The sequence below is a fragment of the Squalius cephalus genome, assembly GCF_949319135.1.
Source record: "Squalius cephalus genome assembly, chromosome: 2".
Taxonomy (NCBI): domain Eukaryota; kingdom Metazoa; phylum Chordata; class Actinopteri; order Cypriniformes; family Leuciscidae; genus Squalius; species Squalius cephalus.
Genome location: NC_137123.1, coordinates 50,076,096 through 50,148,184, shown reverse-complemented (window position 1 = coordinate 50,148,184; position 72,089 = coordinate 50,076,096). Strand labels below are relative to the sequence as shown.

Below are 72,089 nucleotides of genomic sequence, written 5' to 3'. Positions count from 1 at the left end.
GCATCATTGAAGGAGGAAGTGTAAAAGGTAAATAACGGATTTCTCCCGTCTCAGGATAATTAATATTGATGGGACAGTGACCAATAACCCTCAAGAAATTGCACATTTCTGTGCTGACTTTTACTGTAATCTTTACCATCAAAATTATTCTGAAGAGGCATGTACTTTTCTTGAATCTGTTAAAAATCGCAAGACTATTTTGGGTAATGATAGAAACCTCTGCGATAGTGAAATTACTTTATTATAAGTTAATAACTCAATTATAGAACTTACCCGGAACTGACGGGCTTATCGCAGAGTTCTACAAACAGTTTTCTAAAGAATTATCACCTTTTTTACTTAAGGTCTTTAAAGAAAGCATACAGAATGAGACTCTCCTCCCAACTCTCACTGAAGGTTTAATTACTTTAATCCCGAAACCCAAGAAAGATTTACTTTTTTTAATTGACAATTGGCATCCTGTCTCTCTGCTCAACAATGATTAGCCCTGGTTAAATAAAAAGGAATTAAGTTTAATTTATTCACAATTTATTAACATCTTATTTTCCTAATAAAGGTTGAAAAGTGAAGTATAAAAATGATTTAAGAAAAAAAAAAGTCGAAGTTTTAAGTCGTTTAGTTGATTAGTGATTGACCAATCAGAGCGCTCCGTAATCACGCGCCTGCCTAAGGCCCGTTCACACCAAGGACGATAACTATAAAGATAACGATAAAGATATAATTCTAAAAATCGTTCTCCATATTAAAGAATAACAGAGTTCACACCACAACTATAACGATAAAGATATGAGGAACGATATGGTTGGGATCACTTTCAGAACGATTTTTTTCCAGCTGTCGAACGATAAAACTCTGACAGCCAATCAGAATCCATTCTAATTTAAAGGTCTCGAGCATTTAAAATGGATCTGGATCATCCGGGCGCGCGCGTGCTTAGAATAAAAAGACCGTTATCGGTCGTTGGTGTGGACGCATATATAGTTATCTTTATCGTTATCTTTATAGTTATCGTGCTTGGTGTGAACGGGCCTTTAAAAGGCCTATTTCCCACTACATAAAGTACAAACCAACAAAGGGCCAAGAAGATCAGACACCTGAGCAGGTGTGAACCACATGATCTTTCATGTTTGTCCCCCAACCAGGGAGCACACAGCACTGCAGGGGGTCGTTTTTGTTCCCCAAACCCCAATGGGGTCATCTGTGGGGTTGTGGGATGCTTGTACTGCTTAAATGAGACAAATTGATGAATTTGGCATAATCTGGGGGCGGATTTGGCAGGGTGTTTGAGACTTGCATATTAAGTAGCCATGTGCTTCCTGAGACATTCATGTTTGTTATGTAGCCATGTGGTATTGTCACAGTATCATTAGAACATATTAATCTAAAAATATATACAAAATGTAAATTATATTGTTAAATAAGTGTATTAAATAAATGTAAATTGCAAACTGTAATATTGAAATTAGACTTAATATTTTACATTTATTCATTTTGCAGACGCTTTTATCCAAAGCGACTTACAAACGAGGAATAGGTTATGAAAAGGCAAAAAAAACAGAAGTGCTTAAAATACAGATTCATACATTGCTTAGAGTAGCATAAGCTAGGGAGGGATTAAAGGAAAGTGAAAGCATAGAATTTTTAAATTATTATTATTTTTATTTTGATGATGCGGTTAAGAGAAGAGATGAGTTTTCAGTTGTCTTTTGAATGTTGCCAGGGATTCTGTATTCCAGATGAAGGCAGGGAGATCATTCCACCAAGCAGGAAACAGTGAACGGAAATGTTCTGGAGAGTGATTTTGTGCCTCTCTGTGATGGTACCACCAGCCGTCGCTCATTTATTTGTTACGTAAATAAAATATTAATTTAAATACTCTATATTTGATATTGTGTATTTATATTACATTTAAATGTTATATTCAATACTTCAATTTTATAAACATATTGCTTTAAAAATAAATGTATATATGTATTTAAAATACTCAATTTAAAATTGAATTTATGTTCTGTTAAAATAATATATTGTATATGGTTACATGAAATGCATCTGATTGTATTTTTGTATTATATTAAAATAGTTTGTTTTATTTAAAATACTCTATGCTGCCTGTCTCTTGGTATAGGGATTGCACAAATGTCTAACAAAACAGAAACATACACAGACATGAGAAATGTTACGGCCTAAGCCTTATGAGTGTTGTATTTGTATTTTGTGTGTATCTGTTTGTGCTCTGATTAGTCTCTTTTCTCTTCTGAGTGTTAGGCTCCGCCCCTGCACACCTGTGTCCCGTTGCTCTAATGGCTCCTGCTTGAGTATATAAGAGAAGTGTGAAACAGAATGAGTCACGCAGCGGTGAATCCCGTGCCCATGATGCCCAGCCAGTCGTTGAAGACAAGTTGTGTTCTATTTGATGTTCTTTTGTTTTGATCTATTTGTTAGTCTCTGTTAAGTATATTTTCACTTTAGTATAGTTTAAGTGTTATTTTTACATGTGGAGAGTGGGGAATGAGAGATGTGAGTTTGTGCTATCATTTATTAGTCTTATAATAAATGTCTAAATTGCTCTTTGCCTCACGTCTCCTTTTATGTTGCTGACCCCTTTCACAATGAGCATCTTAAAAACGGGTTCGTAACATAAATGGGGGCTCATCTGGGATCTTGTCCCGATATATATTTATTTATTTATTTATTTTATTTATTTTATTTTATTTATTTATTTAAGGTTGATTGATTAATTTGATTGATCTAATTGGATTCTGTGGAGCAGATTGGGGGTGATCCTACGTATTCTCCGGTTAGAAAGAGTAAGCCAGCAGGGCTGTGTTTAGCGCCAGTCCTGACGACGGTTTGCTGTTTATTGTTTTTCTTTATTATTTTAGTTTGTTGTTTTTGGAGGTATTCCGGGGGAGAGAGCAATCTCTTAATCGGTACCCTCTGAAGACTAGTTAGGTTATAGTTAGATTGATGGTTAGGTAAGTAGGTCCGGAGTGCGTTGGATTATCCTTTTAATCCTTTAATTAACACAGTGCTGTCTCTGTTAATATAAGGTTAGTCTCTCAGCATCCCTTGATTTCAGATCAACTCCTCCTTATTGGAAACTGAACAATTCTCTTCTCCTGTATAAAGATGTTAAAAAGAATATTACATTATTGATTGAGCAATATTGGAAAAGAGCATTAGCGTTAGATTCATATTGAAGTTTGAAATCGGTAAATATTTCAGAAAATTTGGTAGTATCTTAGCCAAACTTAAAAGAAGGAACCGTATGTAAGAAATTTATTTCAATTAATCATAAAATGGCCCTGATATGTCACTAGACATTAAGAAATCATGTTCATTTCAAATACTTGTATCACTGACAACAGTAGTCCGGCAAGGATATTGTCATTTAAAAATGAAGTTACAGCCCTCAACTGATGTTGATGTTATCATGTTGTGATTTGGCCTGATGCCCAACCCTCGACCTATCTACTAATCATGAAGTCAGTAGTGTTTTGGCATCCGGGTTGCCAGCTCTGCTCTAGTTACCACAGCTGCAGCTACAAACGTGTCGGATAAAAAATGTCTAACGTTACGAAACCTAAAAGACCTCGTTATGAATCCGAAATACGCAAAACATCACTCATGAAGCATAAACATAATTAACAAAAAAAAAAAACTTACTGTGTAGGACTTGTCACTTGTAGCAGCCTACGTTCCTGCTGGATCCTGCAGCCTAACTGGCAACCTCGAGTCGGGGGGGGGGATACACCGCTCTACAGTAATTTGAAAGTGATTGCAGCACCAGTTTTGGCCACAATCTTAATACATACGGTTCCTTTAAAAGAGTAGAAGAAAATAAGGTGGTGTCTAAAATTGCAATACTTTCTTCTAAACCTCTAGAGCTGCTTTCTGAATCTGATAAGCTTGAGTATGCTGAACTGCAATGTGAATTAGATGAGCTGTACACTTAGCACAGGGTGCTTATAAAAGATCTAGACAAAAAATGGATAGAGGAAGGAGAATGTAACACAGCATATTTTTTCAGATTAGAAAAGAGTCGTTTAAGAACCTCATTAATTGAATCTCTAAATATTGATGGGACAGTGACTAATAACCCTCAAGAAATTGCACATTTCTGTGCTGACTTTTACTGTAATCTTTACCATCAAAATTATTCTGAAGAGGCAGCTTGTACTTTTCTTGAATCAGTTAAAAATTGCAAGACTATTTTGGGTTATGATAGAAACCTCTGCGATAGTGAAATTACTTTATTAGAAGTTAATAACTCAATTATAGAACTTAAAAACAATAAATCACCCAGAACTGACGGGCTTATCGCAGAGTTCTACAAACAGTTTTCTAAAGAATTATCACCTTTTTTACTTAAGGTCTTTGAAGAAAGCATACAGAATGAGACTCTCCCCCCAATTCTCACTTAGGGATGGGACGATTACCGGTTTCACTATAAACCACGATAAAATGTAGGCTACTGACGGTTAGTATTATCGTTTACAATTTAATTATCATTAAAAACGTGTTTGATTATCGCGATTTTAATAACTCACTGTAAATCCTGTCCAGCCAGCAATAGTCGCAGTCGCAGCGCGAAATGTTGTTGTTGATTTTTTTTATTCGAGAAGGAATGGCGGAAGGCAGTGACCGTGCTCGGGAGATTTTTCAGCCTTAAGGCAGGGTAGGTAGGTTTTTTCTAAAAAACTTTTTCCAAAATTTGTTTAAACTGTCTTTATATACCAATACATAATTAAAATGTAAGTTCTCTGAAAAGGAGAGTATAAAAATCAATGCAATAAACACAGCTACTTATTTCCATTCGGAACGAATGAAATGATTGGCTGGGCGACTGTCACTCTCCCTCGCTACCATGGCTACCACCCCTGCTGCTACAGGAGCTGCCCACATGCGCGCACCCGTTTGACTCGAGGAGGCGAAGAGGCACGGAAGTCACTGAAAATCCAGAGTGAAACTTAATCGAGGACGGTCACTACAATAGGGGGGAAACACTTCAAATCTGCCGAGTCGTCTTGTGTTACATTACACACAGTATAGTTATTGTTATCACACACTGTTTATAGCGAACGCAAGGCAAGTTAACTTTGACCTCATTACCAAAACTACGTCTGGGAAATAATTGGGCACAAAATGTTGTTTTGAAGTGAGTGCTTCTAATTTGCTTCACTTTTCTCCGTTGAAACCTATGGGGTTGCTGTGTCCAGTTTATATACTATGTTCAAAAACGGTCTTCAGAAAACTACGGGTGACGTCACGGACACTACGTCCATTTTTTTTACAGTCTATGGTTATAATGCGTTGCTATTGACTATGGTCATTATAAGGAAGGAATTGCCACAGAATATAAAATTGCTTAAAAAAGTGCATAGAGCTGCTTGTTTTATTTGTTGTTTGTTGATTTTCAAATATTAAACTGTTTTTAGTGTGAGCATCAGTTCTTTTTGAACACTTTCATCTCGTTTTAACAAAACCGTGATAATATTGATAATCACGATCATTTTGGTCACTATAATCGTGATATGAAATTTTCATACCGTCCCATCCCTATCCCTTTTTTACTTAAGGCCTTTGAAGAAAGCATACAGAATTAGACTCTCCCCCCAACTCTCACTGAAGGTTTACTTTAATCCTGAAACCCAAGAAAGATTTACTTTTAATTGACAATTGGTGTCCTGTATCTCTGCTCAACAATGATTAACCCCGGTTAAATAAAAGGGAATTAAGTTTAATTTATTAACAATTTATTAACATCTTATTTCTCTAATAAAGTTTGAAAAGTGAAGTTTAAAAGTGATTTAAGAAAAAAAGTCTAAGTTTTAAGTTAATTTAGGTGATTGACCAATGAGAGCGCTCCGTCATCACGCGCCTGCGTAACGAGGAGAGCCGAGAATGATAGAGGAGAAAAGCAGGAGAAAAGACGTGAGCTGATCTTTGCGATCTAAGTTAAAGGAATATAGTCAAAAGAAAGCCTTCTGAAAAGTAGAAATGAGTTAAATTGATTAATTTCATACCATGCAGTGTATGGAGAAGCTGACTGAATATTGCTGAGTGAGTCACATTTTACTCTGGGGTTATCACCGACGCCATTGTTGGCCATGCGTGCCTGTGAGACGCGCCTGTGTTAAAGGAAAAACGATGAGAGGTGAATGATTAATATATCATTTCTTGTAAACAAAAAAAATATTGCTATGTTACATTGTTTAATTTTGAATATTTCAATCTAAATTATTATAAGTGTGGTCAGTGAACCGCGTGGTTATTCCTTGTTCAATTCAGTTCACCAGCGCCATTGTTGGTCACATGCGCCTGTGTGAGAGGAAAAAAAACCCCGATTGTTTTAGAGGTAAAAAAGTATTGTATATATTTTTGTATATTTAATTGTTTATTTTGATTATTTCTATCTTTGATGTTAAATTATTTTTGAATTCACTAAATGAATGCTCTGGTCTGTGATCAGGCCAGGTTTTTTTTTCTTTGTATTTCTATTTCTTTTTTTTTCTTGGTTCTACGGATTGATACTCCTGTGACAACCTGTGAAACTTCACGTTTGATGGCGAGCCAAATCTGCTACAGAGAAAGGCGGACAACAAATCATAATGAAGAGGATAATATCCTTTCTTTCATTCACCAGTCTTGCTTTAAATAAGACATTCACTATCTAGAGAACCAGGGATGGAAATTAACTTTTTTGTCCACCGGCCACTGTGGCTGGTGGATTTCAAAATCTACCAGCCACTCAATGTTTTTACCAGCCACTTTCTTGTTTTTAACCGACAATGTGTAACTGCATGTGAAAATTAATACTACAAGATCTACAATACTTAAGCAGTTTATTTAATCTCAAGTCTCAATGAAATACTGACATTTTCTCTTTCTTTCTTATACACACCAGGCACGGCGTTATGGGTGCGTTAGTAGGCCGCCCACCCACTTTTCAACAGGCCCACCCAAAACTTTTCTTCAAAAAAACCCCCAACAAAACGTTTAAAGCTGCCGTCGGCAAAATTTTTTTGATCAAATTCAGTGAAACTGACACTATAATCCGACAGAACAACATAAATAAGGTGGTTTTAGAAAAAAACCCGAGCTTCTAACTCCACCTGGAGCGTGTTATTTGTTTTGCAAAAATCCACCGCTCCCGTCTCATCGGGTCCAATCAGCGCAGGGGGGTGTGAGATCTGACTGTCAATCACAGGTCGTGCACACGCGTCAGATTCCCTCTCCCTCGCGCAGACGCGCACGTTACAATATCACATGCACACGACACGCCTGAAGTTCGCCTGAAGATTGTACGAAGCGTGATGGCGGAGAGAAAATCTACTAACAAGCTTCCAATTCCTCGGTTATTGCTATCTATGGATAGATTAACCAGGGCAGCCTACCTCCGAGTCCATGGTGTTGATCGATGCTGAAGAGACGGACGCGTTCACAGAAAATCAGGTACACGCACTGATGATGGGCGGGTGCTCGTTGGTAGTGGGGGAGTGGCATGAGAGTTGTAAACATTCAAAATTTTGGCTAAGTCCACTCAATCTGCCAGACTTGCCGACTGCAGCTTTAATATACTCTAATTTTGTCAAGAACTATAAAAAATCGTCAATAAGCTCATAATTTGTGCTAAAATAGTCTAAATGTTTAGTTTAAAATTTTTTAAAAAGCTGGTTATGTCTATTTTGTTGTTTCTGCGCAAATTCAGCAGACAGTGAGGTTCGGGTTTGGTCCGATCAGAGCTTGTGAGTGGAGAGCGCATTTCTGAATATTCCACTCCGCTCGCTCATTCCGCAGGGTCGCTCGGTCAACCCAGAATGGCCTGAGCCTGGCTCGAAAATATGTGGAATAAGGGCTGCCTCCGACTTAAAATTTTTTTTTCTAGTTGACTAGTAGTTGTTCATTTAAGCCATTCGTGGACAAATCGCCCCTGTATATTATTTTAATTATGCTACGTAATTAGTCTATATAACCTACACAGGATAATGAGCGTTTACGTAATATAGCCGCACTCAAGCGCACGACCACACGCTTAAAGCTAGCCACAAAGAACCGGTAAAAGTAATGATTATGAATGTGTCTAAAATAGCAAGGAGACATTTAATTATTTATTAATAAACTGGTGTTTTCTTTGTCGCTGCAAAGATGAAGTTGACAATGCGGACTCGACCTGAACGCCAGAGAGAAATGCACATTTCATATGGATTCCACAATCAGAGAGCCTATTTCTTTTGGTTTTGAATATTTTCGTTTAAAAGTAGACATTTCAAGCATTCTATAATAGCCTATATTTCTCAAATCTGTGAGGCACAAGCTGAGTTTCGGCGCCGTCCAGTTCACGTGCAATGCAAGTGATCATACCGGCGCCTTATTACATTGTCTGCTATATATTTTCTTATTATTTATTAAATACAGGCAATTGGTTGATAAAACATTGATTAAAATTAAGATACAATTTATACAAAATGAAAATCTTTTAAAAAGTCTTTCTACAAAACAAAACTCAATGAAGTGGTCAAAATCATGTCTTACATGTCATGTTTCCAGACATATTTGCGCATCTCATGATGTATCATATCTTTCTCGGCGACCAGCGCCATTGCTAGGAGGGCGCCAGCGCCTCTGCCTCGCGAGTGGATGATAGCCCTGAAGACGCCTAGCAATGGTATACCTTTAGTGGTAGTATACCTTTAGTTAATTATACCTCAAGAGTCTTCGTAGCACACTAAGAGACAACGCCAGGTATGATGCGTAATGGAGATTACAAAGCGCTCTTCTTTGGTCAGAACCATGGAGAGCGGTCACGGATAGGACACTTTTTACAATGCAACAAAATATTTAAAGAGCATCAAGCTATTAAAATCTATATTATACGTACAGATAATATAACAGTATATTAGTCCGTAATTTTTATTAGGTTAAACAGTGATTGAATAACGTTTTTAATTTAACGTTTTTAATTTAAGGCCCACCCACAATTGGTCTGGCCCATCCAAAACTGAAATCCTGGCGCCGTGCCTGACACACACAATCTTCTGAAGCGTGTTGACGACATACCGAGCAGAACTTGTCTCGTCGTAAACTAACCAAACGCGGGACTCCCCATTGTCTGCTTTTCTCCATCGTTCTTTAAAAAAACGTTTTTTGACCTTCGCCTCTTTGTCCACTGGCTCCTCCTGAGATGTTTTCTCTGCATACCTCTTAACACCTGTGATGTAACGCCACATTTTTTTGAAGGTGTGCCTCCTCTAAAAGTGTCCGCCGTCCGTGTGAAATAGTATGCTATTTTTATTTACCCGCCACAGTGGCCGGTAGGTGAAGCGAGTTTACCCGCCACAACACAAAATCACCCGCATTTGGCTGGTGGTGGGTGCTAATTTCCATCCCTGTAGAGAACTATTAAGTTCCCTGTCAACATTGACTTGACAAATACGAGGACTGAGAAGAAACTGATCAGTACTTTGCAGAACATTGAACTCTTGATGGTGTATGGTTACCCATAGCCAAATTTGATTGATATTGAGGTCCTTATTCATTTAAACAGCTGTGATATTTTGAGAGAAAAGATACTTTGTTTATTTATTTATTTTTGTTTTTTATTTCATTTTATTTAATCTAAAAGGTAATGAAGTAACTTCTACTTCAAAATAATGGATCATTATCACTAGAGCCCGACCGATATGGATTTTTGGGCGCCGATACCGATAAAAAAAAGCCAGATACCGATATATCGGCCGATATTATTTATGTGTATATTATAATACAGTAGCAATATTATTTATGTGTATTATAGTACAGTAAGTTTGGACACACTTTCCAATTGGTGTGTACAAACTTTTGATGGGTACTGTATATAGAAAAACAGTATAAACAGAATAAATACAGTATATAAACGTTTTGCAATGATAACTCAAATGTGGTGATTAAACACTTGTGTGACAAAGATATGTAATGGAGGCAGGGTGAATGATAGAATGAGAATTTGAGCTGTAATATTTTATATTATATTATAATATAATATATAGCATTTTATATTATATTATATTATATTATATTATATTATATTATAAATACTCTTCTATTTTTAATCTTAATTTCTCTAATATCTACCAGTGGAAGAGCTCAGATCTTTTTAGTAAAGTAAAATTAATAATATCATAATGAAAACGTTTATAATTACATATGTACAGTAGTTTTATACTATTTTAAATAAGTAGTAAGCAAAATGTTCTAAACGTGAAACTAGGGCTGGACCCGAATATTCGAATATTCATTCGGTGGGTTGGTATTCGATTTGAAAATTTGACATTCGAATATTTTTTATTTATTTTTTTTTACATCTGGGATCCCCCGCGAAACGGTTCTCATTCGCGCTTGAATAAGGCCGGCGACACACTGACTGCGTGGCATGGCCGTTTTTATTTCGGCTCCCATGTTAACAGGTTGGAGTTTGCACACTGCCTGCGTGAGACACGCGTCTCTCAGGCGCGGCTCGAGCCACGCGGAAAACGCATGCATGCTAGAAACAGAACTGACGCGCAAGTGTTCCAGCAACGGGAGTCTTCTCTGGCAAGAGCGCAGAACAGCGGAGTTTGTATGGAGGAAGTGCATGTCTGAGCTTGTGTTTTGGATTAAGCTGTGTTGCTTTGACATTGTGGAAAATAGAATAATAGAAACAAAATGTATTAGCCTTTTTACCCGTTATTATCAATCTAAATTAATCTCGTTTTTTAATTTAACTTAATTTCGTTTTTCTTTATTTAAATTTCGTTTTTTCTTTATTTAAATTTCGTTTTTCTTTATTTAAATTTCGTTTAATTTCTTTATTTAAATTTCGTTTAATTTCTTTATTTAAATTCCGTTTTTCTTTATTTAAATTCCGTTTTTCTTTAATTAAATTTCGTTTAATTTCTTTATTTAAATTTCGTTTAATTTCTTTATTTAAATTTCGCTTTTCTTTATTTAAATTGTTTAATTTCTTTATTTATATTTCGTTTTTCTTTATTTAAATTTCGTTTTTCTTTATTTAAATCTACCCTTTACTGTGTCAGTAATTTTGTTAGTCAGAAAAATATTAGACTACCTTAAAAGTATTGCTTAATTTAACAGACCTGTGTGTGTGCGTTTTATATCACTAACAGTGTCCGTTCTCGGACGCGTTCTCTGCCGGCGTGAGGTGCGCCGCTTCCCGCTCGCGCTGTTCTGTAGTTTACTAAAAGTGTATTAATTCTGAACGTGTCACTCTCCATCTGGCTACTTTTAATGCAAAATGGCCCTTTAATGCAAAATGGCAAAATGAGCTTTAACACTGTCTACACCGGACGCGCTGTTATTTTTTTGCCACTTTTGCCAGTTCTTTGTAACAGCTTTTAGGTGCTTTATTGGCAGCGCCATCCTTACATAAATCACTGCACGCTGCAATTTTTTAAATATGAATTTATCGGCCGTTATAAATGCCGATACCGATAGTTAGGAAAATGCCTAATATCGGCCGATAATATCGGCCCGCCGATATATCGGTCGGGCTCTAATTATCACAGTATTAGTGCCTATGGGGTAATTTAGTTACCTGGTTCTGAGTGGCTGGCTCTTCTCTCATGGGCTCAGGCAAGGGAAACTCTGCTGCATGACTCTCCATGCTCTGAAAATAATATAATAAAAGTCATTTACACGTACATCAAAATTATGGCTGCAAGATAGTATCGCAAATGTGCATACCGCAATGATTCTCAATAAATTAATACTTCAAAAAGTGATATATAGTCAAGTTTTAGGTCAATGTAGATAACAGAGAGAGTGATGCTTGCTTTTGCCAGAAGGAATGTAAAACATGTTGGTTATACAATTTTAATTTTTTTTTTATAATTTAAACTGATTTAACCAACTTTAGACCTTATCATATTGCATACTGCAAATCGCATTATTATCAGTGTTAAAGGGGTGGTAAAACACCTTTTTTTTTTTAAGGCTTGATTGTGTATGTGGGGTACACTGTAACGTGTTCATGCTTCGCTTTTAAAAATTCGCATCATTTTTCACATATTTAACCATTATTCTACACTGCTCTCTCCCTCTTTGTAAAAACGGTCGGATAATTTCCGGGTTCCATGAAGCTCGTCCTTGTTCACTGATGCCATTGTTGGCCATGCGTGCCTGTGAGACGCGCCTGTGTTAAAGGAAAAACAATGAATATAGGTGAACGATGAATTCTTGGCCCTCGAAGCAGCGGCGATGAAGGCCACCGCCTCATCAGAGGCCCGCAGGAGAAGCTGCTGCGAGGTCGTCATTTTAAAGTTTGTAAAATCCATCTCTACAATGACAAGAAATGACACAGCACAGCATTAAACGAGCACTGCATTAAGTGAGCATTACAGGTTAAACTACATGTTAATTGCCATATTAACAGGAATATCACACATAGGATTAATGATATACTAGTACTACACATTCACTATTGAAATATTAAAGTTAACAAATTAACATAACGTGACACAACAGGTAAATAATGACCCCAGGGTTAGCCCCCTATGCATTGGCAGCCATTAAACAAACAGGCTTATTGTTAATGCATAAAATATACACTTAAACTTTATATTTTGATTTCACGTGGTGATATTATAATCTTAAGGGTCTAAAGATACTAACTGTATGGTCTTTTCATAATTTAATTTTGTTTTCAGAGATCGTCACATGTTGTAATTAAACTGTAGCATCCTAGCTACAGTCCCATTAATTTCCAATGCAATGCATTATTACATTACATTACATGCTAGCGATCTCTCAAAATGTATTTAATCTTTGATCAGACTACCTGGTTATCTTCCTTAGACCCTGTAGATGTAGTTACTACAGTTTGGAGTCGAAATTCGAAGTGTAAATATGGTTTAAATGTGTAAACAGGACGCCTGACGTTGACGTTCACAAATTATTCAATAATGCTAGTTACTCGATAATTAGCATAACCAGCTAATTAACTATCTTTTAAATATCAAAACCAGCGATTGACGGCAAGACGTAATAATACATCGACAAATTCCATGTCAATACATTGTAAAAGTACTCTGGGAAGACAATGTTATATCAATACATTCGTAATATTCTATTTATTTTTGTTTTACTCACTCGATGAAAACACACGTGTGTCAGGCATAGGTGTCAGGTCCAGTTTGTTAATGGTTGCTTTGCTGGTTGCTAAGTCAAACGCTCGATAATCCGAGCTGCTGATTGGCCCAAATCTGAAAATGCTCGATAAACTGTTGTCAATCCGCGTTCACGACTCCGCAGTGACGCTGCTGACGTAAGACGCTGCTGACGTGTTATCTGGTGCGCCCGAGCTTCGTTTACAGTCTGAGGGAGATGCACGCTGTATTCAAGCTATTCTACATTGTTTGTATTTTGGTATTGCTATATTTTTTAAAATGGTGCGTAAGTGTGCAGGATTGCAAACAAGATTGTTTTGTTTACAGCGTCTTACGTCAGCAGCGTCACTGCGGAGTCGCGAATGCGGATTGACAACAGACCCGGAAGAGAATACAATGCTGAATAAAGTCGTAGTTTTTGTTATTTTTGGACCAAAATGTATTTTCGATGCTTCAAAAAATTCTAACTAACCCACTGATGTCACATGGACTACTTTGATGATGTCTTTATTACCTTTCTGGGCATGAACAGTATACCGTACATACATTTTCAATGGAGGGACAGAAAGCTCTCGGACTAAATCTAAAATATCTTAAACTGTGTTACGAAGATGAACGGAGGTCTTACGGGCTTGGAACGACATGAGGGTGAGTCATTAATGACATAATTTTCATTTTTGGGTGAACTACCCCTTTAAGTGTTATTTTTACATGTGGAGAGTGGGGAATGAGAGATGTGAGTTTGTGCAATCATTTATTAGTCTTATAATAAATGTTTAAATTGCTCTTTGCCTCGCATCTCCTTTTATGTTGCTGACCCCTTTCTCAACGAGCATCTTAAAAACGGGTTCGTAACATAAATGGGGGCTCGTCCAGGATCTTGTCCTGATTTTTTTTTAAGGTTGATTGATTAATTTGATTGATCTAATTGGATTCTGTGGAGCAGATTGGGGGTGATCCTACGTATTCTCCGGTTAGAAAGAGTAAGCCAGCAGGGCTGTGTTGAGCGCCAGTCCTGACGACGGTTTGCTGTTTATTGTTTTTCTTTATTATTTTAGTTTGTTGTTTTTGGAGGTATTCCGGGGGAGAGAGCAATCTCTTAATCGGTACCCTCTGAAGACTAGTTAGGTTATAGTTAGATTGATGGTTAGGTAAGTAGGTCCGGAGTGCGTTGGATTATCCTTATTGCCTATACATTGGTCTTTTCTTTTCTTTTAAAGATGGCAACGTTTGAGTTAAATCAATTTATAGATCAACCTAGTGTTGAAGTATTAGAGACATGTCGGAATAATGATTTGTTTCTTATTGCTCAACATTATGAGATTCTTATCTCTAGAACACTGAGTAAAGAAGAGTTAAAAGCTTGTTTAGTGGCTAGTTTGATTAATAAGGGGTATTTCCTTCTATGGAGACTGTTCCTGCTGCAGCAGCGGAGTTGGCGGCACCGGCTGCAGGAAGTCCTCCCTTACGTGTGTCGATTGGTGATCCAGTGACTCCATTGATTGGGGTTGGTGCGGAGGTAGGTCCGTCTTTTTCAATGCCTAAATTTGAACCTCTTTCACTTTCTACAGAGGCATCACCGGTATTTCGTTCAGATTCACATTTAAAGTTATGTTTAGCACGGTTACAATTGGAGACTCAGGATAGAGCTCAGGCGAGACAAGATGATTTGAAGGGTCAGATCGAAATGTATCGAATTGATGCAGATACAAAAGTGTGACTGCGGGAGTTAAGAGTTGCAGGCTGCTCCAGAGGTACCTAAAAAATCTACTTTTAAAACATCTAGTTTAAAGGGTAATTCTGAGACACCGGCTGGTCCATCAAATTCGAGTATTAATTATGTCTCGGCTGGTACTGCATCTGAGTCTGTAGTAGCGCCGTTTTCGACACATTTTGATGTGGCTAAAAACATCTCTATCGTTCCACCCTTCCGTGAGAAGGAAGTTGAAGCGTATTTTCAAGCTTTTGAACGAGCTGCTGTTGCTTTAAGATGGTCAAACGAGGTTTGGGCACTAATGTTACAACAGGGTTTTTCCTGGCTCAAAATGAGGCGGAGGTGGTAAAATCCTAATAATGTATTTTATTAATAAGATATTTTTTGTAGGTCATCATATAGCCTAATGTGTTTCCCACATTGATTTTTGTGGGTGGAGCTCGGTACCTCTAGGGGGGTCCGGGGGCATGCCCCCCCGTAAGAAAATTTTGTACATTTTAAAGATAAATTCATTAATCTGGTGCACTTTGAGTCACCCGAATCCACTGTTAAAAATAAATAATCCACCCGCAAACCGCCCATATTCTTTGATTTAGATATCTGCATCTGATCACATTACAATTATTCAAATTCTCAGTGTTAAGCATGCTAATATGGTAACATATCACACTGAAGTAGGCTGATTTAAAATGAACATTTATTTAAAATAAAAGTTCTTCTTTTGGCAAAATTACATTTCCATTTTTTACATTTTTTTTTACATTTTTTGTACCTTTATAAAGGCATTTTCCCCCTAATTTTAATAAATGCATGCTCCATTTTTCATTTCAGATTCTTAAATTTGATCAATATATTCAATTAAAATAATAAGACACAGGCTGTTACCAATCAAATTAAATAATTTACATTGAAAAATTATAACTGTATTAAATGATATTGTTTTAAATATTTTTGAATATACAAATAAGGAATGTTGAAAAGAATATACTTTATGAAACTAAACCGCCAGCAGGAGGCGGCAGGCGACCATCTTAATGAGCAAGTCATTGAGTCATTCATTCAAACGATTCGTTCAAACGGCTGATTTATTCAGAGTGAGGCAGTTTATGAATGCGTCATTGAATCTTTGACTCAACTGATTCGTTCGAAACGCTGAATCATTCAGTAATGCTACAAGTGTTGCTGTGAGATGCGCGATGGTTCTGCTGTGATGTTTGGAACTATTTTCGCTGCAGAAACAGAACAAAAACAGTCATTGCGTCTAAAATGTAAGTGACTTAATTTTAACTGTTTACTGAACTGTTATGAAATCAGTCTCGGTTTCAGTCTTGATGGCATTCAGGAAAACAGCACTCTTGTTGTGTGTAGCCTTGGCTATATATTGTTTCTTAACAACAATGAAATAAAACAGAATCATCCTCACGTTTTCGGTGATTCCCTAGATATTTTTTTTATTTTTAAATAAAAAATTGTTTTAATCAGGAAAAGTAGTACACTTCTCTCTCACTTTTCCCTTAAAAAAAAAGAAAACAAACACATGTGTCCTAGACAAGCGTTATTGTCAAGCCTTGATGGTTTCCTTGATGGGTTTTCCCTGAAGAGAATTAACGTTACGTTGTTGAAAACGAAAGTAAAAGTGATGCACGTTCATTGCGTTTTACCGTGATGAGAGTTCCGTGTCTTTATTAAACTCAAAACATTATAATTTAATATCGGTCATCCACCCTCGATTAATTGGAATGGAATGTTTATATTATTTGGCCCGGCCGACCTGCGGATTATCCGCGATCCGCGCAGCACTATATGAGAATGGACACAAGCCGGTAACCGCAACAGAACTGTCACGGTGGAAAAACTGTATCTGACCATGTGACTGTCCGAATTTTGTCGAGAGCCGGAGGCGGCACGAAATTTGACGGAATCATTTTACATGATTGCAGCTAAATCACAAGTAAATAGTCTATAGTCTAGGTCTACTGTATAATTTAATTTGTGTTGTTTTTATTGGAATGTAAACATTACAAAATGCCAGATAACATCAATAAAGTTAAATGTTCGTCGCATTATTTCATAACATTGGCCGGTATGATGTCATTAGACATGATTATTGCAATTTATCATAATAGTTTGCAAATTGTGCTCGTTTACACTATTAACAACCTCTACGTTAGGCTTATTTATGTCCTGATTATGTGAGATATTGAAAACTGTTCTCATGATAATCGCAGGAATCAACGTCCACAGCGTCGTCTGATATCCCTCAGGACTACGTGATAAATACACGTCACAACACCTGAGTTAAGCTGCCAAACTAATTCGTGAGGCATAGCTATCTGATTTATCAAAACGATTCCATTTACACCTGGTCACATAAATGTATTTTTGCGAAACGGATTTAAATCCGATCTTCAATTCTCGCGCTATAGCCTATGCAGATTTAATGGAGTGCACGTCACCGAAAGCAACATATATGAGCTGCATTTTATAGATCATCAGCTAAAATGTCAAAATCAAAGACCGCAATAAGAGAGAGCAGTAACAGCCCTGGTAAGATCATTTCGTTTCTTTACTATTAATGATGAAGATTGTGTGTTAAGCGTCTGTGACTTACTTTCACTTTGATTTGTGATAGTTTGCACGTTGGCCTATGAATAGATACTCATCTGCGGTGATGCGTGTTCCAGTAGCGTCATCATATCTGGATATAACAGCCTATAACACGCTCTCACATGTTTTTTTGTTTTTTTTTGCATTTTTGGGTGGAGTACAATTACATGTGGTTTCAACAACCAGATGCATTTACACTTGTCCAGTTTCGTCTGGAATGCGTCTCAGATCTCCTCCTGAAGTGGTTTGAGGGATCGGATTCAAATCCGTCTTGAATGTGTTTCGGAGGGCATTTAAACCTGGTCTTTTCACGATCGGATAGCTATCCAATCTGAGAAAACGCATGAAGTGGCCAGGTGTAAACAACCCCCATGACAAAAACATACGCACCAAAGCCGAAAACAAACGCTGGTTGGCCTCTCACGTCCAAATTTGAGGAAGTGGTGGGGGAAGTGACGTATGCCGTAAAGCAGTCGAATTTTGTAGTTCTTTTTGTGCTCGGGTTACTACCCGAACCCCGAAGTTACATAGTGCCAGTAAAAGCGATACAGACCCCGTCAGGCTATGGCAGACGTGTCATTCAACCTATTGTAAGTCGATGTACCGTCACAAGGATCTTGGAAATATATTATGAAGGTTGAAAAGTTACATAGTGTCGCTTTAATGCACAAAACTGTGTCTGTCTTATTCTGGGGGTCCCTCACCAAAAGAAAATGAAAATCTTTCTGAATCAAAAAATAAATCGGTTCCTACCAGTCCGAAGTCTAATAGAAAATGCGGTTATTGTCACAAAATGGGACATATGATGGCTGAGTGTCGTACTCTAAAATGGAAACAAGAGCGACAAGAGTCCTCATCTTTTAAGCCTTGAGGTTCTGTTTTAGTGAAAACTTTGTCTCCGTCGTTCTCGGTTTCTCCTGTGACACCTGATAGCTGTTTTCAGCGTTTCATGTTCGATGGATTTGTGTCGTTAACTGACAAGGTCGAAAGTCGAAAACCTGCAAGAATCCTTCCTGATACAGAAGGGTCTCAGTCCTTTATATTATAAGATATTTTGGATTTTTGTGCTGACTCGGCATGTAATACCAGCGCGATTGTGCAGGGTATTGAAATAGGTTTTGTGCCCGTTCCTCTTCATCGCATATACGTCTCTTCTGATTTGGCATCTGTTTTGAGGTTGCAGTTTGTCCCTCTTTACCTGTGAAAGGTGTTGATTTTATCATGGGAAATGACATAGCTGGAGGTAAGGTAATGCCGATAAAAAAGGTAATTGATGTTCCGTGTAATGATTCGCAGGCTGATGTACTTGCTAAAAAGTTGCCAGATGTGTTTAGTACTGTTGCAACGCGAGCACAAGCGAATCATGACATTCAAGAAAGTAATACTCTCTGCGATTCTGTCTTTTCAAAGATTTTGAAAAACGATATTCTTTCTGAATCTTCAGACGCGTCTAAAATGACTTTGAGTTCATTCTTTTGCTTTGATCTTGCTGCTGATTTGCCCGTCCAGGGCTCCAGACTGCGACCAAATGGTCGCATCTTGCGACCAAAATTTGAGAGTGTGCGACTGAATTTTACATCCAGTCGCACATGTGCGACCAGTAATTTTTTTTACGTTAAACGTGGAAGGGGCGCGTCAATGAATCCGGAATGTGTAGCAGGCCAATGATGACGAGTGTGAGAAGAATAGGGAATGGCCACTGTAACTGGCTAATGTGTGGAGGGGGAGGGTCCTAGAGGGAAGGAAACAGACTAACGGAGACGAATATCAATGTCACAGACACAGTCGGATGATGATTCAGAGTCAGAGGTTTGTGAGGTGATAAAGTCCCGAACCCACTATTTTCGGGAAGACTGGCTGAGAGAATTCAGCTGGTTGAGGTACTGTAAGGAGACAAACTTAATGAACTGCGAATGTTGCAGTCGCTACCCCAGAACTGCGGGGAACACGAAGTTTGCAGACACTGCTGGCACTTCGCAGTTTAAACACAATACGCTAGTTAGACACAATCTCAGCCTCAAGCATAGAGTATGCCGTGACATGTTAATAAATGAAAACAAAATGAAAGCGGGAAAAAACTCCGCTACTTATTTCTGCTTCACAGACAGTTTAATAGTTCGAACCTCGCCAGTCGCGGGCGGATCTCGATCACGCAACACCGTTACATCGTTGAGATCCAGTGAAGAAATCCATTGAGTTCGCGACAGAATTAATAACATTGCTGCGAGATCCAGTGAGAAACATTCAGATTCGACGCAGAATTCTGTTATAAACCATATCAGATCAAACAGCACTGACGTGGAAACCAGGAGAAACATCGTGCCATGAACGAACAAGTTATAGAAGGCTTTAGGTCCACAGATCAGCAACATTCACCATGGATTTAATGTAGTAACACTAACTGTAACTATGGTTATAACAGTAGCCTACACATATCTTTTTCCAGCACTTGAAAACTATAATATCATATTTTACATGTTATTTTTAATGTGTTGACCAAAACATTTTTTGTTCATCCTTTTAAAGATTGTCCCTATTTATAAAACTAAAAGTTTCAAGAAGTAGGAAAACTCAAAATACAAAAAAAAAAAAAAAAAAAAAAAAAAATTAAATTACAATTGAAAACATAGAGGATGCTTATTGGCTATTTTCACTCCCAAATAGCTATTTTGTCACTCATTTTGCTTTTGAATTAATATTAAGACATTATGAATGATAATAATTAAAGTTAACTTTATCTATACACCTCAGATTAACCTCAGTGCTTTGTCATCCCACAGTGCTACCAAATACTTTCTGTAGAACTTAGTGCTTCTACCCTTAAATGTTAGTCTGGAGCCCTGCAAAATTTAAATAAAACAGCACATTGTAATTTCTGTACGTTAAATCTATTTATTATCAAAGGATTTGTCAGTAATACAGTTATGTGGGGGGAAAATATGAATATTTTGATAGGTGATTTAAGGTGTGCCCCTAAATTTTCTGCTTGCGCTCCTAAAATTTAAAGTCAGGGGCTACAGCGCTCCTAATAAAAAAAGTTAGTCTGGAGCCCTGCCGTCACGCGTGAAACTCTGATTGAAGCTCAGAGAAATTATTCATCAATAAAAAAAATGTTGTGCGATTGGAATGCGGTGGATCAAATTGTGGTGCCTTTAAAATTTCGACCACATGTTTTAAGTCTGGCCCATGACCATCCTTGGTCTGGACACCTTGGGGTAACTAAGACCTATAACCGGGTGCTCCAACATTTTTTCTGGCCAGGGTTGAAATCTGATGTCGCGAAGCACTGTAAAACATGACATATTTGTCAGATCAGTGGAAAACCTAATCAGGTGGTACCACTTGCTCCTCTCTGTCCTATTCCTGCAGTCGGCGAACCATTCAAGCGCTTTCTCGTTGATTGTGTGGGCCCACTCGCGTCTCCTTTTATGTTGCTGACCCCTTTCTCAACGAGCATCTTAAAAACAGGGGTTCGTAACAGGAAAAAAAATTTCTTAATTTCCTCCATCCACTGCCCCACAGTCTTCCCAGAGGCCTTTGCACAAAAATGGGCACCCCGGAACTGGCTGTGGCCAAACTCTTTAGTTTTTGGGTGTCCACATTTTTGGCAAAGGTACTGTTCTGGGTTTTGTCTTTCTACATCAGTCAACCCTTGTGCTGAAGGATGGCCTCAAACATGCGGTCTTGCCAGTCCAGGTGCATCCTCATTGATGGCGAACACAAAGGCTGAGTGCACATGCTGGACTGGTTGTTTAAGTTTTGACAGCATGGGTGGTAAGTGTTCAGAGGCCACCAAGGGAGCAGAAAACGGCTTGACGTTTTGCTGCAAGACCTCCTGCCGCCGAACCCGCTGCCGCTGGTGGTCGTCCCTCTGCTGCAACGCCTGAAGCTAGCACAGTCCTCTCCTTCTCCCGCTGCGTCCTGGTGAACCTGAGAACGGATTTCAACATAGTATTTTAGTTACATGTACAATTTTGAGAGCATGTCATTCAAGCATGTCATTACCATAACACTGCCCAAAGCATCAAACATACCACAGCGAGAGGGTCCTGCAGTTCAGCTCATAGAGCTGTATGGCCGCCCGAGCCATCAGCCTCTGGTGGCCCAGCACAAGGTCCCGGATGTGCTGGTACCGAAGCAGTATGCTGTCCCACCACGACCCCCGGGCACCATGCACACGGGTGCCCGAGAGGATCAAGGGGCAGAGCTGGGTGCATACTGCCTCTACCAGCCGGCTTGCGCTGGGACTGCTGGCAGGTCCAAAGGTCTGTTCGACCAGGCAGCTGCAGACAATGGACAAAAACAATGACAGATATGAGCATGACAATGAGCAACATTACATAAAGCAGCTTGTGTGTACATCATGTATGATGGAAGCGTAGCCTTACCGTCTCAAGCTTTCCACACCAGGTATACCGGTGCGGCTTGGCTTCGCTGCCATGAAGCGCCCCCGAGCTGGCCTGTCCCTGTAGTGGGGAGGGTAAACTACTTGGGCCCTGTCATATGGTGACAGGGCCTCGTAGAGCCTGATAAGCTCATCTACTCTCCCCTCGGACAAGGCCGGGTCGTGACGCAACCCCACCAAGGCCGTGGCCAACTGAACCCCGGGCTGGTCATCTGGTCCTCTGTAGTCCTGCAGACACACAAGCAGAGACGGAAAACAACAAGTCAGTTGGATGGAACAGAGCGCAGTGTTTGGTGATGTGAGATGCACTGCAGTCGCAGACTGCAAAGAGGTGGCGTGCTTACCTCAGCAGCCTGCTGAGGCTCTGGTGAGGACCAGCTGGGGGAGTGGGGTGTGGGCTCGGGGGGACTGGTCGGACGGGATGGCTCGGGTGCGGGTGCGTCAGCCGGTTGCCCTGACCGCGGGTCCGTCTGAGGAGCTGGGAACTCGCCAGGCACGTGGCGGGTGAGGTCCTCCACCTCCTGCTGGCCGTTGGCGAGCTCGTCATCCGCAACGCGTGGGGGAACGTCCCCCCCGCGTCTGGAATGTCAGGGTCCAAGCTGACGTCCTGCAGCACTCTGCCCGCCTGGGAGTACAGGTACTCGATGCCGATGAGTTCCCCTGAAGTACAACAACACAAATCGCATCAGTCAGTCTGGTACAAATATCATTCAGTGTGGACGTGTGTAAGCGCCGCGGTGGCTTGAGTGTTCTTACCGGTGTACTCCCTGGGCTTGGTGTAATCCTTGACCACACTCGTGCCAAGCACCCTTTGGCTGAGCTGTTCAAGGGAGTGCTGCAGGGGGCCATTGTAGGAGCGGAGCAGCGGTCGTCCCTGCTGTGCCACGGTCGCCGCCCTGTCCTCGTTCCACCGCGTCAACCCCTCCAGGAGAAATGCCTGGAAGTGCCAGGGATTGGCACTTTCTCCTGAACAGGAGGAACACAGATGCGTTTACCTGTTTATTCAGTGCACACAATGTGAATGACAATGAGTCGATGACAGTTAAAGATTGACACAACAGTGAAACATGTGGTCTACCTGGAATGAAGCGGTTGAGGTGCAGGTGGAACGACTCCAGGGACGTGGAGCCTCTTGCACAACGGTACACCGGCAGGCTGATCCCCCCCCCTTGGTCAGCCTGCCCTGTCAAGGTGTACAGCTCCATGCCCGGTGGGTCCTGGATGCACCGGAGGTGGCGCCGCTGCTCCGTCCAGATCGCCTGGATGCGGTCTTGGTCCAGCAGGGGAATCCCCACGGTGTCTCGTCCGTTGGGACCGCCGACGGTTTCCAGGAGGTCACCGATCAGCCGCTCCGTCTCCGCCGCTCCACGCGTGCGGTGACGGCAATGGAGAGCCATATCCCTGCGGCTGACGTGCCTCCACACTCCGGCGTCGGACGAGAAGTCATCCCCTGCGCCTCAAGCGTCCTCTTCTTGGCGTTGAGCAACCGGGCCGCGTCCTCTGGGTCCCACAGGAAGATGCACGAAGACAGCTGCTGCAGGAAGGGCTTGTACAGCTGGTGGTGACACCTGACACGAAGCGCCGCATCAGGTGCCAGATGTCCAGCCGGACCACCAGCTTGTCCCACTTCCCGAACATGTCAGCTGTCTTGGATCCCCTGTGGGACGAACAACAGTCCCGGTCAACGTAGAGGAGCTGAGGCGGCTCCACCCCAGCGTCCCGATACCGCCGCATTAACCCCGCAGCCATGGACAACAGGCCGGCACCCTCGGTGTCCGTGAGCACGGACATAAGCACCTGTCCGTGCTCGTTGCCAACGTTCGTTGACCACGCTGCGGTCTGGGCGGCGGCACCGGCGAGCTTCCGGGTCACCTGTTTGAAAGAACAAAGCATCTCAGTAAGGCTGCAGGCACATAGCCAGAGCATAATATACATAGCACCACATTTACCTTCTTGGTCGAATCCATCTTCAGGACAATCCCAAAGACGGAAGTGACCCGGGCCTTCACGTCCTCCAGGCAGGAGAGGATGTCGTGGCAGTACACCAGTAATAGCCACGCGTACTGGGGCATGGGTGGCGGTTGCGGTGGTGGGGTGCACATGCGCACGACACCTCACAACGTGAAGGGCTCCATGACGCTGAGGTAGTGTATGGACCGCCGCATCCAGGCCTCTGTGTGTGCCTCACAGAGTTTTTTGTACAGCTGCGTGGCGCTGTTCCCCCGAGTACGCTCACGCAGCTGGATGATTACCCGCCGGTCGCAGGCAAGCCTACAGAGAAGCACATCACATCATGTGTTACAGAAGAGCCACACACAGACACACCGACAGTGTTCAGACAGCTACTTACTTGTAGGTGAGGATTGCCGGGAAGAGGGTGCGATGCCCCTCTCCCAGCTGACCCACGACCTCCTGCGACCAGGCAGCTACCTTCCTCGGCCACCGAGTACCCACACTTCGTGAGGGCCCTATTACAGCATGTCGGCCGGACCCCCCACAGACGCAGGGGCGTCCAGAGGAACAGCCGACATGCGAAAAAGGCAGCCGGTGAGGCGGGTGGCTGAGTGTAACTCGGCCGGGGCTGAGGGGGGTCCCACCACAATTTGAGGTCTGTGGTGAGTTTGGTCCTCCCCTCGCTGTCTGTCTTAAACAGTGCCCGGCCGATCCACTCCTGCTCTTCCACGGTGAGAGCTGTCCGCCAGCTCTCAGGCAACCGGGACTGTGAGGGAAAAAAACAACACAAACAAACACTCTATAAGGAGGCTGAGAGGAGGTGCTACATGCAGTTTGACAGTCAACTCCACTGAGTTGTGCGTCCATGAGTACGGGCACGTGTGTGTGTGTTTGTACCTCAGCCGAAGCAGGAGTGGGCGTCGCGGGCTGCTCCACCTTCCTCTCCTTCCTCTTCCTCTTCGCCGGCGCTGGTGGATCTACCTGGAACTGCAGGCCGTGCTGGTGTGGTCATCAGCTTCCTGACCTTGGCCTGCAGCCCACCTGGGGCCATTGGACGCCTTCCCAGTAGGGCCGAGAACATGGAAGCGATCAGCTTGCGCGGCGGAAGCAGCGGCCTTGCTGGGGCCACTGCTGGTGGTGGTGGTGGTGCTGCTGCTGCTGCTGGGAGGTGGGGGGGTGGTAGCAGCCGCCTCTGCCGACCGCTCCTTGTCTCGGCCCAGGATGTACTTCCTGGCGGCGTCCATTGAGGTCCCAGGCTTCGGTGTCTTCCGCCGTAGCCACTTGACAAAGCTGCAAGACAATGATCAAAGATTAACACGCATATCAACAAGTCACAGCACCCTGTCAACAGTCCACTGCCCTTCACCACAACAGGACTTACGTCTGGTGCTTCTTCTCCATTGAGTCAGACAGGTCCTTCAGGGTGGCCTCTTTGTAGTCCCCAAAGCCAACAAGCGCCTCGCCCTCACACCCGGGCTGAGTGGCGCGAGCCCGGGCCTCCTTGTGCACCCGGTGATACCGCAGCTGCTCCATAAAAGCAGGGTGGGCGCACGAGTACCGGGCGAGTGCATCCTTGTTGGCCATGAGGGGGCTGTCGGAGGCACTTTTCTCCCGCTCCCGCTGGTGGCTGGCAACCAACTGTGTGGTGTAGCCCACGTCGTTCTCCAGGAGCCAACGGAACGTTTGACCCTGGTACTTCCCAAACTGGATGCTGTGGCAGCCCAGCACCAGCATGTGGTTACCAGGGTCACCGCCCTTGGAGACGACGTGGGCTTGGGCCTCCTTCTCCACCTCCTCCGGCTTCTTGGCCCTCGCAGCAGCGGCGGTCCCGCGTGGCCCCTTAGAGGCGATGAAGGCCACCGCCTCATCAGAGGCCTGCAGGAGAAGCTGCTGCGAGGCCGTCATTTTTAACTTTGCAAAATCCATCTCTACAATGACAAGAAATGACACAGCACAGCATTAATCAAGCATTGCATTAAGTGAGCATTACAGGTTTAACTACATGTTAATTGCCATATTAACAGGAATATCACGCAAGGCAAGGCAAGGCAAGTTTATTTATATAGCACATTTCATACACAATGGCAATTCAAAGTGCTTTACATAGAAGAAATTAAAATAATAAAAGAAATAGGAATAATTAAAACAGTTTAAAAAAAAAAAAAAAAAAAAAAATACAGTACAAACAGTCGGACGAACATTGGCACAGTGCTCATTCAGTAAATGCACAGCTAAACAGAAGTGTTTTGAGTCTGGATTTGAATGTGACTACAGTAGGAGCACATCTGATCTCCTCTGGAAGCTGGTTCCAGCTGCGGCTGGCATAATAGCTAAAAGCGGACTCGCCATGCTTAGAGTGAACCCTTGGTATTTCTAGTTGATATGATCCTAGTGATCTGAGTGTTCTGTTGGGTTTATATTCAGTAAGCATATCTGCAATGTATTGAGGTCCTAGGCCATTGAATGATTTATATACCAGTAATAATACTTTAAAATCAATCCTAAATTTAACTGGGAGCCAGTGTAAAGACCTGAGGACTGGTGTGATGTGTTCATATTTTCTGGTTCTGCTCAGAATCCTGGCGGCAGCGTTCTGTATGAGCTGCAACTGTCTTATGGTCTTTTTGGGAAGGCCAGTGAGGAGTCCATTACAATAATCCACCCTGCTGGTGATGAAAGCATGAACAAGTTTCTCTAAGTCTTGTCTGGAAACAAAGCATCTAATTCTTGCAATATTTTTCAGATGATAGTATGCTGATTTAGTTATTGCTTTGACATGACTACTGAAACTAAGGTCTGACTCTAGGGACACACCGAGATTCCTGACTTGATTTTTAGTTGTTTGACCCCTAGAGTGAAGGTATGCGTTCACCTTGAGAACTTCATCTTTGTTTCCAAACGCAATGACTTCAGTTTTGTCTTTGTTTAACTGAAGAAAGTTTTGACACATCCAACTGTTGACTTCATCAATGCATTGGCACAGGGAGTCAATGGGGCTGTAATCGTTAGGCGATAGGGCTAAGTAGAGCTGTGTGTCATCTGCATAGCTGTGGTAAGCAATTTGGTTCTTTCTCATTATTTGGCTCATTGGGAGCATATACAGGTTGAACAGGAGTGGTGCAAGAATTGAGCCTTGAGGTACTCCGCATGTCATGGATGTCCACTCAGACTTATGGTCACCTATACTCACATAATAACCTCTCCCATCTAAGTATGACCTGAACCATTTTAGGACTATCCCAGAAAGCCCCACCCAGTTTTCCAGCCTGTCAAGAAGTATGTTGTGATCGACAGTGTCAAATGCAGCACTGAGGTCGAGTAGCACCAGCACTGATAATTTGCCTGAATCAGTATTTAAGCGAATATCGTTTATTATCTTTATGAGCGCTGTCTCTGTGCTGTGGTGCGGTCGGAAACCAGATTGAAAATTGTCAAAGTATCCATTCAAGCTCAAGAATTTGTTCAGCTGATTGAAGACAACTTTTTCAATGATCTTGCCTATGAAAGGAAGATTTGAGATCGGTCTATAGTTGCTTAATATGGTCTTATCCAGATTGCTCTTTTTCAGGAGGGGCTTGACAACTGCAGTTTTCAGGGAGTTTGGAAAACTCCCAGAGCGAAGTGAGACATTTACCACTTCTAGGAGATCTGCTTCTAAACTGTTTAACACACTTTTGAAAAATGATGTGGGACAGGGCTCCAGACTGCGACCAAATGGTCGCATTTTGCGACCAAAATTTGAGAGTGTGCGACTTAATTTTACATCCAGTCGCACATGTGCGACCAGTAATTTTTTTTACGTTAAACGTGGAAGGGGCGCGTCAATGAATCTGGAATGTGTAGCAGGCCAATGATGACGAGTGTGAGAAGAATAGGGAATGGCCACTGTAACTTGCTAATGTGTGGAGGGGGAGGGTCCTAGAGATATTCGAGCGCGCGTAAACGTCTGTGGGAAGGAAACAGACTAACGGAGACAAATATCAATGTCACAGACATAGTCGGATGATGATTTAGATTCAGAGTCAGAGGTTTGAGAGGTGATAAAGTCCCGAACCCACCATTTTCGGGAAGACTGGCTGAGAGAATTCAACTGGTTGAGGTACTGTAAGGAGACAAACTTAATGAACTGCGAATGTTACAATCGCTACCCCAGAACTGCGGGGAACACGAAGTTTGCCGACAGTGCAGGCACTTTGCAGTTTAAACACAATACGCTAGTTAGAGACAATCTCAGCCTCAAGTATAGAGTATGCTGTGACATGTTAATAAATGAAAACAAAATGAAAGCGGGAAAAAAACTGCGCAACTCATTTCTGCTTCACAGACCGTTTAATAGTTCGAAACCAATAATAGACAGCGCAGAGCTTCTCTCGCCAGTCGCGGGCGGATCTCGATCACGCAACACCGTTACATCGTTGAGATCCAGTGAAGAAATCCATTGAGTTCGCGACAGAATTAATAACATTGCTGCGAGATCCATTGAGAAACATTCAGATTCGACGCAGAATTCTCTGTTATAAACCATATCAGATCAAACAGCACTGACATGGAAACCAGGAGAAACATCGTGTCATGAACGAACAAGTTATAGAAGGCTTTACCATGGATTTAATGTAGTAACACTAACTGTAACTATGGTTATATAACAGTAGCCTACACATATCTTTTTCCAGAACTTGAAAATGATAATATCATATTTAAATGTTATTTTTAATGTGTTGACCAAATATTTTTTTGTTCATCCTTTAAAGATTGTCCCTATTTATAAAACTAAAAGTTTCAAGAAGTAGGAAAAAAAAAAAAAAGATTAAATTACCATTGTAAACATAGAGGACGCTTATTGGCTATTTTCACTCCCTAATAGCTATTTTGTCACTCATTTTGCTTTTGAATTAATATTAAGACATTATGAATGATAATAATTAAAGTTAACTTTATCTATACACCTCAAATTAAGCTCAGTGCTTCTGCAGTCAAATGTTAGTCTGGAGCCCTGCGAACTTAAAATAAAACTGCACATTGTAATTTCTGTACATTAAGTCTATTTATTATCAAAGCATTTGTCAGTAATACAGTTATGTGGGGGGAAAATATGAATAATTGCATTGCAAGGTGATTTAAGGTGTGCCCCTAAATTTTCTGCTTGCGCTCCTAAAATTTTAAGTCAGGGGCTACAGCGCTCCTAATAAAAAAAGTTAGTCTGGAGCCCTGTGGGAAGTGTGTCAAGAGCGCATGTTGATGTTTTAAGGTGCTGTACAGTTTCTTCCAAAATTTTGCCATCAATTTCTTTGAAATCAGACATAGTAACTACTTTCTCAGGTGGTTTGATCTGTCTGACCCCAGGGCAACTCAAGGATGTGCTGATCACCTTTCTGATATTACTGATTTTCTCAGAGAAGAACGAAGCAAACTCACTACACTTGTTCACTGAGAGCATTTCACTGGGAATCTGGCTTGGAGGGTTTGTCAGTCTCTCTACAGTAGCAAAAAGAGTGCGTGTGTTGTTTAAATTGCTGTTTATAATATTTGAGAAGAAAGTCTGTCTAGCTTTGCCTAGTTCCATATTGAAAGCATGAAGGCTGTCTTTGTAGATGTTATAATGGACTACAAGTTTAGTCTTCCGCCACATGCGCTCTGCTTTTCTGCATTGTCTTTTCATATTTTGCACTGCTGTTGAGTTTCTCCAAGGTGCTTTTTGTCTGCCACTCTTCTTCCTGACTTTAACAGGAGCAATATCATCAATTATACCTTTAACTTTTGAGTTAAAAGAATCAAGGAGAAAATCAACAGAGTCAGCAGATATGCTTGGTGTTAAGGATATAGCCTTCATAAATAGTACACTGGTGTTCTCATTTAAGCATCTCTTCTTGACAGACACAGATTTAGCTTCAATGGCAGGAGAGATCAATATATCAAAGAAAATACAGAAATGATCAGACAGTGCTACATCCTTAATGACAATCAATGAAATGTTTAGACCCTTACTGATAAGTAAATCTAGAGTGTGTCCACGATTGTGTGTGGGTCCATGTACATGCTGAGTCAGATCAAAAGTTTTTAAAACAGTTTTGATTTCTTTTGCCATATTGTTTTCTGCATTATCTATGTGAATGTTAAAATCTCCTGCAATGGCAAAACAGTCAAACTCTGAGGTAATTGCTGATAACAGTTCTATAAAGTCCTCAGCAAAGGCTGGAGAGTATTTTGGAGGCCTGTAAATAATGATAAGTAAAATGCGTGGAGCACCTTTCAACACAATACCCAGATATTCGAAAGAAGGGTAATTCCCAAATGATATTTGCTTACATTGATAGATATCTTTAAAAAGAGCAGCTAGACCCCCACCTCTCTTAACAGCTCTGCAGACACTCATAAAAGTAAAGTTCGGAGGGGCTGTTTCATTGAGGACTGTTGCACTGCAGCTGTCTTCTAGCCAGATTTCATTTAGAAGCATAAAATCCAGGTTGTTTGTGGTTATTAAATCGTTGACTAGAAGTGATTTATTTTTAAGTGAACGAATGTTTAAAAGTGCTAACTTAACAGTCTTACTTTTTGTCCCCACATCAATCTTACTTTGACGTGTAATAGGCACCAGATTAGTTGGGTTTGCTGCACGGCTATTGAACGCCTTAGACTTTCTATCTTGTAATAGAACAGCAATAGAGAAAGATACAGGCACACTGGGTTCCCGCTTGTTCTGTAAACATTTGAGAAAGTTACTGTTATCAGAGCGGGGACCCAAAACACATCACTGAGAGCTGGTATCAGTTGTTTTTAGTTCACCTCGAGCAGATGGAGGAGGGTGTGGGCCCTGGCGTTGTGGCAGAGGCCGAAGAGCTCTCACAGGAGGGGGAGGGCGAGCTGGGCCCGCAGGCTTTGGTGCGGGTGGTAATGGTGCCTGTCGTTTTTTGGTTGGTATCTGGGGGCTTGCAGCAAAAGAGTGGGATAGTCTGGTTCCAGCATACACCAGTTCTTCCATTTTCTGTGAGAAACACAGTAGTGGCGATGCTGGAGAGAGGGATAGCGTATCTGGGGAAAGGGGCTGTTGCTCTGGTGTTATATGAGGTTGTGATATGCTGTCCTGGCTTCCCTGGCTGTTTTCCAGGAAGTCGTCCTTGGGTGCTGAATCTTCAAGCAGTTCTGATATGTCTCTCTGTGGGCAGGGCTCAGCTGAGATTGTGTCCGTGAGCAGAGGTTGTTGTGGCGGAGTGGTGTTATCATTGTCCTTGTGTGATATGTCAACCGCATGTCCATTTTGCTGCTGAAGTGAAGTCCCGTGGTCATTCATACTGTGTCCAGGTGTGTGTGTGCCGTTCAGATTGAGTTGATTGGCACACACTGCAGAAGGATGATTGAGGGAGAAGTAGAAATTGTCCTTTAACACTCTTGAACCAAGTTTGTTTGGGTGATGGCCATCCCGATGAAAAAGTTGTCTCTGACTCCAGAAAAGATTGAAATTGTCAATGAAGTTTACTCCTTTTATATTGCAGGTTTTTTGCAGCCATGTATTTAGCCCAAGCAACCGTGAAAACCTGTTTGTTCCTCTTGCTGGGAGTGGTCCACTGATGAATGTTTGAACTTTCAGTCTTTTAAGTGTTTCAAAAAGTTCATTGAAATCCTTCTTAAGGAGTTCTGACTGCTCTTTATGAATATCATTCTTCCCCACATGTATGATGAGTCGATTTGCAGTCTTATGTTTCATCAGAATGTTCTGAAGTTCCCTGTTTACATCCGAAGTTGTTGCTTGTGGAAGGCAGCATGTAGTTGTATCACTGCCGCTAATGTTTCTGATTATCGAGTCCCCCACTATCAGAGTCCTGGGCTCGGCTGCGCTCTGAGCTGAGTGCCGCTGTCTGCTCGACCTTGAGCGCCAGTTAGCATCAGTGTTAGCTACTGGCCCATTCAGTCTGTGTTCGATCATATTCATCACATTTGGGGATTCCTCATTTACATTCATTAGTACTTCAAATCTGTTCTCAAGATGTATAGGCGGTGGTAGAAGACCAATGTTTGCAATCCTTGTCAGAGCTGTATCTGGGGTAGAGGATGCTACTGCGGCAATATGTGATGCTCGTGACAATCTGATGCCTCGAGTGCCTTTGGGTCTAGCTCCCTGTTTGTGCCATCGATTAGTAAGTCGATCGGCTTGTTTCTCTACCTGTCGAGGAGCACTAGTTTCATGGGACTCACCGGTATGCTGAGGGTGTCCATGACGAAGCTCTGTTGTGTGCTCCGTCTGGTTTGGTGGTCCCGTAAGTAACTTTGTTTCGAGAACTGCAATCCTTTGTAAAAGTCTGTGGCAGTTAGTGCAGCAAGTAGATTCTTGAACCTGAAGAGGCATTTTCTCTCTTATCCGTATGAATGTAGGCAGTTGTGTTTTCCTTTCCCGGAATGTAAGCTGGTCGGGTAAAAGAATTCTGCGTTTTTGTAGTAATCCAAACTTTGTTGTCTGAGCACTGTGCTGTTTGCTGAAGTTAAAATTAGATGATAAAAGGAAATAAAATATAAAATATAGGAGATAAAATGTAAAAGCGATAGAGCAAAGCGTGGAGCAGTAAGCAAGAGCGTCCGAACAGTAGCTGAGCAGGAAGTTGATGTCATAAGATTAATGATATATAGTAGTACTACACATTCACTATTGAAATATTAACATTAACAAATTAACATAACGTGACACAACAGGTAAATAATGACCCCAGGGTTAGCTCCCTATGCATTGGCAGCCATTAAACAAACAAGCTTATTGTTAATGCATAAAACATACACTTAAACTTTATATTTTGATTTCACGTGGTGATATTATAATCTTAAGGGTCTAAAGATACTAACTGTATGTTTTTTTTTCATAATTTAATTTTGTTTTCAGAGATCGTCACTTGTTGTAATTAAACTGTAGCATCCTAGCTACAGTCCCATTAATTTCCAATGCAATGCATTACATTACATTACATGCAAGCGATCTCTCAAAATGTATTTAATCTTTGATCAGACTACCTGGTTATCTTCCTTAGACCCTATAGATCAGGGATGGGCAACTTCGGTCCTGGAGGGCCACTGTCCTACAGAGTTTAGCTCCAACCCTGAAAAAATCACCTGCCTGTAATTTTCTAGTAATCCTGAGGACCTTGATTAGCTTGTTCAGGTGTGTTTGATTAGGGTTGAAGCTAAACTCTGTAGGACAGTGGCCCTCCAGGACCGAAGTTGCCCATCCCTGCTGTAGATGTAGTTACTACAGTTTGGAGTCGAAATTCGAAGTGTAAATATGGTTTAAATGTGTAAACAGGACGCCTGACGTTCACAAATTATTCGATAATGCTAGTTACTCGATAATTAGCATAACCAGCTAATTAACTATCTTTTAAATATCAAAGCCAACGATTGACGGCAAGACGTAATAATACATCGACAAATTCCATGTCAGTACATTGTAAAAGTACTCTGGGAAGACAATGTTATATCAATACATTCGTAATGTTCTATTTATTTTTGTTTTACTCACTTGATGAAAACACACGTGTGTCAGGCATAGGTGTCAGGTCCAGTTTGTTAATGGTTGTTAAGTCAAACGCTCGACAAATGCCCGATAATCCGAGCTGCTGATTGGCCCAAAGCTGAAAACGCTCGATAAACTGTTGTCAATCCGCGTTCACGACTCCGCAGTGACGCTGCTGACGTAAGACGCTGCTGACGTGTTATCTGGTGCGCCCGAGCTTCGTTTACAGTCTGAGGGAGACGCACGCTGTATTCAAGCTATTCTACGTTGTTTGTATTTTTGTATTGCTATATTTTTTAAAATGGTGCGTAAGTGTGCAGGATTGCAAACAAGATTGTTTTGTTTACAGCGTCTTACGTCAGCAGCGTCACTGCGGAGTCGTGAACGCGGATTGACAACAGACCCGGAAGAGAATACAATGCTGTATAAAGTCGTAGTTTTTGTTATTTTTGGACCAAAATGTATTTTCGATACTTCAAAAAATTCTAACTAACCCACTGATGTCACATGGACTACTTTGATGATGTCTTTATTACCTTTCTGGACATGGACAGTATACCGTACATAAATTTTCAATGGAGGGACAGAAAGCTCTCGGACTAAATCTAAAATATCTTAAACTGTGTTACGAAGATGAACGGAGGTCTTACGGGCTTGGAACGACATGAGGGTGAGTCATTAATGACATAATTTTCATTTTTGGGTGAACTACCCCTTTAAGTGTTATTTTTACATGTGGAGAGTGGGGAATGAGAGATGTGAGTTTGTGCAATCATTTATTAGTCTTATAATAAATGTTTAAATTGCTCTTTGCCTCGCGTCTCCTTTTATGTTGCTGACCCCTTTCTCAACGAGCATCTTAAAAACGGGTTCGTAATATAAATGGGGGCTCGTCCGGGATTTTGTCCTGATTTTTTTTTAAGTTGATTGATTCATTTGATTGATCTAATTGGATTCTGTGGAGCAGATTGGGGGTGATCCTACGTATTCTCCGGTTAGAAAGAGTAAGCCAGCAGGGCTGTGTTAAGCGCCAGTCCTGACGACGGTTTGCTGTTTATTGTTTTTCTTTATTATTTTAGTTTGTTGTTTTTGGAGTTATTCCGGGGGAGAGAGCAATCTCTTAATCGGTACCCTCTGAAGACTAGTTAGGTTATAGTTAGATTGATGGTTAGGTAAGTAGGTCCGGAGTGCGTTGGATTATCCTTATTGCCTATACGTTGGTCTTTTCTTTTCTTTTAATCCTCTGAGGTCTGAGCTGTTTTCTGGGCCCTGGAGGTGTTCTGACATGCTCTGACATTTCTGGTTATTTCTGTTACTTGTGACATTTTCATGGCTAAAGTCTAATTACACTGTATTCAGCACAAACTCTGCTACAATAATATATCAGCAGCATGTATGTAAAAGTTTGTAGTTTTGAGATAATGACATTTATGCGTGGTTTGTGAAAATACAAAAAAAAATTCTCACTGAAATAAGGCCATGAAACCCATACTGATTATTTCTTCACAAGACTTTTGAAAATTGTATGACGTAGCCTAGAATATTTGCTCCAAAACTATGTGAAAATCACCCTGACTGCTCATTCAGATAAGACAATATATTCATTAAAAAATTTTACGACGTGTTTTGTGTTAGAAAGCTTTATGCGGGAGCTCATTAATATGTAAGCTTTTCTCACCTGAGCAAGACAAAGAACCTCCCCTAACGGCCCTATTAGGAGCTATCAGGCCCTGCCATTCTGAGCAACCTTTCACAATACTGTAAATTAGGAGATTTAAAAAAGAATGGCTTTTAAATTGTTTGGATTTATTTACAACACAACATAATCCAAAGATACACAACAAATGCCAAAAAAGCACTTCAAAGACAGACCTTTGTGCCATTCCTAAAAACATTGTACATACCTTTCATTTCCAAGATTTTCACTTTACCGTGTTCACGTACAGAGACTCATGTGAATGTTGAAGTCCTCAGTGGCATCTGGGCCCTGAAAAAAAAAAAAGTGAACATACTGATATCAAGAGAAAGGCCTGCACGATTTTGGAAATAAATATTAGATTTTTCTGGTTAAAATTGCTTTTTAAAATTCCTTTTTAAAATTCACTGAATGTTTCCATCCATTATGATGATATGAAATGAGATAATAATAAAAACATGAAGCCGTTTGGTGCGTTTTGCTTTCATCCAAAATATGATACAGTACATTCAAACGCGATCGCTATCAAAAATATGATAGTCAAACGCGATCGCGCTCAAATATAAAACATTATGGTTACCATATACATATCTACGTTTGAGCAGATATCCACAAACACAGTAACAGTAAACACGGGTCTAAATATTATAATATTCCCCATATATCTAGCAACAGTTCAACTGCAACGTGACATTTATGCAACAATAACAAACTAATATGTAAGAATTTCTTACCTTATCTTTCTTGTCTTCAAATCGCGTTCTTCTTCTTCTGAGGTAGCCTAAATCCAATGTAAGCTCAGGCACGTCTTTCAAACTCGACGAAAAGTGAAGTGTTTTGTTGTTGAGGTAATGAGAGTCCGCGTTCCATGTGGAGATTTGCATGTGAATCTCTTTTGCGCGAGTGGGCGTGGCCGAATTAAAAATAATTAGGAAGCGTTTGAGAAGCTGGACATCTTGTTGGTTTTATACAAATTACTTAAACAGAGAATATTTGTTTTCGTTTTGAATCCGATCATTTAAAAGTACACACTTAAATGTTTTATAAAGGTATATGGCTCATAAATGTGTGACAAGTATTCGCTGAGTTTTGTTTCAGTTTATAGACGTGCTCAAGAAAAAAAAGTTCACCGCGACGGAGAGGCAGAACGCACACCCTGTTTATTTTCTTTATTTTACAAAAGCACAATGTTTTGGTTTGATTGTAAGTAGACACATACAAAAGGAGAAATATCACAGATTCCTTTTTTATATTTCTTTTTTCTGTATGACTATAAATGACTGAGTAATTTAAGTTTATAGTGCTACAATGTGGAGAAAATCCAGCAAAACGCGCCCGCGCGTTTGTCGACCTCAGAGGGTTAAAGATGGCAACGATGGCTAGTTTGATCCGTCTTTTTCAGTGCCTAAATTTGAACCTCTTTCACTTTCTACAGAGGCATCACCGGTATTTCGTTCAGATTCACATTTAAAGTTATGTTTAGCACGGTTACAATTGGAGACTCAGGATAGAGCTCAGGCGAGACAAGATGATTTGAAGCATCAGATTGAAATGTATCGAATTGATGCAGATACAAAAGTGTGACTGCGGGAGTTAAGAGTTGCAGGCTGCACCAGAGGTACCTAAAAAATCTACTTTTAAAACATCTAGTTTAAAGGGTAATTCTGAGACGCCGGCTGGTCCATCAAATTCGAGTATTAATTATGTCTCGGCTGGTACTGCATCTGAGTCTGTAGTAGCGCCGTTTTCGACACATTTTGATGTGGCTAAAAACATCTCTATCGTTCCACCCTTCCGTGAGAAGGAAGTTGAAGCGTATTTTCAAGCTTTTGAACGAGTTGCTGTTGCTTTAAGATGGCCAAACGAGGTTTGGGCACTAATGTTACAACTATCGGGTAAGGCGCAAGAGGTGTATGCATCTCTCTCTTTAGAGGAAAGTGTGCAGTATGGTGCCGTGAAAACTGCAATTCTACGGGCATATGAATTGGTGCCTGAGCATTATCGACACCGATTTCGTACCACGGAGAAGGCCACGTCTCAAACTTGTGTCAGGTTTGTTCGCGAAAAGGGCATTTTATTTGATCTGTGGATCAAAGCGTGCAAGATAACTGACTAAAATTCTTTGCGAGAACTTTTGCTGATTGAAGAATTTAAAAACTGTGTTCCAGAACGTACTGTGTTGTACTTAAACGAACAAAAAGTCAGCACGGTACAACAGGCTGCTGTGTTAGCTGACGAGTACGCATTAATGCACAAAACTGTGTCTGTCTGATTCTGGGGGTCCCTCACCAAAAGAAAATGAAAATCTTTCTGATTCAAAAAATAAATCGGTTCCTACCAGTCCGAAGTGTAATAGAAAATGCGGTTATTGTCACAAAATGGGACATATGATGGCTGAGTGTCGTACTCTAAAATGGAAACAAGAGCGACAAGAGTCCTTATCTTTTCAGCCTCGAGGTTCTGTTTTAGTGAAAACTTTGTCTCCGTCGTTCTCGGTTTCTCCTGTGACACCTGATAGCTGTTTTCAGCCTTTCATGTTCAATGGATTTGTGTCGTTAACTGACAAGGTCGAAAGTCGAAAACCTGCAAGAATCCTCCCTGATACAGAAGGGTCTCAGTCCTTTATATTATCAGATATTTTGGATTTTTGTGCTGACTCGGCGTGTAATACCAGCGCGATTGTGCAGGGTATTGAAATAGGTTTTGTGCCCGTTCCTCTTCATCGCATATACGTCTCTTCTGATTTGGCATCTGGGTGTTTTGAGGTTGCAGTTTGTCCCTCTTTACCTGTGAAAGGTGTTGATTTTATCATGGGAAATGACATAGCTGGAGGTAAGGTAATGCCGATAAAAAAGGTAATTGATGTTCCGTGTAATGATTCGCAGGCTGATGTACTTGCTAAAAAGTTGCCAGACGTGTTTAGTGCTGTTGCAACGCGAGCACAAACGAATCATGACATTCAAGAAAGTAATACTCTCTGCGATTCTGTCTTTTCAAAGATTTTGAAAAATGATGTTCTTTCTGAATCTTCAGACGCGTCTAAAATGACTTTGAGTTCATTCTTTTGCTTTGATCTTGCTGCTGATTTGCCCGTCCAGGGCTCCAGACTGCTGCGACCAAAATTTGAGAGTGCGACTGAATTTTACATCCAGTCGCACATGTGCGACCAGTAATTTTTTTAATGTTAAACGTGGAAGGGGCGCGTCAATGAATCCGGAATGTGTAGCAGGCCAATGATGATGAGTGTGAGAAGAATAGGGAATGGCCACTGTAACTGGCTAATGTGTGGAGGGGGAGGGTCCTAGAGATAATCGAGAGCGCGACCGCGTAAACGTCTGTGGGAAGGAAACAGACTAACGGAGACAAATATCAATGTCACAGACACAGTCGGATGATGATTCAGAGTCAGAGGTTTGTGAGGTGATAAAGTCCCGAACCCACTATTTTCGGGAAGACTGGCTGAGAGAATTCAGCTGGTTGAGGTACTGTAAGGAGACAAACTTAATGAACTGCGAATGTTGCAGTCGCTACCCCAGAACTGCGGGGAACACGAAGTTTGCAGACACTGCAGGCACTTTGCAGTTTAAACAGAATACGCTAGTTAGACACAATCTCAGCCTCAAGCATAGAGTATGCCGTGACATGTTAATAAATGAAAACAAAATGAATGTGGAAAAAACTCTGTTACTTATTTCTGCTTCACAGACAGTTTAATAGTTAGAACCTCGCCAGTCGCGGGCGGATCTCGATCACGCAACACCGTTACATCGTTGAGATCCAGTGAAGAAATCCATTGAGTTCGCGACAGAATTAATAACATTGCTGCGAGATCCAGTGAGAAACATTCAGATTCGACGCAGAATTCTGTTATAAACCATATCAGATCAAACAGCACTGACGTGGAAACCAGGAGAAACATCGTGCCATGAACGAACAAGTTATAGAAGGCTTTAGGTCCACAGATCAGCAGCATTCACCATGGATTTAATGTAGTAACACTAACTGTAACTAGGGTTATAACAGTAGCCTACACATATCTTTTTCCAGCACTTGAAAACTATAATATCATATTTTACATGTTATTTTTAATGTGTTGACCAAAACATTTTTTGTTCATCCTTTTAAAGATTGTCCCCATTTATAAAACTAAAAGTTTCAAGAAGTAGGAAAACTCAAAATACAAAAAAAAAAAAAAAAGATTAAATTACCATTGTAAACATAGAGGACGCTATTTTCACTCCCAAATAGCTATTTTGTCACTCATTTTGCTTTTGAATTAATATTAAGACATTATGAATGATAATAATTAAAGTTAACTTTATCTATACACCTCAGATTAACCTCAGTGCTTTGTCATCCCACAGTGCTACCAAATACTTTCTGTAGAACTTAGTGCTTCTACCCTTAAATGTTAGTCTGGAGCCCTGCGAAATTAAAATAAAACAGCACATTGTAATTTCTGTACGTTAAATCTATTTATTATCAAAGGATTTGTCAGTAATACAGTTATGTGGGGGGAAAATATGAATAATTGCATTCCAAGGTGATTTAAGGTGTGACCCTACATTTTCTGCTTGCGCTCCTAAAATTTAAAGTCAGGGGCTACAGCGCTCCTAATAAAAAAAGTTAGTCTGGAGCCCTGCCGCCTCGCGTGAAACTCTGATTGAAGCTCAGAGAAATTATTCATCATTAAAAAAAATGTTGTGCGATTGGAATGCGGTGGATCAAATTGTGGTGCCTTTAAAATTTCGACCACATGTTTTAAGTCTGGCCCATGACCATCCTTGGTCTGGACACCTTGGGATAACTAAGACCTATAACCGGGTGCTCCAACATTTTTTCTGGCCAGGGTTGAAATCTGATGTCGCGAAGCACTGTAAAACATGCCATATTTGTCAGGTCAGTGGAAAACCTAATCAGGTGGTACCGCTTGCTCCTCTCTGTCCTATTCCTGCAGTCGGCGAACCATTCAAGCGCTTTCTCGTTGATTGTGTGGGCCCACTCGCGTCTCCTTTTATGTTGCTGACCCCTTTCTCAACGAGCATCTTAACCCCCTGAGGTCGGCTATCGCGCCGGCGCGATAGGCTCGTTTTTTTTCGTATGAGTGCAAAAAAATAATAAAAAAAAAATATTAATTTTTATCTTATATGCTTGTGTTATACATCAATCGATCCTGTTTAGTGTGTATTTTTTTTGTGTATGCTCATAATAAAAACAAAGTGTTGTGCTTTTCTCCAAATAAAGAAAAATAAACATGATGCGAGTTCTGCCTACTCTCCGTCAGTGAAGTCAATTCTGAAACGCGTCCGAAAATGAACTGTAACTCAGCGAATACTCAGTCAAACAGGCATACAGTCACACAGGCATGAAGCTTGAATTATCTTCTTTCAAATGAAGTAATTTTTATAAAAAAAAAATATTCACAGTTTATATAATATGTATGTAAAGAGAGAGATGTCAGTCGTTCTCATCTCAGCTAATTAAGTTTTAATGTGACTCCGCCTACGGAGACCGCGCTATTCAAACGCAAATGTGAGGCGATCCATACAAACCTGTGAAACGCCCACATCCGCTGGATAAGGCCGGTGAAACACTGGATGCGTGGCGTAAGCGTCTCAGCTGCGTGGCGTGTCCGTTTTTATTTCGGCTCCCATCCATGTTAACAGTTTAGAGTTTGCATACTGCCTGTGAGACGCGCGTCTCAGGCGCGGCACGAGCCGCGTGGAAAACGCGTGCATTCTAGAAATAGAACCGACGCCTATTTTTCACGCGACACGCAAGCGTCTTGGAAGCGTTTCCATGCAAAATTGAATAGGAAAATCTGTTTATTTGTCATTTTGACACGAATACATATTAATAAATGTCCTTTTGATGTTTAAAAGTGTCTAGGTTTTGACATAAATGCAAATATAAATGTAATTTTACAAAATATGATCGATTTTCAAATACTGCTGTATTGAATGAACAGCTTTTAGCAAACTCTATTGCTATACTGAGATGAGGAATATATACTGTATGTGTTTTGTCAAAAATAAAGTCATCAACTAACTAATGAATCCTTTACTTTGAAATACATATGATAAAATGTATACTTTAGTTTTGAAAGACGTTGACTAGTTTTGAAAAGATTATAAAGTATGTATGTGCATGCATATATATATGTGTGTGTGTATATATGAAGAGTTTAGATGCAAAAGCCTCTAAATGCCATCTGAAATTTTCTCCTAGAATGATCATTTTTATGAAGCTTGTATATTTAAGTTAGCTATAGGTGACACGTCACCTGAATGAATGGCTCATTAAGTATGCAGGGACGTAGTCTCACCAGGTGTGAACTACTACATATGCATGATGCTGTTGGAGCGTTTACGCCCCATCCGCATATTGGCTTTCCAAACTAAAAGTGTTTCACAAAACTAAAATCAATGTATCGTTTTTTTGTGGATGATTAGGCAGGATGATTTTCATATCATTTTGAAGAAAAAACACTAGGCGATGAAATCCATTAGTCAAAAGTCTTATTGCCACATATTTAGTATGTGTTTTGTGGCCTTATTTCAGAAACTTTAGTTTTTAGTTTTTTCAATAACCACGCATAAACATTATTCTCTCAAAAATGCAGACATGTACATTCTTGTTGCTCACATATTATGGTAGCCCTGTTTGTGCTAAATAGTGTGTAATTTTTTTTTGCCATTAATATGTTTATAAGCAACTGAAAAAAGCACAAATGTCAGGGCATGTCAGAACATCTCAAGGACCCCAAAAACACCCCAGACCCCAGAGGGTTAAAAACAGGGGTTCGTAACAGGAAAAAAAACTATTTATGAACAAATATTAACTAAAACATATTTATACAAAATGAATTATTTATTATTAATGATTATCAATGTATATTTATTTATTTTACAAAAACGTAATTATACAAATGTAATAAATTTATATATATGCATTATTGTTTAGCACCCTATCCTTTCTTAATTTCCTCCATCCACTGCCCCACAGTCTTCCCAGAGGCCTTTGCACAAAAATGGGCACCCCGGAACTGGCTGTGGCCAAACTCTTTAGTTTTTGGGTGTCCACATTTTTGGCAAAGGTACTGTTCTCAGGGTACCCGCGGGGTCTTAAAAGCATTGAAAAAGTCTTAAATTTGCTAATCTCAAATTAAGGCCTTAAAAGCCTTGAATTTGGTATACAAAGTCTTGGATTTCTTTACAAAGGTCTTAATTTTTTTTTGCCTTTTCTATGATTAAATTCATACCGTAACAAAATTAACTGTTACTAATGTAGACTAATTAAAAATTAGTCGCGTAACGTTGAGTGCACCTCGCGCTTCACATCATAGAAGAACGCGCGAAAGTGTGCGCACCCGTTACGATGGTTACTAATCAGAGCTTTTCTGTTAAAGGAACATGTTTTCTACCCGGTCTTTTCAGTAGTATCTGGCCACAGCCATCCACGCGCGCTCTCTCTACATTGTTGAAGAAGTGCGGATGATCTGAAAACACAGACAAGCTGGAGTTCAGCGATCTTCATTTGAGAAGATCTGTCATGAGCCGCTTGCGCTGTTTGTGCGACTAAATCTACGATCAAAATGCAGGCTGATATACAGCAGTGTTTTTAATGTTGATCATTATGCGAGCAAGAATGCAATGTTTCCTGACTATCCACACGATTTCAAATGTGACATTGATTTTATACAACAGTAAAAAAAAAAAAAGGGTAACATTAAGTGATGTAATACATTTTAAACAGTATTGTTAGGCTTATTGCTCTATTTTGCAACAATCTGTGGCTTTGACAAAGACAATGAGTTACCGCAACCTACTGGTGATTTTAATATCATATTTTTATTAATGTGACTGCAGTCGTGGAAGAGAGGGGGTACGGCACTCTAAAAAAATTGGAGAACTAAGGAAAAGGGATATGTAGAATTGCACAAGTGCTACTGCTAAAGAGTGCAATGTCAATACAGCCTGTTAGTTTAATTTTAATTTCTCATAAGCTTAATCGAATTGGCCTAGAGAGAATAATTATGACATTTTCTGTCTAAAGACTACATATAAAATAGCTACCAAAATTAAAGTAACTGCAGTTTGACTAAATGTAATGATTAAAAGTTGACAAAAAATGCAAACGCATTTCGTCAACTAAAACTATGAAAGGCAGAATGACTCAAATGTGACTAAGACCAATAAGCATTTTCGTCTGAAGATGAAGAGTAAGACTAAATCAAAAATGGCTGCCAAAATTAACATTGGCCTACACACGTGCACGCTACAACGCTGCTGCGTATGTATTTTATATGACTGATAATTTACATAAAATGTATTTAATTCAAGTAGTCTACTTGTACATAATTATTTTTTAGGGTTTAAAATGTATACAGATTTGACATTTTCCCCTCATACTTCTGTCGGAATTGGTACGAAGTTGGCATTGAATTTAATTTGAAATGGTATTAAAAAGGTCTTAAAAAGCCTTGAATTTAAGTTGGAGGATCCTGGGGGTACCCTGTGTTCTTGGTTTTGTCTTTCTACATCAGTCATCCCTTGTGCTGAAGGATGGCCTCATACATGCGGTCTTGCCAGTCCAGGTGCATCCTCATTGATGGCGAACACAAAGGCTGAGTGCACATGTTGGACTGGTTGTTTAAGTTTTGACAGCATAGGTGGTAAGTGTTCAGAGGCCACCAAGGGAGCAGAAAACGGCTTGACGTTTTGCTGCAAGACCTCCTGCCGCCGAACCCGCTGCCGCTGGTGGTCGTCCCTCTGCTGCAACGCCTGAAGCTAGCACAGTCCTCTCCTTCTCCCGCTGCGTCCTGGTGAACCTGAGAACGGATTTCAACGTAGTATTTTAGTTACATGTACAATTTTGAGAGCATGTCATTCAAGCATGTCATTACCATAACACTGCCCAAAGCATCAAACATACCACAGCGAGAGGGTCCTGCAGTTCAGCTCATAGAGCTGTATGGCCGCCCGAGCCATCAGCCTCTGGTGGCCCAGCACAAGGTCCCGGATGTGCTGGTACCGAAGCAGTATGCTGTCCCACCACGACCCCCGGGCACCGTGCACACGGGTGCCCGAGGGGATCAAGCGGCAGAGCTGGGGCATACTGCCTCTACCAGCCGGCTTGCGCTGGGACTGCTGGCAGGTCCAAAGGTCTGTTCGACCAGGCAGCTGCAGACAATGGACAAAAACAATGACAGATATGAGCATGATAATGAGCAACATTACATAAAGCAGCTTGTGTGTACATCAGGGAAATGTATGATGGAAGCATAGCCTTACCGCGTCCCTGTAGCGGGGAGGGTAAACTACTCGGGCCCTGTCATATGGTGACAGGGCCTCGTAGAGCCTGATAAGCTCATCTACTCTCCCCTCGGACAAGGCCGGGTCGTGACGCAACCCCACCAAGGCCGTGGCCAACTGGACCACGGCCAGGTACCCGGGCTGGTCATCTGGTCCTCTGTAGTCCTGCAGACACACAAGCAGAGACGGAAAACATTAAGTCAGTTGGATGGAACAGAGCGCAGTTTTTGGTGATGTGAGATGCACTGCAGTCACAGACTGCAAAGAGGTGGCGTGCTTACCTCAGCAGCCTGCTGAGGCTCTGGTGAGGACCAGCTGGGGGAGTGGGGTGTGGGCTCGGGGGGACTGGTCGGACGGGATGGCTCGGGTGCGGGTGCGTCAGCCGGTTGCCCTGACCGCGGGTCCGTCTGAGGAGCTGGGAACTCACCAGGCACGTGGAGGGTGAGGTCCTCCACCTCCTGCTGGCCGTCGGCGAGCTCGTCATCCGCAACGCGTGGGGGAACGTCCCCCCCCGCGTCCGGAATGTCAGGGTCTCCTTTAAGGCCATACTTGGTAAACTGCCTCCTTACTTATGTTCTCTTCTGACTCCAAAAGTCACTACCAGGAAGTGTAATCTTAGATCATATGGGCAAATCATGTATGATATCCCACGAACGCGAACTGTCTTAGGTGAAAGTGCTTTTAAAGTTTTTGCACCTTTTTCCTGGTATAAATTGCAGAATAAGCTAAAATTTGACTATTTACCGACAATGACACAATTTAAAATGAGGATAAAGAACTATTTGAGTACTAAATGCACATGTGATGTTACTGAGTGCTGCTGGTGAATATGTTGAGATGATGTTTAAATTGCCAAAATGTCTTTTTCTGTTAAATGTTTGTATATGTATTTTTAAAATGGAACTATTATTCTGCCGTCTTGGCCAGGACTCCCTTGAAAAAGAGATTCTGAATCTCAATGGGATTATTTCCTGGTAAAATAAAGGTAAATAAATTGGCACTTTCTCCTGAACAGGAGGAACACAGATGCGTTTAGCAGTTTATTCAGTGCACACAATGTGAATGACAATGAGTCGATGACAGTTAAAGATTGACACGACAGTGAAACATGTGGTCTACCTGGAATGAAGCGGTTGAGGTGCAGGTGGAACGACTCTAGGGACGTGGAGCCTCGTGCACAACGGTACACCGGCAGGCTGATCCCCCCCCCCCCTGGTCAGCCTGCCCGTCACGGTGTACAGCTCCACGCCCGGCGGGTTCTGGATGCACCGGAGGTGGCGCCGCTGCTCCGTCCAGATCGCCTGGATACGGTCTAGGTCCAGCAGGGGAATCCCCACGGTGTCTCGTCTGTTGGCACCGCCGAAGGTTTTCAGGAGGTCACCGATCAGCCGCGCCATCTCCGCCACTCCACGCGTGTGGCGACGGCAATGGAGAGCCATATCCCTGCGGCTGACGTGCCTCCACACTCCAGGCGTCGGACGAGAAGTCATCCCCTGCGCCTCAAGCGTCCTCTTGGCGTTGAGCAACCGGGCCGCGTCCTCTGGGTCCCACAGGAAGATGCACGAAGACAGCTGCTGCAGGAAGGGCTTGTACAGCTGGTGGCTCTCGTGGTGACACCTGACACGAAGCGCCGCATCAGGTGCCAGATGTCCAGCCGGACCACCAGCTTGTCCCACTTCCTGAACATGTCAGCTGTCTTGGATCCCCTGCGGGACGAACAACAGTCCCGGTCAACGTAGAGGAGCTGAGGCGGCTCCACCCCAGCGTCCCGATACCGGCGCATTAACCCCGCAGCCATGGACAACAGGCCGGCACCCTCGGTGTCCGTGAGCACGGACATAAGCACCTGTCCGTGCTCGTTGCCAACGTTCGTTGACCACGCTGCGGTCTGGGCGGCGGCACCGGCGAGCTTCCGGGTCACCTGTTTGAAAGAACAAAGCATCTCAGTAAGGCTGCACGCACATAGCCAGAGCATAATATACATAGCACCACATTTACCTTCTTGGTCGAATCCATCTTCAGGACCGTCCCAAAGACGGAGGTGACCCGGGCCTTCACGTCCTCCAGGCAGGAGAGGATGTCGTGGCAGTACACCAGTAACAGCCACGCGTACTGAGGCACGGGTGGCGGTTGCGGTTGCGGTGGTGGGGTGAACATGCGCACGACACCTCACAACGTGAAGGGCTCCATGACGCTGAGGTAGTGTATGGACCGCCGCATCCAGGCCTCTGTGTGTGCCTCACAGAGTTTTTTGTACAGCTGCGTGGCGCTGTTCCCCCGAGTACGCTCACGCAGCTGGATGATTACCCGCCGGTCGCAGGCAAGCCTACAGAGAAGCACATCACATCATGTGTTACAGAAGAGCCACACACAGACAGTCGACAGTGTTCAGACAGCTACTTACTTGTAGGTGAGGATTGCCGGGAAGAGTGTGCGATGCCCCTCTCCCAGCTGACCCACGACCTCCTGCGACCAGGCAGCTACCTTCCTCTTACACCGACAGCACTCCAGGTACTCGGTGGCCATCAAGTACCAGCCGTCGATGTCCATGACCCTCCGGATGGTTCTGTAGAGCCCACACTTCGTGAGGGCCCTATTACAGCATGTCGGCCGGACCCCCCACAGACGCAGGGGCGTCCAGAGGAACAGCCGACACTCGAAGAAGGCAGCCGGTAAGGCGGGTGGCTGAGTGTAACTCGGCCGGGGCTGAGGGGGGTCCCACCACAGCTTGAGGTCTGGTGAGTTTGGTCCTCCCCTCGCTGTCTGTCTTAAACAGCGCCCGGCCGATCCACTCCTGCTCTTCCACGGACAATGCCGGAGGAGGTGGAGATGGAGGCCTCACCACCAGCGGGAGCGTCTGAAGGACCTGTACGTGAGCTTCAGACACATTCACACACAACAAAATGGCATCAGTACAATGATAGTCATTAGATAGTCACAATGATAGTGATTAGATGACGTGCAGCATGCCAGTGATTAGATGATGTGCAGCATGCCAGTGATTAGATGACGTGCAGCATGCCAGTGATAGGGCAGATGGTTTAGTGCTACAAGCTGAATGTTAAGAGATGCAGCAGGGCCAAGGGAAGTAGACATGTGAAGGTGTTTAATCAAATCTACATTATCACTACGCTAGTGAGGATGGCACATCTACCACCGACAAAGACGGCTACATTACCTGCCAAACCTACCTTTGTCCTTCAAGCATCAGCTGTAGCGACCAGTAAAAGAAACCATTACAGTTAATACAAAAATACTGACAGAAGAATATATATTGAAGGCAAATGTTACAGTGTGACACGTCCAGTGTGGTGCCAGTTACCCGTTTCAATGTCAGTGGCCATCTGGACCAGTTCCTCGTCCGTCACCTCTGTGGTGGGGGGCGGCGGCGGAACCGAGGGGCGCTGGTCTCTGACGGATGTAGACACCGCTGTGGGGGAGGGCGGTTGGGCAATGGTTAGTTAATCCTGTACACTGAACCTCTGTTGTGTTAAAGAGAAAGAAAGAGATCTACCTGGAACTGCATTGAACCTGGGGCCATTGGACGCCTTCCCAGTAGGGCCGAGAACATGGGAGCGATCGGCTTGCGCGGTGGAAGCAGCGGCCTTGCTGGGGCCGCTGGTGGTGCTGCTGCTGCTGCTGCTGCTGCTGCTGCTGGGAGGTGGGGGGGTAGCAGCCGCCTCTGCCGACCGCTCCTTGTCTCGGCCCAGGATGTACTTCCTGGCGGCGTCCATTGAGGTCCCAGGCTGCGGTGTCTTCCGCCGTAGCCACTTGACAAAGCTGCAAGACAATGATCAAAGATTAACACGCATATCAACAAGTCACAGCACCCTGTCAACAGTCCACTGCCCTTCACCACAACAGGACTTACGTCTGGTGCTTCTTCTCCATTGAATCATACAGGTCCTTCAGGTGTAGTCCCCAAAGCCAACAAGCGCCTCGCCCTCACACCCGGGCTGAGTGGCGTGAGCCCGGGCCTCCTCGTGCACCCGGTGGTACCGCAGCTGCTCCATAAAAGCAGGGTGGGCGCACGAGTACCGGGCGAGTGCATCCTTGTTGGCCATGAGGGGGCTGTCGGAGGCACTTTTCTCCCGCTCCCGCTGGTGGCTGGCAACTAACTGCGTGGTGTAGCCCACGTCGTTCTCCAGGAGCCAACGGAACGTTTGACCCTGGCACTTCCCAAACTGGATGCTGTGGCAGCCCAGCACCAGCATGTGGTTACCAGGGTCACCGCCCTTGGAGACGACGTGGGCTTGGGCCTCCTTCTCCACCTCCTCCGGCTTCTTGGCCCTCGCAGCAGCGGCGGTCCCGCGTGGCCCCTTAGAGGGCGATGAAGGCCACCGCCTCATTAGAGGCCCGCAGGAGAAGCTGCTGCGAGGCCGTCATTTTTAACTTTGCAAAATCCATCTCTACAATGACAAGAAATGACACAGCACAGCATTAATCAAGCATTGAAGTGAGCATTACAGGTTTAACTACATGTTAATTGCCATATTAACAGGAATATCACACATAAGATTAATGATATATACTAGTACTACACATTCACTATTGAAATATTAACGTTAACAAATTAACATAACGTGACACAACAGGTAAATAATGACCCCAGGGTTAGCCCCCTATGCATTGGCAGCCATTAAACAAACAAGCTTATTGTTAATGCATAAAACATACACTTACTTTATATTTTGATTTCACGTGGTGATATTATAATCTTAAGGGTCTAAAGATACTAACTGTATGTTTTTTTCATAATTTAATTTTGTTTTCAGAGATTGTCACATGTTGTAATTAAACTGTAGCATCCTAGCTACAGTCCCATTAATTTCCAATGCAATGCATTACATTACATTACATGCTAGCGATCTCTCAAAATGTATTTAATCTTTGATCAGACTACCTGGTTATCTTCCTTAGACCCTGTAGATCAGGGATGGGCAACTTCGGTCTTGGAGGGCCACTGTCCTACAGAGTTTAGCTCCAACCCTGAAAAAATCACCTGCCTGTAATTTTCTAGTAATCCTGAGGACCTTGATTAGCTTGTTCAGGTGTGTTTGATTAGGGTTGAAGCTAAACTCTGTAGGACAGTGGCCCTCCAGGACCGAAGTTGCCCATCCCTGCTGTAGATGTAGTTACTACAGTTTGGAGTCGAAATTCGAAGTGTAAATATGGTTTAAATGTGTAAACAGGACGCCTGACGTTGACGTTCACAAATTATTCGATAATGCTAGTTACTCGATAATTAGCATAACCAGCTAATTAACTATCTTTTAAATATCAAAGCCAACGATTGACGGCAAGACGTAATAATACATCGACAAATTCCATATCAGTACATTGTAAAAGTACTCTGGGAAGACAATGTTATATCAATACATTCGTAATATTCTATTTATTTTTGTTTTACTCACTTGATGAAAAACACACGTGTGTCAGGCATAGGTGTCAGGTCCAGTTTGTTAATGGTTGCTAAGTCAAACGCTCGACAAATGGCCGATAATCCGAGCTGCTGATTGGCCCAAAGCTGAAAACGCTCGATAAACTGTTGTCAATCCGCGTTCACGAATCCGCAGTGACGCTGCTGACGTAAGACGCTGCTGACGTGTTATCTGGTGCGCCCGAGCTTCGTTTACAGTCTGAGGGAGACGCACGCTGTATTCAAGCTATTCTACGTTGTTTGTATTTTTGTATTGCTATATTTTTTAAAATGGTGGGTAAGTGTGCAGGATTGCAAACAAGATTGTTTTGTTTACAGCGTCTTACGTCAGCAGCGTCACTGCGGAGTCGTGAACGCGGATTGACAACAGACCCGGAAGAGAATACAATGCTGAATAAAGTCGTAGTTTTTGTTATTTTTGGACCAAAATGTATTTTCGATACTTCAAAAAATTCTAACAAACCCACTGATGTCACATGGACTACTTTGATGATATCTTTATTACCTTTCTGGACATGGACAGTATACCGTACATACATTTTCAATGGAGGGACAGAAAGCTCTCGGACTAAATCTAAAATATCTTAAACTGTGTTACGAAGATGAACGGAGGTCTTACGGGCTTGGAACGACATGAGGGTGAGTCATTAATGACATAATTTTCATTTTTGGGTGAACTACCCCTTTAAGTGTTATTTTTACATGTGGAGTGGGGAATGAGAGATGTGAGTTTGTGCAATCATTTATTAGTCTTATAATAAATGTTTAAATTGCTCTTTGCCTCGCGTCTCCTTTTATGTTGCTGACCCCTTTCTCAACGAGCATCTTAAAAACAGGGGTTCGTAATATAAATGGGGGCTCGTCCGGGATTTTGTCCCGATTTTTTTTTTTTTAAGTTGATTGATTCATTTGATTGATCTAATTAGATTCTGTGGAGCAGATTGGGGGTGATCCTACGTATTCTCTGGTTAGAAAGAGTAAGCCAGCAGGGCTGTGTTAAGCGCCAGTCCTGACGACGGTTTGCTGTTTATTGTTTTTCTTTATTATTTTAGTTTGTTGTTTTTGGAGGTATTCCGGGGGAGAGAGCAATCTCTTAATCGGTACCCTCTGAAGACTAGTTAGGTTATAGTTAGATTGATGGTTAAGTAAGTAGGTCCGGAGTGCGTTGGATTATCCTTATTGCCTATACGTTGGTCTTTTCTTTTCTTTTAAAGATGGCAACGTTTGAGTTAAATCAATTTATAGATCCAACCTAGTGTTGAAGTATTAGAGACATGTCGGAATAATGATTTGTTTCTTATTGCTCAACTAAAAACTAAAGCTTTTAACTCTTCTTTACTCAGTGTTAGCAACTTGTTTAGTGGCTAGTTTGATTAATAAGGGGTATTTCCTTCTATGGAGACTGTTCCTGCTGCAGCAGCGGAGTTGGCGGCACCGGCTGCAGGAAGTCCTCCCTTAAGTGTGTCGATTGGTGATCCAGTGACTCCATTGATTGGGGTTGGTGCGGAGGTAGGTCCGTCTTTTTCAATGCCTAAATTTGAACCTCTTTCACTTTCTACAGAGGCATCACCGGTATTTCGTTCAGATTCACATTTAAAGTTATGTTTAGCACGGTTACAATTGGAGACTCAGGATAGAGCTCAGGCGAGACAAGATGATTTGAAGCATCAGATCGAAATGTATCGAATTGATGCAGATACAAAAGTGTGACTGCGGGAGTTAAGAGTTGCAGGCTGCACCAGAGGTACCTAAAAAATCTACTTTTAAAACATCTAGTTTAAAGGGTAATTCTGAGACACCGGCTGGTCCATCAAATTCGAGTATTAATTATGTCTCGGCTGGTACTGCATCTGAGTCTGTAGTAGCGCCGTTTTCGACACATTTTGATGTGGCTAAAAACATCTCTATCGTTCCACCCTTCCGTGAGAAGGAAGTTGAAGCGTATTTTCAAGCTTTTGAACGAGTTGCTGTTGCTTTAAGATGGCCAAACGAGGTTTGGGCACTAATGTTACAACTATCGGGTAAGACGCAAGAGGTGTGTGCATCTCTCTCGTTAGAGGAAAGTGTGCAGTATGGTGCCGTGAAAACTGCAATTCTACGGGCATATGAATTGGTGCCTGAGCATTATCGACAGCGATTTCGTACCACGAAGACGGCCACGTTTTAAACTTATGACGAGTTTGTTCGCGAAAAGGGCATTTTATTTGATCTGTGGATCAAAGCGTGCAAGGTAACTGACTAAAATTCTTTGCGAGAACTTTTGCTGATTTGAAGAATTTAAAAACTGTGTTCCAGGACGTACTGCGTTGTACTTAAATGAACAAAAAGTCAGCACGGTACAACAGGCTGCTGTGTTAGCTGACGAGTACACATTAATGCACAAAACGGTGTTTTTTAAGCGTCCGTCTGATTCTGGGGGTCCCTCACCAAAAGAAAATGAAAATCTTTCTGATTCAAAAAATAAATGGGTTCCTACCAGTCCGAAGTCTAATAGAGAATGCGGTTATTGTCACAAAATGGGACATATGATGGCTGAGTGTCATACTCTAAAACGGAAACAAGAGCGACAAGAGTCCTCATCTTTTCAGCTTCGAGGTTTTGTTTTAGTGAAAACTTTGTCTCCATTGTTCTCGGTTTCTCCTGCGACACCGGATAGCTGTTTTCAGCCTTTCATGTTCGATAGATTTGTGTCGTGAACTGATAAGGTCGAAAGTCGAAAGCCTATAAGAATCCTCCGTGATACAGGAGGGTCTCAGTCCTTTATATTATCAGATATTTTGGATTTTTGTGCTGACTCGGCATGTAATACCAGTGCGATTGTGCAGGGTATTGAAATGGGTTTTGTGCCCGTGCCTCTTCATTGCATATACGTCTCTTCTGATTTGGCATCTGGGTGTTTTGAGGTTGCAGTTCGTCCCTCTTTATCTGTGAAAGGTGTTGATTTTATCATGGGAAATGACATAGCTGGATGTAAGGTAATGCCGGTAGTGCAAGTGATTGTTCCGTGTAATGATTCGCAGGCTGATGTACTTGCTAAAAAGTTGCCAGATGTGTTTAGTGCTGTTGCAACACGACAACAAGCGAAGCATGACATTCAAGAAAGTAATACTCTCTGCGATTCTGTCTTTTCAAAGATTTTGAAAAATTATATTCTTTCTGAATCTTCAGACGCGCCTAAAATGACTTTGAGTTCATCCTTTTGCTTTGATCTTGCTTTGATTTGCCCATCTTGCGTGAAACTCTGAAGCTCAGAGAAATTATTCATCAGTAAACAAATGTCGTGCGAGTGCTGAAAATGACACAACGTCGCTGCGTAATCAACAGTTTTACTGGAACGATACTGTGCTCATGCGTAAGTGGAGTAGATCGCTAAATCCTGAGCAGCGGGAAGATTGGAATGCAGTGCATTCCAATTGTGGTGCCTTTGAAATTTCGACCACATGTTTTAAGTCTGGCCCATGACCATCTTGGTCTGGACACCTTGGGATAACTAAGACCTATAACCGGGTGCTCCAACATTTTTTTCTGGCCAGGGTTGAAATCTGATGTCGCGAAGCACTGTAAAACATGCAATATTTGTCAGGTCAGTGGAAAACCTAATCAGGTGGTATCGCTTGCTCCTCTCTGTCCTATTCCTGCAGTCGGCGAACCATTCAAGCACGTTCTCGTTGATTGTGTGGGCCCACTCGCGTCTCCTTTTATGTTGCTGACCCCTTTCTCAACGAGCATCTTAAAAACGGGTTTGTAACAGGGAAATTTTTTTTTTTTTTATGAACAAATATTAACTAAAACATATTTATACAAAATGAATTATTTATTATTAATGATTATCAATGTATGATTATTTATTTTACTAAACAAACTTATTTATACAAATGTATAAATGCATTATTGTTTAGCACCCTATCCTTTCTTAATTTCCTCCATCCACTGCCCCACAGTCTTCCCAGAGGCCTTTGCACAAAAATGGACACCCCGGAACTGGCTGTGGCCAAACTCTTTAGTTTTTGGCAAAGGTACTGTTCTGGGTTTTGTCTTTCTACGCGTCAACCCTTGTGTTGAAGGATGGCCTCAAACATGCGGTCTTGCCAGTCCAGATGCATCTTTATTGATGGCGAACACAAAGGCTGAGTGCAGATGCTGGACTGGTTGTTTAAGTTTTGACAGCATGGGTGGTAAGTGTTCAGAGGCCACCAAGGGAGCAGAAAACGGCTGGACGTATTTAGGCCTGGAGTATGGCAGCTCACCGGTTTACTTTGACTCTGGCGATAGTCTGACCAGCAGGGTAAATGCGGCAGAGAGCCAGGCAGATGGCCTCAACCAGACGACTTGCATTGGGCCACTGAGCTGGCCCACTTCCTTCACCAAGGAAGCATCTGGGAAGTGAGAAAGGGAGAAAGCAGTATTAATCTGATTATTTGAAGAATATGGAACAAACAACTGAATAACACTAATGTTGTGAGATACAACTAATAGTGTATATAGTTCATCAACTAATAATCTAGCTCTCTCCAAGAAATAGAGAGCTCCAATTAAAGCAACACCAAAGCACTTTTCCTCTTTGGTCCCCCTACAGGTTGGAAGCGGAACTGTCCATTACCGTTATCGTAAATAATTTAGCTTACTGTTGCACGCACGCTATTTGTATATCCAGCACCGACTTTGGAAATAACAATGTCCACAGACAAGGTAGAGTATGTTGCATGATTTTATGAAAGTATGATGTACTGCGACATCATAAACAGCTATTTTTTATATAGGCTCCACCTATCGGCTATAGTAATGCATGCTGTAAAGCAAGTCAAATTTGTAGTTTCTTATGTCTCATTCGAACTACAGATCCGCTACCCGATCTGGCAATATTGCATAGTGCGGTTATAGCCGATAGAGGGTCGCAAAGCGAATGCAGAAGTGCCGTTCACCCTGTTACGAGTTGATGAAACACTGAAACGATTATGGAAACATTATTTTAAGGTAATAAAAAAGTAACTTAAAGTGCAAAGAAAAGACATAATCTGCAAGAAAACTATGCCATGATACTGTCTTGAAACATACGAATGCTCCAAAATAATGGGTTAATTTGGAAACGTACCGCTTCAGACTTTCGATGCCTGGGGTCACACTGGTTTCAGAGAGGCTGACCTTTAACCTGCCCTTCAGCACTCTGTCATGGTGGTGAGGCGGGTAGATGAGAGGGCCCTTGACATGCTTTGATAGGCTGTCCCACAGAGCAACAATCTCATCTACCTTGTCCTGTGTGACAAAGCCCTGATAGCTTGACGACATGCTGATACCCAGCTTGGCCATCTGGTCCCAAACTTTCCACCTGGGCATCAAAAGAAATTATTACACATCTATATTATCACAGCAATATCATTCTCCAATATCAAAGTAACATAATATTTCATGTATGTATGTAGCAGTGATATATGCAAAATAATCTACAGCTAGCCATTCATTATTGAAAAATAACCCCTTAAATGAAATATCAAAATGATCACCCAATAAAACCTCTTTGTTGATTGCTAATGGGTATTTATTTACCTGGCTCCGAGTGGCTGTCTCAGGCAAGGAAGACTCTGCTGGACCTATCTCGGATGATGACAGACCAGGAGGTTGTAGGGCCGCCGTCTGTTGGTGAGTGGACTGCAGGGTATTTCAGGTGAGCTCCATAAATTCAACAGGAACATCGAAGCTCAAATCCTCAAACCCCTATCTGGGGTGTCAGGATCGGCAAAGTCTACCTCAAGAGCTCTACTGGATTTGAAATACAGGTATTCCACACCAGTGAGCTCTCCTATAGAAAAACAGAGTGCACAATGCAGATGTTTTAACAACACATGGGTGAAATACAGCTGCTACACATAAGTAGTATGTGCATGACCACAATACCTGTGTATTCGCCCAGGCTGGTATAGTCCTGAACCATCCTGAAGCCCAGAAGCTGTTCGCTCAGGACGTTCAGGTACAGCAGCATATGGCCGCCATAGCAGATGTTTTCCCAACAGCAGCGACTCCACATGCTTCGTTCCACTGCACCAGCCCTTCGAGCACGTACACTTGTACCTAAAAACAAAGACAGAAGTGATCACCAAGAAAAACACTGAGTGTGCACACACAAACAATGCACATTATTTTTGTGTAATGCAAACCTGGTACGAAGCGATTCAGGTACAGGTGGAACGACTCCAGGGACGTTGTGCCACGTGCACAGCGGTACAAAGGCAGAACTGATCCGCATCAGGCTTGTACCGAAAATGCGTAGGATGCTGTAAAACATGACAAACAGTGACAATCATTCTGTGATCTTTCCATTAATCTAGATCAGGGGTGCCCAATCCTGCTCCTGCTGATCGACTGTCCTGCACAATTCATCTCCAACCCTAATCAAACACCTAAAGGAACCAATTAAAGGCCATCTTTCAATTTAATTTTATAGCTTCATTTATACAGAATCTTGTATGAAAATGTCAATTCAAAAAGACATACATAAGAATACATGTTTTACAACACCCACGGGCAGAAATTAAGAAAAAATTGTACCTATTCTAAGCTAGGCTTCAAAAAACCGCCCTTTTCCAGAGAACGCGTCATATGACGTAACGACAGGCAAACATAGGCGGGGGCGCTGCTGCCCTGGACCTGGTTCTCAGTGTGGGTTTACGTAGTCTGAGAGGTGGTAACAGAAAAGAGAGCTTGTCGTTATCGTTATTATATAGTACGTTTGAGTTGTCACAATGGTGAATTCTTGTGTTTGTTTTGGATGCAACAACTCCAACTTGTCTGGCCATCGGGTCCACCGATTTCCAAACAAGAAACACAAAGATTTCCGTGCTTGGATACGTTTCGTCCAGGCAAAGAGAAGCAATTTCGCTGCCTCCTCGGTGACAAGACACACGGTGGTATGTGAAAAACACTTCACACCGGACAACTACAACCAAGGAGATCTTATGGAATTTCGCATGGGATTTCAACGAAGAGAGTGGGTTAGGCTGGCAAATGGAGCTGTCCCATCGGTGCATGCAAGTCCACCAGCAAAATCTGGCAGGAGTGAAGAGTCCGTTAGCACTAGCAGAGAATCTGCGCGCCGAAAACGTGAGCTTTGCACAGTAAGTCTTATAATACGTTATACAAATTGTTGCATCGAAATGTAGCTCTGCATGTAATTTCTGCAAATGTATTTTTCTTGATGTTATAATGGATTAGTCTTGGCATGACTTAGTTTGAGAAGTTAACGTTAGCACCATGAAGGCACGAAAGCCCGCCTAGCTGCTAACGTTAGCTGCCATCAGCTTACTCTTGTTACACCCCGTGAGGCTGCACATGAGCCTCCTGACACTTATTTTATTGAACTAATAAGACAGGGTTCCAGACTGCGACCATTTTCTGAGAATGTGCGAGTTAAAATTTTATGTGGTCGCATTTGTGCGAGTGCATGCAGGTTCATGTAACGTTAGCCTACTACATGAATTTTCCTGCATTGAACTTGGTTTAGCGCCCGCCAAAGTGAATTTTTGTCCCGCCAAAGCTTTATTTGATCGGTGAGTAATAGATTAACTGCTGCGCTTGGCTTGTGACAGTGTGCATGTGTAACTCTAAGAACGAACAGAGAGAGAGAGCCCCTGTCGCGCGTGCGCGCACTCTCTCTCTTCGGAGCAAAAAGTGTAAACAAGACTTCACCGTCTCCAAAACGTATCCAAGTAAGGCTGGCATCCGAAGAGAGAGAGAGTGCACGCGCGCGACCGGGGCTCACTCTCTCTGTGAAGCTGGTATCAACAGGGCACATGCGAGGGAATGCAGCTCGGGACTACTTTGAAAAGATTTTGAAAAGATTAGCGGTCTTTTAAATAATGCATGAATGGGGGATTTTCATGAAAGGACTACATTTTTTAAAGTTCAAAGTTGTGATTTTGTTTTCAGATTTTGGGAGAGAGTGCTGCCAGCAAAGGCGGGGCGGGTGCAACTGCCACTTCAGATCCTGAAGATGATGGAGATGGAGACATCTCTACAACGGACCCTGAGCCAGTAGTGGTCCATCGTGGATCACAGTGCAACATAAGATGTTTACATCGTTCATTAGGTAGTTAGCTTATATCTAGCATTCACCATACATGCCATATACAATCACAAATAAGGATTACATGTCAAAATTTTTAATGATCTCCATGGTTACTATTTTGTAATTTACACTTTTCAGACAGTAAACATTAAAAATTATTAACTTCATAATGTTAGAAAAATGTATTTTGTACTGGGATGCATTAGATAGTGCATGTGTTGTTGCCAATGAATGTACAATGGTGAACAATTATTAAGATGAATCTCTTTCATCTAAGCTGTTCAGGTAAAGCCTCAGATGGTGGATGTGGGGACTCAAACCGAAAGGTTTGAGCATCGCAGATCAACTCCACTGGCCAGTCCTGAACAAAGTGATGATGAATGGTCATTTTCTGATACCATCAACCTTTCTGGTGATATGTCATGGAGTCCAGGGGAGGAGATGTTGAGCAAGTCCTCTGAGGAGGAACCAGAAGAGCTGGAATCTCTCAGTGACCCAAAGTAAAAACCTTTTTATTAATGGAAACTCTTTCTGATTGTGTATAAAAAAATGTCATAGTCAGAATTAATGTGTTTTTTCCTTTTCTTGTTTTCAGTGCTGTTGACAAGTTCATTGTTTGCCAGAAGCAGTTGCTGTCTTTGTTCACGGTTTGTCCTGCATGCTGTGGGGAAACCCAGGGACACACAATGCACCCGGAAGGAACCTTCATAAAAGTCAAGCAGGTAATGTCTTATTTGTCAACTGTCTGTGAGGAGCTGAATTATAGTCTGTAAATGTACAGTATGTATATTCATTATTTGTGTCTTAACTATACAGGTATTTCACTGCCTCATCTTAAAGCTGCTTGAGTCTTGAATCTTCTCTCATCTTTCAGGGCTGCGGAACTTGTGGTTATGAGCGTTACTGGCAAAACCAAGAGAAGGTGCATCGAAACATGCCTGCCTGCAACCTTTTACTCAGCGGTGCCATCCACTTCTCAGGTTGCATGGCTACTCAGACAATCAGGATGCTGAAGCTGTTTGGACTGCAGTGCATAAGTCCCGGCACTTTTTTCCGCCATCAGCGCTATTACACTATCCCTACCATCGTGCAGGCCTGGAGGAATGAGCAGAGGGGGATCATCAGGGAGTTGAAGGAGACTGGGGGTGGATTGATCCTGTCTGGTGACTGCAGGTAGAATGGTCCAGCTCACGTCACTGATGTATAACAGGTCAGTGTGTTTTTGCATTAACCTCTAAATGTAACTGTTTTTGACGTTCTTAGATCAGATTCTCCTGGACACTGTGCCAAATATGGTAGCTACTCCTTGATTGAGGATCGAATTAAAAAAGTTTTGGATGTTCAACTTGTCAAAGTAAGTTGATGTCACATAGAAATCTTGCGTCTGATTTAGTTACTGATATTACTGTTACTGTTCAGTAATAATCTGTTGGTTTTACAGAGCTCAGAAGTCCCAAGCAGCTCTTGGTGTGAGCTAGAGGGTCTAAAGCGGAGTATGCATGTTCCTGATGGACCAAGACATGCAAGTGTCTGCTCTGATAACAGACAGAAATCGGCAGGTAATGATGCTAGGAGAGATCTAAAGCTGAACAGCATTGACATGCACAGTATCACTCAAAATAAGTTCTAAATTCTATAAAATCAATTTGTGTCTTCTTTGTTTTAGGTGGCCAAGTGGGTACGTGAGAAAATGTGTTCAGAAGGAACAAGGCATTTCTTTGATGTCTGGCATATTGGGAAAAGTATGTATTGTGATGTTGGTAGTTCTATATAATAGACTTGTTTTTTGTAGTTAAATTCACTTTCCTAATAATTAGTTTGCTCTGCTCTGGAACAGGTGTACAGAAAGCACTGGATGTGCTGCAAAAGAGAGGGACTGTGAGGATCTGAAGCTGTGGAGGCCAGCCATTATCAACCATACTGGACCGCAGCTTCCACTCCTACAGGAGATCCAGATGAGATGCAGGCAAAATGGCAGAGTATGATAAATCATGTACAGGACATACATGAACACAGCACTCCTGCATTTACCAGCTGCGCACATCCACCATTGGAAGGAGAGGCAAGAAACAAGGAGTGGCTGGAACCAGGTACAACATAGTAGCCTATGTTAAAAGATGTCAAATGTTTTGAGGCTAAACTTTTTTCAGTGCTTGTCAAGTTTAGTTTGGTTTTATCAATACGTAACCCCATGTGTACTAATAATTACTTGTGTTATGAAATGCGACAGACTATATGACAGAATATGTTTTATTTAGGATCACCAGCAGCCACTAAACTGGAGAGTGTAGCTGCCAGGAAAGCACTGGTAAAGGATATTCGACAATTGTCACCTCAGCATCAGACATTCTCCCTGGAGGCCTACCATTCCCTCATTCTGCACTTTGCTCCCAAACACACTGGCTTTTCTTTTCTTGGGATGTACAGCAGGTAGTGTTATCACTTAAAAGTATCAATACTAATAAAATTAGGCATTTATTTTCAATTTCAGGATATTGCAATACTTTTGTTGCAGGTAAATGATGACAAAATAAATATGGCTAAAAACTAATGCAGTCTTGTATAGCAGACCAAAATGTTATTGATTGATAACAGCATTACATATTGTTTGCAAAAAAAATAATTGCAAAGATGAGTCATTGTCTTAGACCCATTTGAACTGAAAACATTAATGTCATGTATTTCTGTTGCATTTCACTGCATTGGGTTAGCTTTGGAGGCCTAATGTTCTATCTACTTATCTCCTACAGACTTCTCTTGGCGGCCCTACATTACAATAGTAATGGCAACAGAGATGTAGCTCGAACCAGTGAGGGTGAGGCACGCTACGCCGTTCGCTACCCACGGTTTCGGAAAGGTGGCTGGGTAGTCCACCCCATCAAGGAGAAAACATCTTACAGTTAGTAGATTCACTTAGTTTTTCAATATCTTTTTTATGTGGGTCAACCATGTTACTAAATGTGTTCTAAACATTTCTCTCCTCAAGGATACGCAACAAATCTTATGGTCTCTCTGGTAGAGGAATACTCAAAGTCACCACAGGCCCTACAAGAAAGCAGTGCTGTCTTGTCCTCTGCTGCCCCGCCCCCCCTCACCACTTCCCTTCAGAAGGTTGCCAAGGATGAGGCAGTCAGCCTCCATCTCGCACGACACTCACGCTTTAACATGTAATAAAAGATCAATTTTACCAGTACAGTTTGTTTCACTATGGATTTATTAATCGTCTTCCAAGCGGGGCCACTGGAAACCTTTGTATGTTTGTCCCTCTGCAAACTGCCTCCTTATTGCTGACACAACACACGAAGGTATGGCTTTCCTAATGTCCCTGCCTAGTATTCCGTACGCCCAGCGGACAACCTGCCTGTATGCTGTGTATCGGAACTGCCTGTGGTGGAGATTGGGACATAATTACATTTTGATCATACCATGTTTTCATAGTAAACAATTCCAATGGTAAATATTGCATGTCCTGTTGGCTGATATTCTATTGTACTACACAACACCAAAATTGTTTTTATAGTAAGTATATGGAAACCACTGAGTTTAAAAACCTGCTTAACAGGATTTACTATTTTGGTGTAGAAAAGCTGGTTCTTTAAATTGCAGTGTGAAATAATTTTTGCTCAAAACATACTCTGGTCTGCTGGCTTGGAGAGGGCCATGCTCCTGTCTGAAGTTCATGTATGCTATCTGCAGCACAAAAGGATTCAGACAGGATGCTTCAAACCCTGGATGGAGTGTGAGGCAGGTAATGTCTTCTGGGGGATCTAAGGTTTGGACAAGGGACCAATAGGCGTCGACCTCCCTACAGCACACACTCTCCACTGCTGATGGCATAGCCTCACATCTACCACACAAGCACCTGTTAAACAAAATGTGATAAGATAAACTCACTCTCCTTTCCTCCTTGTAGCTCTAGTGGTTGGTGTTAGACCTTGTAAGAAACGACATGTAGACTACCTACTAAGTTTGAATAAGAAATTATCCTAAAACATTTTAAGATTTTCTATGCAACCAGAAAAAAACTTCTGAAAAAAAAAAAAAAAAAAAAGATTTTGGAACGTCTTGGTGTCAAAAGAGAGAAGTTGCATGTCTTTGAACTTTGAGAGTCTTTGATTTTTGAGATCAAGCATTTGTTATTTTCAAAGTGAGAACAACTCAAAAAATAAACACCACATTTCTAAAGAACACACATTGACTTCAGAAGAGTGTGTGTGTGAGGTGAAGTCTCCTACCTGTGGCTCTCTCAGTAGTACGGGTGTAACGATTCGATTCGATTCACGATTCATGGTTGGCGATACGATTCAAGGACGATATTGCTTCATTTAGAATGATACGATCCGAAAGGATTCAGTGACCTGAAATCGATTCAGTGACTTTTTAGCCAAAAATTCTTGTAAGGGAATCAGGTATCAATTAATTATGGATATAAACAAACAAGTAAACAACAATTAATGTCAAATGCATTCACATTTTATTTGAATAAAGTAGGACTGCACGATTATGACAAAAATGATAATTGTCGATTATTCCCTTGAAATTGTAATTGTGATTATTAATTACGATTATCACAACATTGAATGATGTTTTGAATAGTTTGGCCATGGGACCCACATTTCCCCATGGTCATCAAGCCACGACCCACCTTTTTAGGAATTATATAAGCCTATTATAATACATTTGTTTACACAAAAATTGTTGACACACAAGTTCTGTCCCCCTTTACTTAACATACAAAAAAAATTGTAAGAATATGTCAAATACTGATAAACAGTAGGCACTGCGAGGTTAAGCTATTAGCCTAAATAGCAGTCCCAAACTAGTTTTTGTTAATACAATCTTGGTATGAGCCACCAGTCATATAAAAATATACAAAATAACCAGTAAGTGGCATTTTGTTATGGAAACAAACAACAATTAGGCTACCATGGTGATACACAATACTTAGAAGAACTGGTAAAGAAACATGGAAACTGCTCCTGATAAATAGCAACACACATGACGTACCAATAACGTGATTTATTGGTATTTTACTTTTATTTCTTAACTTACTAATTTACGACGTTGCATTCTCGTATGTATTTTGCACTTTAGTGAAGTGATACAGCGCGCTCCGCCGCATTTGCGCGTGCAATTGAAGAGTGCACGCTACGAGCACAGTATAGCGGCTGAGAGGACAGGAAAGTCCGTTTTTCTGAGGTGAGAGACTTTGCGCTGCATGTTGTCTTTGCACTGCTGCTGGTGCTGGCACGTCACGCATGGCGATCACGTCACAGATAGATAGGCAGACTGAATCGAGTAACGTTTAACGCCTTTATTGTTAAAAGTGCAAAGAAAAAACATCCATATAAAGTCTAACGTGCTTAAAGGGGTGATGAACTGAGAAATCAAATTTTCCTTGAGCTTTTGACATATAAGAGATCATCATACTATAATAATATCCTGTAAGTTTCAGAACTGAAAACTACCTTGTTAGTCCAATAAAAGCTTTTATAGACATCAGGCTCAGCAAACGACTCGTTTTTCAAAGTGGGGAACTATGACGTCAAAAAGGATAAAACACCGCCTCCACAAAAGAAGATCAACGCCTACTTCAACACGGCCTGTTTAGCCCCGCCCACCGATTCGCCCAAACATGCTAAATAACATAGGACGACCGGATCGAGCTACTTCCAAGCAATAAACATGCTGTTTACTAAATATTGTGCAGTGCCTGGTTGTGGAAGAAGACAGTCTGCATAAGCTTCCTTCGGATTCCAGCATGGTTAAACTTTATTAAATCAGTCAATCACAATTTCCCGACGGATCTGCCAGCAACATGTAAGTAACCATGTGTATTCTAATGCCTGATCTGCGATCAGTGATTTCTGATGTGTAATTATTCAAGTTCAGATATCTTTCTCTTAAAATCGTTCAATACTGTTTATGCATCAGTGACTAAACGATCAACTTCACATAATTTCTCGTAGTAGCCTATTATGAAAATAATCTTTTTTAAACTGTTATTAAATTATATACAGAAAGCGATCAAAGAACGATCCCTTTCCATTCGGAAGCTGTCAATCAAACAGCACAGCGCGAGCCGCGAGAGCTTATCTGGACACTTAGGCTACCAAACTCGTGATGAAATAATGACACTGTTACACTACACAACGAAGCTCTTACTGTGTATTCACATCGTGTTTGCATTGTGATTTGGTGTAAGCATTTGTGAGAGTGCAAAAATTGCGTTGCAATGATAAGATCTTTCTTCACGCGATCAACAGACTGTCTGTCATCTGCTCAGTCAGTAGTGCTCATCATGCTGCAACCTTTCATATGATGGAATAGATTTAAATATAATGCTTGAAACGATACTTTTCACGATTTGTTAATCTCGATAGCTCTAATAGTAAAAACGTAGTAAAAGTTTTCAAGAGAGTTCATGTAATACTAGCTATTTCATATGCAAGCATGTCAGCCAATCACAGCAGTGGGCGTTTGCACTGCAGTCTCACAGCAGACACGCCCCTTAAAACGGAGCGTTCAAATCTGAGGCTGAAATCAGGCTTGGAAAAATGGCTTTTATTTATAAATTATGACAATTTTTGATGTAAAAATCATACTAACATTATAAAGGCACCCCAGGCAACATTATAAAATAATAAAACAATCCAGTTCATGACCCCTTTAAATCCAATGCGCTATTTCCTAGTATCGATACAATCGATTCATTACCTTTTAAAACGATATTAGATCGATATATGTCGTCCGGAAGGCCAACTTGCCGAGCACAGATCGATGCAATTGGATCGTAGGAATATAAATCGATACATCGATGTAGTTGATGAATCGTTACACCCCTAATAACTATGTTTTCAGTGGTGTATAAAGACCTTACTTAATGAACCGTTATGTTTTTATTACCTTAAAATGAGTCATTTATATCTACATAACCGCGGGCACCCCCCTTCTATGAAGGTCGACATATTGTGACGTCATGTTTCTACCGTAGCCGACAGCGAACAAATAGCGCTACAGAGCGCGTTTCGTCACTAACTTGAATGAGAAGCAGCAGAAAAAGACGCAGCAGAATACTCAGGTTGTCCCTGACTCTGCAAACGTGGAGAAAAACATGCTGTCTGAACGACGCCTCGGACATCATAACGTTAGCTATTTCCCCATACCTAGCTGCTTTGATGCTCTTATCCAGTGGTTCTCAACTCCAGTCCTCGGGACCCGCTGCTCTGCACATTTTGTATGGCTCCCTTATTTAACACCTGAATCGGATCATCAGCTCGTTAAGAGAGACTCCATGAACTGAACTGAGTGTGTCAGATAAGAGAGACATACAAAATGTGCAGAGCAACAGGTCCCGAGGACTGGAGTTGAGAACCACTGCTCTTATCCATAGCTCTTATCTTATACTAACTAGCATGGAAACAAGCTATGGTAAAGTCAGTGAATAAAAGACTAACACAATGATGAACAAGTAAAAATAACAATCGCAATAACATGTGGTTTTACTGAATAATTAAGTAAATATAATTTAATATAAAATATAATATAAAGAAACCTCATTGCTTGACTTGCTACTCTCTGCTGACTCAGACTCAGACGACGACATCTTCCGATCCTACGTCGGCCACCGTAGCTTCTCCTTCGAGTTTGCAATTTGAGGGATAGGCCGTGAGTGAGTGACTGACTGTTTGCAATTCGCAAATCTCACCACTAGATGCCGCTAAAAATTACACACTGCACCTTTAAATGCTGTGCATTTCAAGGCACTTCAGTTGGCCTTTAACAACTTTAGGGTCGTGGATGCTGGAGATCGCAGCGTCACGACTCACGGTGAGAAACATCCTGCAGGATCAAAACTGGATGACTTTGACTTTAAAGGGATAGTCCCCAAAAAAGAAAATTCTGTCATAATTTACTCACCCTCAAGTTGTTCCAAACCTGTATTAATTTCTTTCTTCTGCTGAACACAAAAGAAGATATTTTGTAGAATGTAAGTAACCAAACAGTTGATGGACCCCATTGACTTTTTTTTTTTCATTTTTCTCATATGTAAGTCAATGGGGCCCATCAACTGTTTGGTTACTGGTTACTCGTATTCTTCAAAATGTATTATTTTGTGTTCAGCAGAAGAAATACATTCATACAGGTTTGGAACAACTCAAGGGTGAGTAAATGATTTTTGGGTGAACTATCCCTTTAACTATGAGGAAGTACTAGTGTCCTTGAAAATTAATCAGATTAATAGTTTTGTGATCTCCAAATATTCACAAATGTACCTTTTCTTTGTTTTCAAGTTCTTTATACATCAGTTTAATAAAAAGTAGGCTACAGCAACTTTTGTCAAAACTTAATTTGGGTCAAAACAGTCATAAATAATTGTGACACATTGTATTATTGATTTCATGCTTATTGCACTCTTGATTTAGATCATAATATATTTTTTAACATTTAATACTTAATGTTTTAAATGGTTTTTTTTTTTTGTTGTTTTTTTTAAATGTCATAAGATTGAAAGTCTTAGGGTTTTAAACTCTTTCAATGGATCAGAGCATGTAAATCTTCAGGACAGAGCATGAAAAGCATGATAGACCATGTTCACAATTATCTTCACATTTATTTGAAATTATCCTTTGACGTGATTCAAGTGAAAAAGCTAAAATGCCGGTGATGAAGACAGAAAAATAAAACATTTCCACAATGAAAAACGTTATGCGTATTTCATGTACATTAAATTATATTACATTATGGATGTCTCCACAATTATTAAAGGAGAAGTTCACTTTTAAAATGAAAATTCTGTCATCATATACTCACCCTCATGTTGTTTCAAACCTGTATGAATTTCTTTCTTCTGCTGAACAGAAAGGAAGATATTTAGAAGATTATCAGTAACCAGACAGTTTTTGGGTCCCATTGACTTCCATAGTATATTTTTTTCCTACTATGGAAGTCAATGGGACCCAAAAACTGTCTGGTTACTGATAATCTTCTAAATATCTTCTTTTCTGTTCAGCAGAAGAAAGAAATTCATACAGGTTTGAAACAACATGAGGGTGAGTATATGATGACAGAATTTTCATTTTAAAAGTGAACTTCTCCTTTAACCAAGAAAACAGTGGCGGATACAGAATGTCATTAATAGGTGGGCCTGGTGAATATACGGGGGGGCCTCGGTTTTTTAAGCTTATATAGGCTACACGCCCAGTGGCGTAACTTTGCTAAATTAGATATATGTACATTGTACAATAACATTACGATGTCCATCGATTTAAATAGTATGCTACATTTGTCGTTTAATGAGATGTAGCCTAATATATGCTGTATAATAGATTTGTTGTGTGACTAAAATACATAGATTCGCCAAGTTGGACAACGTACACCTAAATGGTCCAGTGGTAGAACTTTCGCCAACAGTGTCAGAGGTTGTGGGGTCTAGTCCGCACCAGCATAGTTTTTTTTTTTTTTTTTTTTTCATCAAAACTGATTATGTTCACCAGTGGTTGTATATCAAGGAGGGACACGTGTGCATTATGATGTGTGATTTCACCAGAACGAATAGAGAGTATCCGCAACGGATTGAAGCGCGCGTCGAGTCAAGACAGTGCGGCGGTGTGCGCGAGCCACACGAGAGAACACTGTATCAGCGCCACTGATCGCAGCGGCAACAAGCACTTTCATCACTTGATTTTAAAAACACATTTCAGCGCTAGATCGTCTCTTATTTAACAAACGAACGAAATGAATGCTCTGCTGGTTAACTGGAGATGTTTATTTGTAGAATTGGTACATTCGTGCCGCGAAATGTTTTAAAAAGTGGTGGGGACATGTCCCACCCGCCCCACTCGCAAATTACGCCTATGTAACACGCACGCCTGATAAATATGTCAACTATAGCAGATCGGTACGTAGGTAGTGAATTTAACTACCTTGTACTCATGTCAGTCAGCCCTCCGCGGCTGCTTTAAACCTGAAGTTCATCTGTCTGTTACGCGAGTCGCAAGTAGAGAGTGGTGTTGCGTGATAGCATCACTGGACTGACACGTGATATGCCGACATAATATTTTTCTTTTGTAGCTATTTTTCGCAGCTATTGTACATAAATGTCCTCAGGAAACTATTAAAATGAAATTATTTATTAATTCATTATTATTATTATTATTAAAATTAAAAATTTAAATTGTTTTTATTAATCTGATTGGGTGGGCCACCGGTCAATCTGGGTGGGCACGTGCCCACCCAGGCCCACCCATAAATCCGCGCCTGCAAGAAAACAAAAACAAATCAAGCGAGATTTATTTAGTAAAATTCCTTATGACAATAAATCATTTTCAAGTTCTAACTAGTGAGATTCTAATTAATTGGGAAGAATGTGAAGGTAATTGTGCTTTTTGTCCAGAAAAGCAGCAGTCTTGCCCGGACCAATATGGCGGACTCTTTCTGTGTCAGCTGCATACATCCGGTGTCACCCTCTGGTTCCGCCTACTGACGTCCTACTCAAAGCCAATCACCTAAGAGTAAAGGACGAGCGCCGCGTAACGAAATTAATATTCATATGCCATGCCTTTGTAATAGTAGGATTGGTTATATCGCCAGCCACCCGGAAATCCAATTTAGAAATGTTTATGTCGGAGGTTTTTGCTTAAATCTAGAGTTTTGGCTTTGCCTGTGATGATCGGTCATGGAGTCCGAGCGCACATCGGCTTATGGCGTGTGTATAATTATTTTGTTTCTCTTGCTGTTCTTACTACTTGTTGTAAAAACGTGTACGAAATCAGGGTCACGAGAGCAGTTGAAATGCAGCTGTTCCTTTATAAATATCCTTGATAATGACAGATTGCTTTAATGGTTTAACGTTATGTGTATATTTAAGTAACAACACGTGTTTCTCTGTGCTGTTGCTTTTGGTTGTCTGTTTGTTTCTATGTAACGTTAGTAGTTGAATAATAATAATAATAATAATAATATAGGCTACACTATAGTTTTTATAGGAGTTAAGCCTACTTTCAGTGTCTCTTTGGTCTTTATTTATAATGACGCTGCTATTCGTGTCACCAATGTTTTGATAATGGCGCTATTCTCTAGGTCGTTTAGCTGGTGACAGGAACCTTTTACAATCTTTTTTTTTTTTTTTTTTTTTTTTTTTTTGGAATAGAGAGTCATTATTGGGCCCTAATATAGTTCATGCATTAACACTTTGAAATGCATGACTTCAGTTCAAAGTAACAATTAATGCTAGCAAAGCAGCTTTCAGCAAATTGCTGTAGTGTATGGATGCTATGACTATTACAACGCACGACCTAACCTGTATGTGTCTCTCTTGTTTTGGTGACTAGAATAACACAAATGTAGATTTTACACAAAGCACTGACGATGACCCTCTCATTGATGGACCACTTGTATCCCAAGATGCACTTGAGTCAGTAATCAAGAGAGAGTTTCAGGGATTACCCACTCATTGGGCAGTGAGTGTCCTCTCGTTTTTTCATGTGAGTAGAAACAGACCATTGCAAAAACATACACTGTTGCCCAACTCAGAAAAGTTAAAGTATGGCAAATCTGTTATTTACTCACCTTCATGTTGTTCCAGACTTGACTGGAAATTCTACTTTCAGTTATAATAATAAACCTGTTGCAGACACACTCACTATGTACTTTTTGAGTCATTTCTCTGTGTTTTGCAGGTGGTTTATGTGGCGTTGTGTATTGCTATCACATTATTTTGCTGGATATCTGATGAGCACACTCCTGAGTGCACTGCAGCATTGCAGGGGATCGACTCCAAGACTGTGGTGTTACTGGGGAAAGTTGCACTCTGGGTGATGGTCTTTATATTTGACAGATTTGTCCAGCGTCAACATAGCGCTGTGAGACGGAGAGGTTACCTGGACTTCTACAGGTTGACCCGAGGAATAAAAAACCTTCCTCTGCTCATTCACTCTGCAGGTGAAAAGATATTTCACACCATGTTCATGTCACATTTCCCCCTCTGTTTCTTTGCCACTTCATACAGGGAATCTCCATAAATAACTTGCTAATGCTAATTTAAGTATTCTGTCCAAATACCAGTGTTATAGTTCACAAATGACCACTAGATGGCAGCACAGAAGCTATCATTAGGAGTATTAATAAACATTGATTATGGAATGTTTAGATCAGGGGGTTCTGAACTTTTTTCCTGCAGAGATTAGCTCCAAACCTGATAAAGCTCTCCTATATTTTTCATGTAATCCTGAAGACCTTGATTAGCTTGTTTGGGTGTGTTCGATTTGGAGGAAAACTATGCAAAAAGTGGACCTCAAGGGTCAGAGTTGAGATCTGTTTTAGATTATGAAATTAATTTGATGTAGTTGCTTTCATTTATTATCCTTAATACAATCTAAATCCTGGTGTACTGTCTTTGTCAATATTCTAATATGATAACATTTACACTACCATTCCAAAAAAAAAAAAAAAACTTTTATTTAGCAAGGAATCATTCAAATGATCAAATGTGACAGTAAAGACTTTTAAAATGTTAGAAAAAAATTATTTAAAATAAATTATCTTCTTATAAACTTTCTATTGATCAAAGTATTCTGATTTTTAAAAAAAACATTTTCCACAAAATATAAAAAAATATGACAAATATTTTAAGCAGCACAACTGTTTTCAACATTAATAATAATAAATATTTCTTGAGCAGCAAATCAGCATATTAGAATGATTTCTGAAGGATCATGTGACACTGAAGAGCTGGAGTAATGATGCTGAAAATTCAGCTTTGCCATCACAGGAATGAATTACATTTTAAAATATATCAAAAGAGAAAACAGTTAATTCGAATTGTAATAAAATGTCACAATATTGCTATATTTTTTTAATCAAATAAATGCAGCCTTCGTGAGCATAATAGACGTCTTTTCAAAAATATATAAAAAATTCTCACAGATCCCAAACTTTTTAACAGTAGTGTACGTTTTGGGCAAATAATTGTGAATCATACCAAATTGATTCGAACTGAACCACGACTAAATCACAGATTTTATGCAGTGTGTTACCTAGTTAATAAGCCATAATCAATGAAATAACCAGTGATCAACAGTTTTTTTAAATGGCTAATACAGATATTCATGTCTGATATAATGCTCTCTCTTCTCTTTTATGTAGGTAATGCATTGATCCTGACTGTAATTGCTCCATCCTCTCTGCTGGATGCAAGTGTGAAGAATCTGTCTGTATATCTTCTGTTGTCCATCATCTGTCTGGAACTACTGCTGTCACTTATATGCTTGATTAGATATACAGGTACTCCCACACACTGGTTACATTCGCACAAAATTTCTTCATGGTTTATTCTAATACGGAATCATACCCCAAACCTCCTATATTTTTCTCACACATATTTTTGCTACACCTGCCTGCCAATATAATCTATATATCTCACTGGCTATTAAGCTGTATTTTTTGCTCTATATGTTGTCCTTCTGACAGTAGAATTATGTAGTTTTAGTTTCTCTGTAGAAAACATTGGTCATTGTGAAGCTCACATCATCATATATTAGCTATTCTCTGCAATGCTACCGCTCACAAAAAATCCACTTGTTTTGGTGGCTAATTGCAAGTAGTAGTTGCCACAAGGACTGTACATGCACACCTCCCCCAGCATGCATTACAATACCCAAGCTTCTGTCCTTATCCCCTTTAGAAACACACTAGGCAGCTGTTGTCCCTCTCAGCCTCTTTTTCTCGCATTCTGTGCTCCTTATGATAAAATAACAAATAACTCTTTTCTCACCTGTGGAAAGGGATGGAGAAGATGGGGGATATTTGAGAGAATGTCAAAGAGAAAGACCATATGTGGGGGGGAAGAGGCTTGTTATGGACACACAGCTCATCTTTGCCAAAGGCAACCTGAATCCACCCCACCCTAATACACCATGGCATTGTCTTTACTGTTGACACACACACACACTTACACACATTCTCGTATCAGTGCCTGGATTCCAGAGATGATTAGTGAAGTGAAGCTTGACCACATGTTATCTATAGAGACACACCCTCACTCGCTCACTTCATTCTCAATGAGGTCTATCAGTAGATATCACCTTGTGTCTCATATATCACTCTTTCACAGGAAAATCTTTTAGATGTGTTTTATTTTGTGTTTGTATGCTTATACACTACCTTTCAATAGTTTGCAGTCAGTAAAAAAAAAAGAAAGAAATGTATACTTTTTTGCAAGAATCCATTACATAGGTCAATAGTGACAGTAAAGATATTTTTAATG

General features: G+C 41.4%; 5 protein-coding genes across 5 annotated transcripts in view; 2 read left to right on the top strand and 3 right to left on the bottom strand.

Moving 5' to 3' along the window:
- Positions 1-23,311: 23,311 nt before the first annotated feature.
- Positions 23,312-24,295, bottom strand: LOC307149429 (uncharacterized protein; the record flags this gene model as incomplete). Its single annotated transcript, XM_079855760.1, has 3 exons — positions 24,219-24,295; positions 23,818-24,139; positions 23,312-23,740 (listed from the first exon to the last, which is right to left on the bottom strand). The coding sequence occupies exons 2-3, from the start codon at positions 23,968-23,970 to the stop codon at positions 23,312-23,314; spliced, it is 582 nt and encodes a 193-aa protein (XP_079711886.1). The 5' UTR covers positions 23,971-24,139; positions 24,219-24,295.
- On the bottom strand, positions 23,983-25,726 carry LOC307149426 (uncharacterized protein; the record flags this gene model as incomplete). The annotated part of the gene is made up of 4 exons (XM_079855736.1): positions 23,983-24,139; positions 24,271-24,587; positions 24,817-25,111; positions 25,203-25,726. The coding sequence occupies 4 exons, from the start codon at positions 25,724-25,726 to the stop codon at positions 23,983-23,985; spliced, it is 1,293 nt and encodes a 430-aa protein (XP_079711862.1).
- Positions 25,727-45,810: 20,084 nt separating this feature from the next.
- Positions 45,811-46,644, bottom strand: LOC307149420 (uncharacterized protein; the record flags this gene model as incomplete). Its single annotated transcript, XM_079855723.1, has 2 exons — positions 46,323-46,644; positions 45,811-46,245 (listed from the first exon to the last, which is right to left on the bottom strand). The coding sequence occupies exons 1-2, from the start codon at positions 46,479-46,481 to the stop codon at positions 45,811-45,813; spliced, it is 594 nt and encodes a 197-aa protein (XP_079711849.1). The 5' UTR covers positions 46,482-46,644.
- Positions 46,645-57,080: 10,436 nt separating this feature from the next.
- On the top strand, positions 57,081-61,278 carry LOC307145414 (uncharacterized protein). The gene is made up of 11 exons (XM_079848520.1): positions 57,081-57,844; positions 58,101-58,323; positions 58,419-58,545; positions 58,698-58,996; positions 59,087-59,177; positions 59,265-59,382; positions 59,490-59,565; positions 59,661-59,913; positions 60,082-60,253; positions 60,574-60,722; positions 60,810-61,278. Exons 2-7 carry the CDS (start codon positions 58,121-58,123, stop codon positions 59,507-59,509), a joined length of 858 nt encoding a protein of 285 aa, XP_079704646.1. The 5' UTR covers positions 57,081-57,844; positions 58,101-58,120; the 3' UTR covers positions 59,510-59,565; positions 59,661-59,913; positions 60,082-60,253; positions 60,574-60,722; positions 60,810-61,278.
- A 7,075-nt stretch (positions 61,279-68,353) lies between these two features.
- The window catches only part of tmem192 (transmembrane protein 192), an 11,717-nt gene continuing 7,981 nt past the window's right edge, over positions 68,354-72,089 (top strand). The window contains exons 1-4 of the mRNA XM_079857257.1: positions 68,354-68,531; positions 69,157-69,309; positions 69,505-69,766; positions 70,970-71,107. Coding sequence (XP_079713383.1) covers positions 68,502-68,531; positions 69,157-69,309; positions 69,505-69,766; positions 70,970-71,107 — 583 coding nt within the window. The 5' untranslated portion in view covers positions 68,354-68,501. The remainder of the gene's footprint in view (positions 68,532-69,156; positions 69,310-69,504; positions 69,767-70,969; positions 71,108-72,089) is intronic.

Bases quoted from the DNA above. Each gene is read 5' to 3' on its own strand.
- LOC307145414 (XM_079848520.1), top strand. From the start codon at position 58,121: ATGGTGGATGTGGGGACTCAAACCGAAAGGTTTGAGCATCGCAGATCA. The intron at 58,324-58,418 runs GTAAAAACCTTT...TCTTGTTTTCAG, and splicing joins GAATCTCTCAGTGACCCAAA to TGCTGTTGACAAGTTCATTG. The intron at 58,546-58,697 runs GTAATGTCTTAT...CTCATCTTTCAG, and splicing joins CCTTCATAAAAGTCAAGCAG to GGCTGCGGAACTTGTGGTTA.